The sequence below is a fragment of the Pan paniscus genome, chromosome 12, assembly GCF_029289425.2.
Source record: "Pan paniscus chromosome 12, NHGRI_mPanPan1-v2.0_pri, whole genome shotgun sequence".
In the NCBI taxonomy this organism is placed as follows: Eukaryota; Metazoa; Chordata; class Mammalia; order Primates; family Hominidae; genus Pan; species Pan paniscus.
The window spans coordinates 61,452,588-61,524,676 of NC_073261.2; the positions used below are offsets into that span (position 1 = coordinate 61,452,588).

At 46.2% G+C, this 72,089-nt stretch overlaps 1 long non-coding RNA gene and 1 other non-coding gene across 2 annotated transcripts; both read left to right on the forward strand.

The window, feature by feature from the left end:
• Positions 1-2,190: 2,190 nt before the first annotated feature.
• On the forward strand, positions 2,191-29,230 carry LOC134728648 (uncharacterized). The gene is made up of 5 exons (XR_010109268.1): positions 2,191-6,835; positions 7,480-7,600; positions 8,168-8,235; positions 8,657-8,738; positions 26,790-29,230. It is a non-coding gene; the product is annotated as an uncharacterized LOC134728648 (long non-coding RNA).
• Positions 29,231-39,443: 10,213 nt separating this feature from the next.
• Positions 39,444-39,543, forward strand: LOC112439011 (small nucleolar RNA U13). The gene has a single exon (XR_003027318.1). It is a non-coding gene; the product is annotated as a small nucleolar RNA U13 (small nucleolar RNA).
• Positions 39,544-72,089: the final 32,546 nt, after the last annotated feature.

Genomic DNA, 72,089 nt, shown 5'->3' on the forward strand with positions numbered 1-72,089 from the left:
GCATTTGACTGCAACACTAAAGAACCCTTTCATTGCTCATGAAAAGAGTTTGGAGAATATTGGCCAGGAGCCCAGAGCTAGGGGATCCAGGGCTGTGGGCAAGTTATTAAGGGCCCTGGAAAGGCCCCATTGGGCAATTTAGGGAATCCCTGGGCTGGTATTGGAAGGCATTAATGGAAGAGATTGAATGGCCACCTGCCCCTCTACTGGGGCCTGAGGAGGGGTCAGTGCCCCAGCCTGCACAGGGGCTGTAGACTGCTGCTGTTGGGGCCAATACCAGGCCAGGGAAAAGGAAAGAAAGGGAAAAATGAAGCATGAGAGAGCTATTTTCAACTTTAAGGATGCCAAATGGGGTTTTAAACATTATGGACAAATGAAGCAGGGTAGGGAGCTTCATTTGCTCAAGGAGTCGGGAATCCTAGCCTCTCTTACCCCAGTATCATGTTTCAGAATTCACCACTGGCTTTTTGAATCAGATCTGGAAACTTAAGCTTCTCCTTGGCATGAAATCAGAAGACGTGCACAGCAGATTTTCCCATTCTGTGAGATGAGCTGGACTGAGGCTCCAGGAAGTGAGATCTGGGGCATTCCACCTCTGCTGTGTCTCCTTCGAGACTACAATATCATTCATTCTGAGGTTCCATTCCTACATGTAGTCATTCTTGGTCTGCCCATTTGGAAAAGGGGACTAGGAATACCTGTCCTACCCATTGTCATGAGGGTGTTATGGGGATCCATACACTCTGAAAGGTGCATGACTGAATTATTGGAATATTGATGAAGAGTGGAAGTCCTTGTGTTTGAGATTGTGTGTAAGGAGTTCTTCATTCCATGAGGGTGGGGGTTTGTCTGGTTTTTCACTGATATCCCCAACTATTAGGACAATGATTGACACATACTGGGCACTCAAAAAAAGTTTATTGAATGAATACATGTGCAAAAAAAACACAAAGAATTGCAGAATTTAACAACTGGAGAGATCTTTAGAAATCATGTCAAATCTCAATTTATAAGTCCCAGCAAGGTTTATGCTCCTCTCCAAGCTATTACAGCCTCAAGGGTCAACAAGTGAACAGACCACCCAGATGAAGCTGACCAAAGTCTTGCATTCAGTTTCTCTTACTGCTTTGCAGTGACATGAAACTAATTAAGAAAAACATAACAAAACAAAACAAAACTTAAGCTCTAATGATTGATTCTTTTGTTTCTTTTGGCAAGGGCAAAAAAACATTCCAGTCCATCTCTGAGCTTAACATGTCTGGTCCTATTACACTTTTAAAAAGTAAAAAGAGAAGAAAACAAACAAACAAAATCCAACACTTGGAAACTTGCTTGGCATCCAGTGTACTCATTCCTGGTTCATGGAGCAGTCAGAAAACACATATCATCTGTGAATCCCTTCTCAGGCACAACTAAAGCCAGAGTGTGAGCTACAACAGTCTAGCTTCCCAAAGGCTCTTCCGCATCTCGGACCCAGCAGCAGCTCATCTCTCTGCCAGAGCAATCTGATTGACAATCATCAATCAGGAAGGACTTCAGAGGTCTTGTGGCCCCTTTACTACAGAGACTTGCCACAGTCACCTAGCCGGCGAGTGACGGCCTGGACCCTCCCCATTTGCCAGGTCCAAGGACATTTATTAGAAAGGACACTGCTTACCACTGGCCCTGGACACCTCTGAGACCACTGGGCCTGTCACGTGGGGGGTGTGAGTGGGGAAACCCAGCAGGATGTGGGTTAACGGCAGGGGAAGTTGCACGTCTTCCTCTGCTGCCTCTCACTACTGTAGCATCAGAGAGCCGTGTCTGTTCATGTTGCCGGTCCTAAATGCTCTCTGGCCTGTCCTGAACTTTCCCTGGCTCTTTCTTCAGCATTTCATGAGCTTTTATGATGAAGCCTCTGTGTATGTTTGTGTGAGCAGCAGAAAAGGTGCAGAAAGACGTTTGTTAAACTGTTAGCAGTGGTTACCTGGGGCAGTGGGATTAGAGTCAGGCAGATGGAGATGATTAACTTTTCCTTACTCTATCTCTGAGTTGCTTGAACTTGTTATAACCAGCATGTATTACACATGCAACTTTAAATAATCCAATAAAATTAGAAAGCAAGTCGCAAAAGGAGACACACAGTATGATATTATGCCCATAAAATCCGAAATCCAAAACTCCCATAAACAATATGTTGTGTTGTTTATGGGGTATCCTATGTATTGTTTATGGGGTCTAAACCTAGGGGCCTAGTAAAAAGCCTAAAGCCTGCTGGAAGACGGCACACTGGATGGGAAGAGCTCGTAGAGAAAGGAGGTGGAGTGATGTTGAGGAAGGCAACTTCAACTGGACCCATGGCATTTTGTTTCCTAAGAAAACAAAAACCTCAAAGCAAATATGGTGAAAAGTTAATGTTCATTGGAGTGGACAACGGGTCTTTTATGACTCTTATGTTATTCTCCATACTTGTCCATTCGTTTGAAATATTTCAGAAACTAAATTAACTATAACAAAGGAGAGATAATTGAATCCATCCTTATTTGTAACTTATCTTGCACGACACCCGATATGTACCCCAGGTATAAGAAAGGAAAAAAGGAAAGAGGGAGAGGGAAAGGAAAAATCAAAGTGAGTTTTGGAGAGCTGGTTTGCTTTTCTGATCTTCTTTATTCTCCCCATGGGTTTTGTTCAGAAAATAAACATGGGAAAGAGGCAAAGTTAATGTCCCCTGGAGAAATGGATGGATGATTGGATGGATAGACAGATGGACAGGTGGGTAACCTCATGAGCCAACAGCTGCCAGGTTTTCAGAGCAGGTGGGAATCTACCTTCATCATGGAGGTTGCGACTGGGACCGCTCACTGCCCACAGCTCACCTCTGGATGTGATACGATGCATTCATGAAGTTGGGCTCTTATGCCTTAGCCTGTAAGGCTGCAAGTGCCTCCTGTGCGAATGAGTAGCTAGAACACAAAGAGCACCTACGGCCCGTTCCACCCCTGTGCCCCATGGGGAATATTCCGGGTGTCTTTCCCCAGCCCCAAGTTGAGACCTGCAGCTATGACGGTAGGGACCCAAGGGGGACAGTAGCTCCCCGCTGCTCTTGAGGGCCAGGAACTAATAATAAACCATGTGGCCATTTCATAGGAACCACTTCAGATTTTTTTCTCAAAAACCGAAAAAGTTCCTGAGAAATCGTGGACAGCAGAGGGGTTCTTCATTGTACCTTTTTTCTTGGGGCATGTAACCTGGACCCGGGGAGGTGAGGGTCTGGCCAGGGTCACAGCTAAGGACATGTGTCCTGGCTCAGAGAGCAGAGCAGTGCTCGCCCACTAGCCAGCTCAGGTGGGCTCTAGAATTTAGTCTGGTGGAGAAGTGCCCAGCCCACACAGGTGACAGCTCTTACTACACTCCAGGTGCTGCCGGCTTATCAGATGTTATTTAATTCTCGCAGCAGCCTATGGGGTAGTTGAGTAGTGTGGCTGGAATGTCAGGGGTGTGTAGGGATGCCTTAGGAATGAACCTGCAGAGGTCAGTTGGGACTGGGCTGGGGAGGAACAGAATGCCGTGCCAAGGATCCCTCCTCTGGGTGAGGGGGAGTGATCAGGGGCTTTTGGTAGGGAAGTAATGTGACCTGGCTTATTTTTTTGAGAATGGATTGGAGGGGCAAGAGCAGAGCAGAGCAGAGGCTGAGAGAGGAGGTGATGGGGCATGAGGGATGGCGGCTGGGACTAATGCTGGGGCCTTGGGCGAGGACAGGAAGACAGCTTTCCGGTCTAGAGAGGGAAGCAGCATGGGGATCACTAGAGAGGAGAGCCAGAGAGGAGGCAGAGGCCCCAAAGGAGGAAGAAACCATGAACAGGAGTCTTGCTTAGGCTCTGTCCCCAACCAGCTTTGGAACCTTGGGCAAGTCACGTCATCCCTCCGGGACTCAGTTTTCACTGCTGTAAAATGATGGGGCTGAATGCATCCTCTCCCATGGTAAGAACGATGGGCCTTTTGCACATTTCTTTTGCTCCAGGGGTGGGGAAAGCCTGAACCATGGCATAATGCCTGGCACTGCCAGGAGCACCAGAGGAACTGCCAAAGTGGCAGGGAGTGGCCGGCACATGGGGCCAGTTGGCATTGAAGCAAGCAGCATGGCAACGCTAAGGCAAAGAGCAGGCCAAGGCTGCCGGGGCTTGCCAGTGTGGGCAGGATGCTGGAGTCACTGTGGCAGGGCTCCAGCAGACACGAGCAAGGCCAGTCTGTGAACCGCATCCCCTCTTTACATAATCATCCTTACGGCAACATGTTTTCTCATTTCAGTTAAGCAGTGCCAGGCCTCTGATCAAATGGCTTTTGTAATCCTTGTTGTCAGGTTTAAGCTTGAGCAAACAGTAAGGCAGCCTCAGAGTCACCTCAGCCTTCTGACTCAGTGTCCCTGTGTGCAGCGGATGGGGTGGGATCTTCTAAATGTCCCTTCTGACACTAAAATGCTAGGAGCCTTCTGTTAGAATTCCACCCTCTAAATCATACCATGCTGGGGGCACCTCACGCCTCTGAGTGTGATCAAAGCTCACTGCAGCCTCAAACTCCTGGGCCCAAGTGATCCTCCTCTCTCAGCCTCCTGAGTGGCTGGGACCACAGGCGTGTACCACCACGCCCAGCTAATTAATTTTTCTTTTTTTTTTTTTTTGTAAAGACAGAGTCTCACTATCTTGCCCAGGCTGGTCTTGAATTCCTGGCCTCTAGCAAGCCTCCCACCTCAGACTCCCAAAGTGCTGGGATTATAGGTGTGAGCCACCACACCCAGCCTTTATACATTTTGAAATACACTTTTCAGCTGTAGAGCCATGATACGTGATTTAAATTCTCTGTGCCTGTTTCCTTGGGCCTGGCAGAGAAAGTGTGAATAGCCTATTGTGGCCGTATACCTGGGGATGATAATGCTACGTACTTTGCTGTTAGGAATACTAAGTGAGAAAGTATGAGTGAAACCTTCAGCACAGAGCCAGGCACACTGTAAGTGCTCCATGAACGGACAGCTATTATTGTAATTATGCATTCAGCCATCAGAACTTACTGCATGTCGAGAGCTGTGCAAGGCTCAGAGGATAGGGTACTAACCAGTTAGGCTGACAAGCAAGTGTCCTGTCCTCACCGGGTTGCTGTCTGAAGGAGAGGCAGACCAGTCAACCAGTTTCCCTTAACTAGTACATGTGCCCTCTGCTAGGGAAGCAAGAGTGGCTGCAGGAGCCCACAGGAGGGGCCCCCACCCCAGAGCCATGGGCGGCAGGCCCCTGCAGCTGCCCTCTGCTGTCTGGATGCCTTCCCCTGGCCTGGAAAGAGCTTCCCCCAGATGGCTCCATGACTCACTCATTCATGTTATTCAGGACTCTGCTCAGGCATCACCTCCACAAGGAGCCTTCTCCAATCTTTCTGTCTAAAACAATCCCCACCCACCCCGCCGCCTTTATCATTCCATTCCATGCCCTCATGCTGCTTTATTCTCTTTATAGTACTGATCTTTTCTACCAGCGGATTGTGGATCTGTTTTGAAAAATATGTTTATTGACCATTAACCCACCACAAAGTAAGCTTGGTGAAAGCAGGGGCTTTACCTATTTTGTATTCCTTACTGCGTCCCCAGTGCACTCCCAGAACAATGCCTGGGCCACGGTGAGCCATCAATGCCTGTCTCGGGTGAACGAAGTGACCACTAAGCTAGATCCTGTAGGATGCATAGAGATTGACCAGGGAAAGTGTCAGGGAGAGAAGAGAGAATCTTCCAGGCAGAGGGAGCAGCATGTACAAAACCAGGGGAGGAGAGCAGAACATGATGGGAGGTAGTTCTGTATGACAGGCGTGTTCATTAACAGAGCAGGAGGAGCAGGCAGTGAAAGGAAGAGCTTTCTGCTGGAGCTTCTGAATCATGATATGGGTCTGACCCCATGGAAGGAGCCAGGGCAGGAAGGATGATTGGAGAGGAAAGTCTCAGACTGCAGCGTGGTTCTAAGAAGGTTTTGGCCAGGCAGATGGGGAGTCCCTGAGCCAAAGCTGGCCCTCAGAGGAATTCCCCATCAGGCAGAAGCTAGTGCCGTGTTATGCTCAGCCTTTGGCTGGAATTAGCTCAGGGGACATGGGGCTTTGGAGGGATGCAGTGAGGGATCCTGAAGGGCGGGAACTGTGGCTGTCACTTGACTGCTCCCTGCAGCCGGAGACCTCGATGGTGCAATTCCATGGCTGCCCAACAAGCAGAGAGGGCAAGGAAGGAAGTGGTGAGAATTGAGTCTGGAGAGCTAAACATGGACCAGATCACCAAGGGTACTTCAGGCCCTGTTAAAGAGTTGCATTTTATCATGAGGGCAATGAGATGCCAGGATATGGTTTTGTTCAGGGGAAACAGAATGATTGGATTTGCATCTCAGAAGGATCACTTTGGCTATTATGTAGAACATGGGAAAGAAAACCTTTTAAAAAGTCTAGACTAGTAATCCAGGCTCCCTTTATTATTACTGTTATTATTATTATTTTTGGTTTTCATTCTCACTGTGAAAACAGTTTGAGAAATAGACACAGGTGGCCTCCTCCTGGAAGTCAAACCTCACCTTTATTCCTGAATAAGCAGTTAGCAAATGTGCCTTTGTCGTGAGGGCCAAATGGGTTTCCAGTCACTCCCTGCCCAATGGTTCCCTCCAGTCTAGGCCTTGGGCAGCCACCCAGGCATCCATCTGGGTCTTCTCTGGAGAATCACTGCCTTCCTCTGGCCAGGATGAGGAGGGGAAGAAGAGGCTGAGTCCCCGGCACTTATCATGGTCTTTCCATTGCTGAGCTCCACCTAATGGAGGAACATGGACACCTCTCGCCCCAGGTGAGTTGGCCGTGTTAGCTCTAGAAGCACAGGGATGGGAAATCTATGTTCTCCACCTTTGCAGGTGAGAGATAATGGTGGCCCAGTCAGGTTGGTGGCATTGGAGGGAGGAGGACAGAAAGAAGAATTGACAAGACTTAGTAACTGACTGGATGGTGTGGGTGATGGTTCTGTGTGCTCAAAGAAAAGTCAAGAATGAGGCTCAGGTGTCTGCCTCGCACGACAATGGTGGGCCATGCAATTCTATTTCCAGTCCACTTCCAGCCCTTAAGGTACCTTTGTGAGAGTTAGAAACAGGGCCTGCTGAGCAGGAGTAGCTATTGCCAAGGTGACATCCTATGAGTGGCATAGGCTGGATTCTGTCTCCCACACTCCTCCTGGCTAGAGGCCTCTGTGCAGGCTACAACCTGTATGGCCACACATCGTGGACCTGACACCACTGACTGAAATAGGGAGTGAGGAGCCAGTTGGTGAGCTGAATTTTAAGCATATTAGGTTTGAGGTGTCTGAAGACAATATGAAATTGTGAGTCTGTTTCTTATTATTATTGAGGTGAAATTCACATAACATAAAATTAAATATGTTATGTTATGTTATGTTATGTTATGTTATGTTATTTGACAGAGTCTTACTCTGTCACCCAGGCTGGAGTGCAGCCCCTGCTTGATCCCTGCTCACTGCAACCTCTGCCTCCCAGGTTTAAGCGATTCTTCTGCCTCAGCCTCCTGAGTAGCTGGGATTACAGGCGCCTGCCACCACACTCGGGTAATTTTTGTGTGTATAGTAAAGATGGGGTTTTGCCATGTTGGCCAGGCTGGTCTCAGACTCCTGACCTCAAGTGATCAGCCTGCCTTGGCCTCCCAAAGTGCTGGGATTACAGGCGCCAGCTACCGCACCCAGTCAAAATTAGCCATTTTAAAGCGTACAGTGGCATTGAGTACATTCACAGTGTTGTGCAGCCATCGCTTCTCTCTGGTTCCAAAACATTTCATCATCTGCAAAAAAGATTCCATACACAATAAGCAGTCACTTCCCATCCCCCTCCCCTCAGCCCCAGGCAACCACTAATCTGCTGTCTTTATGGATTTACCTGTACTGAATATTTCATATAAATGGAATCCTGGCCAGGTGTGGTGGGTCACACCTGTAGTCCCAGCACGTAGGGAGGTTGAGGCGGGAGGATCACTTAACCTCAGTTCAAGCGAGACCTTGTCTCTACTAAAATTCAAAAAAATAAATATTGAAAATAAAAAATAAATGGAATCCTACAGTGTGTGACCTTTTGTGCTTGGTGTCTCTAACTTAGCATTTGTTTGTTTATTTCTTTTTAAGACTGGGGAAAAGATGGGAAGAAGCCAGTAGAGAAGGGAGATGTTGAAAACACAGGAGGCAAAGAGGAGGTGAGCAATAGGATGCATCCCTGAGAATGTGCTAGAGGGGGTGGTTTGGGGGAAGCCTAGGACGGACTGCCTCTACACCTGCGAGGGCTGCCTCTCACGGAGGAAGCAGGAGCGATGAGGCAGATGCCGACAAGATCCTCCTGATAGGTTTGGTGGCAGCTGAGGGGATTTCCACCTAATGGTTTCTGGTTTTTTCTGTGAAATAAGAGCTTGACCATCTACTGAGAGGAGAGTAGTGGTATTGTAGGTTTGAAGAAAATGATGGTAATTGGAAATAGCTGCGTGTGGAGAAAGGGAACAATCTTGCCGGGGAAATAGAGGAGGTTTTCTAGGCAATGTTGAGAGCCGAGTGAGGCTGGGGTCAGTGAATTCACAGTAACATAAATCTGTGGTGTGATCTGGTTTTATCTGCGGATCTCAGCAGCCTGGACGTGAGTGAGGTGTACGTGTCACATTTGGAGCCATGGCAACCATCCTGTGACCTGGAGGACAGAAGTCTAAAGGTAAAGTGAAAACACGAGGATGGCAGAGCAGAGGATGGTGGGCGTCCCTCAGGCTGTTCTGTGCACAGTAGTGAGGATGACTCTGTTCGGAAGTCAGAACTCATTGCTCCTCTCCTCAAAACCCACTGATGACTCCCTCCCTCTCCACGAATAAAATTCCAAATCCATAAAGCCCCATGTGATCTGACTCCCCACTGCCTCTTTGATCTCATCCTTTTACTCTCCGCCTCCCTCCCTCCAAGCCAACCTCTGGCTTCCTTGTTGATCCTTGAATGTTTCCAGCACGCTCCAGCCTCATGGCCTCTGCCCTGGCTGTTCTGCTTCACCTGGGATGCTCTCAGCCTGGAGTGATCTCAGCCCACACCTGGCCTGTCACCCACTTGCTTCAGCTCCCTGTGTAAATGTCACCACCTTGGAGAGGCATTCTCTGACCACTGTCTTTCTAATGCACCCCCTTCTTAATCATTCTATTCCCTTTTCCTGCCTTATTGTTTTTCAGAGTGCATATTAGCACTTTACACTTTAAGGACTTGTTTATTCTCACACACACACTCTTACACTTCCTCATACTCACATGCACTCACACTCACACAAACTCTCACGCTCATATGCACTCATGCTCCCTGATACATGCACACACACTCTCTCACTCACATGCTCACCCGCACTCACTCTCACACATGCACAAATGTGAACTTCCAGAGAGCAGCACCCTGGTCCATTCCGCGACACCTAGAGCAGCACCTGGCATCTAATAGGTATTCAACAAATCTTTATTGAATTAATTAATGAATTAAAAAAAAAAGCCAGGGGCTGGGTGTGGTGGCTCACGCCGGTAATCCCAGCACTTTCGGAGGCCAAGGCAAGCACATCACCTGAGGTCAGGAGTCCAAGACCAGCCTGACCAACATGGTGAAACCCTGTCTCTACTAAAAATACAAAATTAGCTGGGCATAGTGGTGCACGCCTATAATCCTAGCTACTCGAGAGGCTGAGGCAGGAGAATTGCTTGAATCCAGGAGGTGGAGTTTGCATGAGCCGAGACTGCGCCATTGCACTACAGCCTGGGCAACAAGAGCGAAACTCCATCTCAAAAAAATACAAAAATAAAAATAAAAAGCCAGCGTGCTTGATGTTATTGAGTCACTGAACTGACCCTGGAGCCACCCAGGCCCAGACTTTTTGTCATGGGAGAGTTGTCAACTGCCAGGTCCTGGGATAAAGCAGCTAAGGCTGAAGCAGGGGGGCAGGGCATGGGCACCCAGGATGGCACCCCTGGCACTCCGGTCAGAGCCCGCCCACTTCACCCATGGCCTGGCCCAGCTGGCCTGCCCCAGCCCTGCAGAGAAACTGAAACCAGAAATCTAGCTCTGAACCCTGGCCCCTTGCCTGTATGACAGCCCATGTGCTTGGTTCCTGCAAGAGAAAAATCCCACACTTCTCCAACCAGGACAAACCTGGTGTTTTCAGAACTTCCTGTCCCCAGGTTCACCGGTAGAGAACGGATTCAGTTGTAAATAGCAGGAATCTGAAAATAGCAGCTTCAGCAAATTAGGGGTTTAACTTTCCCAACCGCACAAGCCTAGACTAGAGGCGTGTGGGTCAGGGCAGGTGCAGCAGCTCTGTGCTCTCAGTGGCCCTGAGTCCTGTCGGTCTCTTTTCTGTCCTGAGCATGTGACCCTGATTCCCACTTTCCCAAGCAAAGCCAGGGTTCTGATAATGAGGAAGAGAGGTGACCACGGCCAGAGTATAGGCCAGTGGTTTTTCTTTTTTTCTTTATTTGCGATGGAGCCTAGCTCTGTCACCTGGGCTGGGGTGCAGTGGCATGATCTCAGCTCACTGCAACCTCCGCCTCCTGTGTTCAAGCGATTCTCCTGCCTCAGCCCATGAGTAGCTGGGATTACAGCCATCATGCTCAGCTATTTGGTATTTTTAGTAGAGATGGGGTTTCACCATATTGGCCAGGCTGGTCTCAAACTCCTGACCTCAAGTGATCTGCCCACCTCAGGCCAGTGGTTTTCAAACTTTGCGTGCACTGGAGTTACCTGGAGGGCTTGTTCAAACTGAGATTTTGCTCCTCCTCTCAGTTTCCTCCCTCACCAGTTTCCCAGTGATGCCAGTGACCAGGGACCATTCTTTGAGAACTACTGGCAACTGGTGTTGTCTGCTACCCCAGGTGATGTCACCTGGAATGTAAGAGAAATATGCAGAGTGGGAAAGCTGGCCACTGACTTACTGGCTTATCCTTAGAGTGGTCACCATTGACTTACAGGGACAACCTCAGTGTAGCTAAGTCTCATCTTATTTGGCTGTGTCCTCCTTCAGGCCCCTCACTTCCAGCACTCCTCCCACCTTCCTCTGTTGCCCATACAAGAAACTGGCTTCAGGACTTTCTGGCCAAGTGTGTGTGTTTGCACAGAATGCTGAATCCAACTCCCAGGTGCCCAGAGAAGTCAGGACTGGGCTGCTCCTTGCAGACTTTTTGTGAGAGGCTCCAAGCTGCCCTTCCTGGCTAGCAGGCTCTTCTGGAGAAAGGATGTTTACCTTTCACAGGTGAGGGCAGAACTCATTGCCACCTTTTGTTGTAAGTTTCTAAAGACACATGCTGCATGAATGTCTTAATGTCCTGCCCTAAGAAAAGTTTTCCATGTGGACAGGTACCCACCTGTGCTTTTGTGGAAGAGGATATATATTTTTTAATTGAGATATAATTCACATACCATAAAACCATCTTTTAAAAATGTACGAATCAGAGGGGTTTTTAAAAGTATATCCATGGAGTTCTGTAACTATCACCACGAATTCCAGAACATTTTCATTACCCCATAAAGAAACCCCACACCCTTTAGCCATTACTCCCTAATTCCTGATCCCACAGCACTAGCCCCCAGCAAACAACCTTCTGTCTCTGTGGACCTGCCTATTCTGGACGTTTCATATAAATGGAGTCATGCAACATGGGAACATTTGTTTCCGGCTTCTTTCACTTAGCATAATGTTTTCAAGATTCATCCGTATTCTAGCATGTATTATTCTTTTTATGGCCAAATAATATTCCATTGCATGGATATATCACATTTTGTTTAACCATTCATCAGTTGATGGACATTTGAGTTGTTTTTTTTTCTGTTTGGCTATTACGGATAATTCTTCCATGAACTTTCATATGTGAGTTTTTGTGTGGAAACGTTTTCATTTCTCTTGGGTACATACTTAGGAGTGGAAGTGCTGGGCTATACTATATGGTATGTTAATCTGTTTTGCATTGCTATAAAGAAATACCTGAGGCTGGGTAATTTATAAGGAAAAGAGGTTTATTTGGCCCACAGTTCTGCAGTCTATACAAGCATGGCACTGGCATCTGCTCAGCTTCTGGTGAGGCCTCAGGAAGCTTTTACTCATGGCAGAAGGTGGAGGGGGAGCAGGTATGTCACATGGTGAGACAGTGAGCAGGAGAGACGAGGAGGTGCCAGGCTGTTTTTTTAGCAATCAGATCTTGCCTTAACTAATAGAGTGAGAACTTGCCCATTACCATGGGGAGGGTACCAAGCAATTCATGAAGGATCCGCCCCCATGACCCAAACGCCTCCCACCAGGCCCCACCTCCAACACCAGGATCAAATTTCAGCATGAGATTTGCAAGGAACAAACATCCAAACTATATCATATGATAACTCTAAGCTTAACTGCTGAAGGAACTGCCAGACTGTTTGTCAAAACTTCTGCATGATTTTACATTCTCCCAGCAGTGTATGAGGGTTCAACTTTCTCCATATCCTCACCAACACCTGTTATTGTCTGTCTTTTTCATTGTGGCCATCCTAGTAGATATGAAGTGGTATCTCATTGCAGTTTTGATTGATGATGTTATTTTACAAGAATATGTCTGAATGGTACTCATGAGAGCTGTCTCCAAATATCTGAGGGCTTATTAGTTCTAAGTGGGGACTTATAAGTTGCTATGGTTGTGGGCCCAAAGTTGGAAGACTCTGTTCATCAAAAGGAGGCACAAATCACACAGCAAGTCAGCACCTCATGTGTGTTCAGCACTGTTGAAGTTAAACCATTAGGCTCGTACTTTGCGTCAGGCTTCTTGCTAAGTCCCAGGGATCTAATAAATCCCAAGCTCCTGGCAATCCTAGGACGCCTGCCTTGTTATCCCCATTTTAGGAATAAGGAAACCGAGGCTCCGCTAGGTTAAATCACTTGGCCAAGGTCACACTGAATAGGTCTGGGATTTGGACCCAGTTCTGCTAGACTCTAAACCCAGTGCACTTAGCCATTACACTCTACTATTGTGAAGGATATGGAAGCATAACATGTGAGGCTTGGTTTCAAACAGTTCAGTTGTAGGCACAAACCTAAAATGCATGAAATAGTGATGAATTAGAGGAAAACAGTGGATTATTAATTACTGAGGTATGGGGTGGTACCATTCTTGGAGGGAGCAAGAGTTTGTGTCAGTTAGCATTGACTAGATTATGTATCAGTAACAGATAATCCCAATATTATAGTGGCTTAAAGGAACAAAGATTTATTTCTCATGCTGCATGTCCGTTAGGAGTCCACAAGGGGGCTGTGCTTGTCAGAGTCACTCAGAGTGATGTCAAGATATCACTCAGAGTCACTCAAGCTGATGGAGCTTCCCTGCCTCCATTGTTGCTGGTTGCTTTGCCAGAATGAGCAAGATGAATGAATCTTGCACTAGCTTCTGTCTGGCAGTGACACACCTCAGTACCATTCACCTTCGCTCACCAATGCAAATGATGTGGCCACACCCAACTTCAAGCGGGGAGGAAGTATAATCTTTCCATGTTCCAGGTGGAGTACTAAAAACACTTGGTGGACTGCACCAACAACCGCCACCAAGTTTGTAGAAAGAATCACGTAGGACTTGTGGGTATTGAGCACCAGTTCAAGCCAAGGGCAAAATGAAGTCTCCATTTTTACACAGAAGAATCTAGGCCTGCAAATAAACAGGTCAGTGAACTATCCACTAGGAAACTCACTGGAATACAAGAACATTTATTCATTACTCTAGCAACACCAAGAGATGGTGCCCCATGCATGGACAAGCAGGGACCACCTTGGTTCCACCTTCCTGCGGAACAGTCATCTATCAGCTTGCATGGTATTCTTTCCTTAATTTTTCATATGAAAAAGCCCTTGTTTTCAGCAGCAACCCAGTTAGGTCTCTTTGGTTATTTTTGCAATGTGTACCTCCCATCACACATTAGGGATGGACAAAGATCCAGGAAGCCAGGCTTGGAAGAGAGGCTGCCTGAGTCTTGACCTACCTGCTGCTGCCTGGAGAGGCAGGGCTCCCCTACAATATCCAGCCTGCTCTCCTGGTTGACCAGCACTCCCTGGGAAAGGTTAGTGGCATACACACAGCCCTGGGCAGCAAAGTAGAGACTGAATTGAAACAGATACTAACTAAAATAAGACCTGCCCATTATTGTATCGATCTGCGCTTTTCAGCTTTTTAAAAACAATTTCTTCTTCAGATTGACATACAAGTCTCAAAGGTCATCCCTGACCCAAGGTTCTGATACATGAAGAAGCATCTCTCTTGTCTGTGTGTCCCCACTTGCCAAGAGTTTTTTTTTTTTTTTTTTTTTTGAGATGGAGTCTTGCTCTGTCACCAGGCTGGAGTGCAGTGGTGCGATCTCGGCTCACTGCAACCTCTGCCTCTCAGGTTCAAGCGATTCCCCTGCCTCAGCCTCTCGAGTAGCTGGGACTATAGGCGTGTGCCACCACACCCAGCTAATTTTTGTATTTTTAGTAGAGTCAGCGTTTCACCATGTTGGCCAGGATGATCTCGCTCTCTTGACCTCGTGATCCACCCACCTCGGCCTCCCAAAGGGCTGGGAGTATAGGTGTGAGCCACTGCAACTGGCCAAGAGTATTTTATTGAATTTTACTTTCTATACTTTTGTCAGAAAATAAAAATTTCCAAATATAAAATTGTTATTATTTATAATTATTAATTATCTTAAAATTGAATCTTCCTTTTAAAAACACTCATGTTCCTGTGAACCAGCAAGTACATCACTCCCTTGGGCTAGAGCCCCCAGTTGAGACTCGATGAACTCCAGCAGAGACTCTGACGAAGGAGTGACACAGTGTGTTGGGTCAGAGAGAAATGTGAAGCCCAGCAAACATATGTTCAAATCCAGATGCCACCATTCAGTAAACATGCCCCCGAGCAACTTTCCAGGGCTTATTTTCTTTGTCTATAAAATGGGAACAGCAGGTACAGTACCATCTAGTCCATGGGGGTCACCAGAAGAAACTAGAAGATGTAACACACAAGGAACATTTAGAAGCAAGCATGTAACAAACACTCAGCAAATGGCGACCACATTATAACTTGTCCACCCAAATAGATATGACCAGTGGTAACACGGAACTGAGAATTTTCACAATGTACTATTTTTACATCTTAATTTCTTTGGGCTTCTCTGCTTCCTCTTTTTAAAAAAGCTTACTACCCACTTGTTTTTCTGGAAGGGGATGAACATAGATAAAAAGAGAGTTTAAGAACTCTTCATGGAAAGATAGCCAAACCACTAAAATACTATTTCAACAGAGGAGGTCACAGAATGGTGGAATGGTAGATCTGTAGGACTAAAGGAGACCTCAGATTTGTCACTCTTATCTGACTCATGAAACTGAGACCCAGAGAGGTGAAAGGGTGTGCTCGGTCCAGTAGCTGTGTTGCAGACTATGTGAATGGCACCTCTTGGTGTCATGCAATGCATAACAACCACCCGTGCAGCCTCATGGCCCTGCACAACCTCCTGACCACAGCGATGGAATAAAGTGGTCCAGTCAGGGGCATTTTCAGCCTCTGGGGATGTTGATATAGTAACTCCTCCTCTTTTCCCACACCCTGAAAAAATGCAGCCCAAGAAGCTGCCGATGCTCTTACAGCTGTGAGGGGAGGGGCTGCCCGAGGAGAGAGGTAACCTAGAGTTGAGAGATGGAGGAAGAGATACAGAAATCTGGATGGCTATGCTCTGATCCTGTAATCTGACTATGCCTGAATGTGGATCTACCTTCCAAAGGTAGGGTGCTTTTCGTTTGTTTGAGCCATCTGGTGTCAGATGTTCTGTCACTTACTACCTTGTTATAATTAATAGAGGAGCTCAAAGAGCTATAAATATCTAAGGAGGAAGAGTTCAGGTTGCAAAGCCTTCCTAGACAAGGTTGCTTCAAAGGAAGGTCTGAAAGGAAGAATGGAAGGCAGGCAGGCTGCAAAGGGAGAGAAAATTCAGGGAAGGAGAAGACCAGGAACAGAGGCCTGAGATATGAGAGCCTGGTACTATGGACTGGACGCTTGTGCCTCCCCCCTTCCCCCTAATCGACTTGTTGAAGCCCAGTCCCCAGTGTGATGGCATTAGGTGGTGTGGCCTCTGGAAAGTAATTAGGCCATGAGGGTGAATCCCTCATGAACGGGATTAGTGTCTTCATGAAAAGACAGGAGAGAGCTTGCTTTCTATCCTCTCTGCCATGTGAGGACACAACGAGAAAATGGTCATCTGCAAACTAGGAAGAGGTCCCTTACCAGAGCCGACCATGCTGGCGCCCTGATCTGACTTCCCGGCCTCTAGAACAGTGAGAAATAAATCTCTGTTGTCTAAGCCACCCAGTATATAGTCATTTATAACAGCACAGAGTGACTGAGACACCTGGGGTGGGGGTGTTTGGGGAATCATATTTAATTAAGCCCATTTGGTTAGAGTGTTGGATATCCAAAGCAGGTAACGGGGGTTAGGATTAAAGATGTAGGTTCCTACCAGTCTGTGAGTTTGTTCTTTTGTATTTTGGATAATAATTCAGCAAGAGAGGAGGGATGAGAATGAAAGGAGAGAACTGGTTGCGAGACTATTGGTAATTTTTGAAGTATGAGAGTCCATGGCTTCTAAGGTAACCAACTGTTCTGATTTGCCCGGGACTGAGGAATTTCCCAGGATGTGGGACTTTCAGTGCTAAAACTGAACAGTTCCATGCAAATGGGGATGATTGATCACCCTGAAACATCACCCAAACCATAAAGGAAGATATCGATAGATTTCATTCCATAAAAAATAACGTGAATGAAAAAATAGAAAATAGTCTGAATGCATCTAAACTGTTTTTCTCTAGAAAAAAATTAAAATAAATGACTATCTCTTTGGGACTCAAGCCATTTAGTGACATTGCCCTCCATTTCCTGATTGCCAGTATCCAACCTCCTTGTGCCTGAACCCCATCAGTACTAGGAGCCCTGTCGCCTATGAATTCCCAAGTTCCTACATCTCACTTTAGCCAAAATCATCCATGTTTGCAGCACTCTCTTGCCTGTCATGGCCCTCCAACCTCCTGGAGCCCTCTGACTCCTCCATTGTTGCTCTTTCTTTCTTCTGTCTTCCTTCTCTAGCTAGTCAAGATCACCTAATCAGTCACTTCAAATAACTTGGTTGATATCATACCCTGTGGTCCTCTGCACTTGGCAAAATTCTGGACTCCAGATCAATTCCACGATCTATCCACCTTCTGCACAAAGGATGTAGAAAAACCGCAGATGAATTCTCAACTGCAGACCAATGCTTCTTTATATTCTTCTCTCCCACTTCCCACACAACTTTGAGCCCCTGCTCTACCACTGAACTAGCTGTGTGATTTGGGGCAAGTTGCTTCATCTCTCTCGGTCACCGTTTTCTCACCCAAAAAGTGAGATGCTGTAAGGAATAACTGAGTTAGTACGCATAAAATGCTAAGCACAGGCAATGGCATGTAATAAGCACCTCATAAATGTTGGCTTTTACTGATGCTAGGATTTTGAATGCACACTTAGAGGGGTTAAATCAGTGTGTCAGGAAGTAGCAGGTCATAGCATTGTGATGTTTGACAAATAAATCACACAGGACACTAAACTGTGCAAAATTTTACTTTTGCAAAGATTTAATTCCACATTTCACCAAAGATGATGCTTTGGTCATCAGTCAATGATGAAGGCATCATTGACTAATGATCCCTTATGATCATTAGTCATAAGGGAAATGCAAATTAAAGCCACAATATACCACTATGCATATGTTACAATGTCTAAAGTTTAAAAGACTGATCATCCCAAATTTTGGCAAGAATGTGAAGAAACAAGAACTCTCATACCCTGCTAGTGGGAATGGAAAACATTTGAAAGAACAGTTTACTGTTTCTTTTTCATTTTTTGGCACTTTCTTAATATGCTAGATAAATATCTACCATAAGATCCAACTATTCCACTCCTAGGTATTTACCCAAAAGACGAGAAAAGTGTAGGTCCACACAAAGATTTGTACACAAATGTTCACAGCAGCATTATCTATAATGGCCCCCAAACTGGAAACAAGCCAACTGTCCCTTAACAGGGACATGGATGGATAAACAAATTGCATTGTATTCATACAGTGGACATAGTCCTCAATAACAAAAAGGAATGAAGTATTGATACAACACAACATGGATGAATCACAAAATTATATTGAGTGAATGAAGCCAGGAAAAATAGGACATATGGCTTAATTTCATTTATATAAAATTCTAGAAAATGGAAACTCATTTATGGTGACAGTAGGCAGTTCAGTTATTGCCTGGGAAATGAGGAGGGACAGGTGAAAAAGGGCAGGAGTGAGAAATTACAAATGGGCTTGAGAAAACTTTCTGGGGTGATAGATACGTTATCTTGATTGTGGTGATGGTTTCACTGGTGTATAAATATGTCAAAACATGTTGAATTGCATACTTCAAATATATGTAGTTTGTTGTATGCCAGTTGTACTTCAAGAAAGCTATTACAAAATGACTTTTGCAGATTAAGAGTCTCAGCTCTTAGAGATGTCAGCTGCAAAAAGGGAACCCAGTTGACTTGGATAGGAAATGCATGTCACCATATTGCTTAGACACCACCAAACTAGTGAAATAGCTTAAAGGGATCTGATATGAATAAATGTATAATTACTGTTTGGAAGATATTTGTTGTAGTTTATTATTTTATAGTTGCATCCAGAATAAGAAACCATGAAGACACATATAAATATTTTCCAGTGCTAAAATATTTGCCTCTTGAGCAGGGTTGAGTGGATTATTAAGAATTCCAAACAATAATTACACATTAGTTTAAATATAAGCCTAGGACTAAAAAGAAATATATCTCAAAAAGATAAAATGAAACAAGCAAATGTTCACAATGGCAATTAGCACCAATTTAGTAAAAGAGAAGGACAGTCCATATTCCTTAAAGGGAAGCCAATTCCTGAGGCTTTCTCCCCACATTCATCAAGGCTGCTGAAGAGGGCATTTCCCAAAGAACAGCAGCCTCCAATGAGTGCCTGGCCATGTGAGAGAAATTATAAGTAGATGGCTGCTAGGACGTTGTTTTTCCCAAAGGGGAAATTGTGCCAAACCCAAGTGGGAGAAGGCAGCCAAGAAAAAGAGAGCAGGCTCACCACAATGTAAAGCAGCAAAAAAGGAAAAGTGCCCAGGTCACAGTGACTCTCTCACTGTCAGACTAATAACTGTCATTTCTTGCTGCTGTCAGTAAGACTTTTCTCCAGCAGCAATCCCCTACCTACCAATTTTCTTTCCTAATCTTGGGCCAGAATCCCCTAAGATATATGGAACATTTTACTAGGAAATAGTACCAGATTTCCCTAAAGAATTAAAAACCTAAAACCCAAAAGGAGTAGGGTGATCAGGCAAGTGGAATAACTATAACAAATAACTAAATATAAGAAATAGCCAGGTGTGGTGGCTCAGGAGTGTGAGGCTGCCATGAGCTATAATTGTGCCACTGTATCCAGAGCCTGGGCAACAGAGCAAGACCCTGTTTCTGGGGGGTAATGGGGGGAAGGAATGTATACAGAGGCCAGACGTGGTGGCTCATGCCTGTAATCTCAGCACTTTGGGAGGCTGAGATTGGTGGATCAACCTCTGAGTTGGTGGAGTTTTCAAATGCCCCTTGGAACTGACATAAATGTTTCCTACAGAAGAAGAAAGGCAAGGAAGAGTTGAGGCTCTAGCTAGCCCTGTGGCTGTGGGCGAGCTACCCGGCCTTTTCAAGCCTCAGTTTCCTTGCCTGTCAAATGGGATTGTTAATGGCTACCTCACAGAGTTGCTGAGATGCTAAGAGCCCTGAAAGTGTTTTGCAAAAGCCAAAGCATTTTACCAACGTGGAAAATTAGCACCATCTGTGGGTCTATGGAAAATCAGACAGAACTTTGATATATTGTTTATACCAGGTTTCTTGATACTTTTTAAACAATATCCTGGGCTGGTTGGGGTAGCTCACGCCTATAATTCCACAATTTTGGGAGGTCAAGGCAGGAGGATTGCTTGAGCCCAGAATTCGAGACCAGCCTGGGCAACATAATGAGACCTCATGTCTATGAAAATTAAAAAATAAAAAAACACAAAAAAACCACCAACCAAGAATATTATGCAAAGCTTTAATTTCGGCCCATTGCATTATGAAAACAAGTAGACATTTGTCTTGCTTCCCAGTTGTACAAATTTCTGCCTCCCTTGAGATCTTGATTTATCTGTCCCCTTTACCCCACCCACCATCATGTGTCTAAGGAGATGACAATGACAACCCAACTGAGGAGGCTGGACCCAAGGACTAAACTGTGGTTGGCCTTAAGGTCTGACTGGAAGCCAGCAGTTCCTGGCTCCTCACCCCTTTTGCCTCTCCTCCCCAGAGCTGAAGCCACATGTATTAGTCCTTTCTCACACTGCCATAAATAACTACCTGAGGCTGGGTAATTTATGAAGAAAAGAGGTTTAATCAACTCAAGTTCCACAGATTTGACAGGAAGCATGGCTGGGAGGCCTCAAGAAACTACTTACAATCATGGCGGAAGGTGAAAGGGAAGCAGGTACATCTTACCATGGCAGAGCAGGAGAGAGAGAGAGCACGAAGCGGGTAGTGCCACGCACTTTTAAACCATCAGATCTTGTGAGAACTCACATACTATCACAAGAACAGCAAGGGGGAAACTGCCCCTATGATCCAATCACCTCCCACCAGGTCTTTCCCCCAACGCTGGGGATTACAATTCAACATGAAATTTGGGTGGGGACACAGAGTTAAACCACATCATTCTGCCCCTGGCCCCTCCCAAATCTCATATCCTTCTCACATTTCAAAACCAATCAGGCCTTCCTAAGAGTCTTCCAAAGTCTTCACTCATTCCAGCGTCAACTCAAAAGTCCAAGTCCAAAGTCTCATCAGAGACAAGGCCAGTCCTATCCGCCTATGAGACCGTAAAATCAAAAACAAGTTAGTTACTTCCAAGATAAAATGGGGGTACAGGCATTGGGTAAATGCACCCATTCCAAATGGGAGAAGTTGGCCAAAACAAAGGGGCTACAGGCCCCATGCAATTTTAAAACCCATCAGGACAGTCATTAAATCATTTTTTTTTTTTTTTCCGAGGCAAGGTCTAGCTCCATCACCTATGATGGGGTGCAGTGGCACGATCTTGGCTCACAGCCTCTGCCTCCAGGGCTCAAGCCATCCTCCTACCTCAGCCTCCCAAGTAGCTTGGACCACAGGTACACACCACCATACCCAGCTAATTTTTTTTTTTTTTTTTTAAAGAGACAGGGTTTTGCCATGCTGCCCAGGCTGGTCTCAAACTTGTGAGCTCAAGTGATCCACCACCTTGGACTCCCAAAGTGCTGGGATCACAGGTGTGAGCCACTGTGCCCAGCTGATTAAATCTTAAAGCTCCAAAATAATCTTCTTTGACTCCATGTCTCATATCCACGCCATGCTGATGTAAGAGGTGGGCTCCCATGTGCCATGTCCCAAGGCTGCACAGAGCAGCTGGGCCCTGGGCCTGGCCCATAAAACCATTTTTCCCTCCTAGGCCTCTGGGCTTGTGATACAAGGGGCTGCTGTGAAGGTCTCTGACATGCACATGAGATATTTTCCCCATTGTCTTGGCAATTAACATTTGGCTCCTCTTTACTTATGCAAATTTCTGTAGCTGGTTTGAATTTCTCCCCAGAAAATGGGTTTTTCTTTTCTACTGCATGGTCAGGCTTCAAATTTTCCAAACTTTTATGCTCTACTTCACTTTTAAATGTAAGTTCCAATTTCAAACCATCTCTTTCTCTATGCATATCAGCATACACTTTTAGAAACAGCCAGGTCACATCTTGAATGCTTTGCCGCTTAGAAATTTCTTCTACCAGATATCATATGTCATCACTTCCAAATGGAACGTCCCACAGATCTCTAGGGCAGGGGCAAAACGCCACCAGTCTCTTTGCTAAAGCATAGTAAGAGTGACCTTTACTCCAGTTCCCAGTAAATTTCTCATCTCCATCTGAGACCACCTCAGCCTGGACTTCGTTGTCCATATCACTATCAGCATTTTGGTCAAAACCACTCAACAAGTCTCTAGGAAGTTTCTAACTTTCCACATCTTCCTGTCTTCTTCTGAACCCTCCAAACTCTTCCAACCTTTGCATGTTACCCAATTCCAAAGTCACTTTGTCATTTTTAGGTATTTCTATAGCAGTGCCTGACTCCCAGTACCAATTTTCTGTATTAGTTCATTCTCACACTGCTATGAAGAACTACCTGAGACTGGTGATTGAATCATGGGGGTGGACTCCCACCAGGCCCCGCCCGCAACATGTGGGGATTGCAATTTGAGATGAGATTTGGGTGGGGACACAGAGCCAAACCATACCACCACAGCATTCCATCTCTGGTCCCAGCCAACTGCAGACTCTCAGGCTTTCATGCTGCATCCCTAGTATCTGCCTGTTCCAGTATCTTGAATGCTCGTTCAGGTTGTAAGCAAATACCTATGCAGTCCTTGTTCCTGAGGCTCAGTCATCATAACTTGCCCAGAAGCTCGGGGCACTTAGGATGGGGTTCCTGCCTTGCCTTTTCCAAACACAGTTCATTTCCCCTGTCCTTGCTACAAGAATGGGTCTCCCCCAAAATTCAGGCCACATGTCCAGGCTGTTGTCCTCTCTGCAGACATGCCTGATGAGCTGACCTGTGAGGACCTCTGAATAAATCAGGGATTCTCAGCCTCAGCACTGTTGACATTTTAGTGGGATAATTCTTCCCTGGGGGCATGTGGCTGTCCTGGGCATCGCAGAATGTTTACCAGCACCCTTGCCCTCTACCCACTGGATGCCAGTAGCACCCCTCACCCAAGATGTGAGAACCCAGCCTGGATGTGAGACATGGAGTCAAAGAAGATTATTTTGGAGCTTTAAGATTTAATCAGCTGGGCACAGTGGCTCACACCTGTGATCCCAGCACTTTGGGAGTCCAAGGTGGTGGATCACTTGAGCTCATAAGTTTGAGACCAGCCTGGGCAGCATGGCAAAACCCTGTCTCTATTAAAAAAAAAAAAATTAGCTGGGCATGGTGGTGTGTACCTGTGGTCCAAGCTACTTGGGAGGCTGAGGTAGGAGGATGGCTTGAGCCCTGGAGGCAGAGGCTGTGAGCCAAGATTGTGCCACTGCACCCCATCATAGGTGACGGAGCCAGAGCTTGCCCAGACATTGCCAACACTGTCCCCAATGGACAGTCACAAGATGAGGCTTCCTCTGAGAGCCCCTGTTGCTGCCTCCTGGAGACCTGTTACTGTCGGTTGGAGCCCCCAGTTGCCCCATGAATCGCTTCCACCTCTCATCAGTAAGCACAGTTTCAGAGACTGATCAGCTGGCCTTCCACTCTGGGACATTTGTTGAATTTTTGGCCACCCAGCCTTGACCCCACTTCCTGAGTTTGGGACCACCCCGTTCAACATGGTGAGAGGCAAAGTCGGCTTTGTGTTAGGCAAAGACCCCTGCTGAGGTAAGGCACACTCTCTCGAAGCTTCCCTTGTGGTTAAGGCTTGGCTGGTTGGAGGCACTCACCTCAGACTTCAGGTTGGTGGGGATCTACTTTACCAGTGGCCACAGGGGCAGTCACCACAACCAGACCCAGTGATACCAGAACAAGCTACCTCCAGGGGTGTGACGTGGGCTCCGGTCCCATGACCTCCCTCCTTCTTCCCCATTTTGCAGACACAGTTCTGTCTTCCCACCATTGTGTGGCCACCCAGTATCCTCTCACTAAGTTTCTTTTCTGCCTGACTTAGCCAGCACCGGCTTCTGCGGTTGTATGTAGGTTGCTAAGGATTATCACCTCTTCTTCCCCATCCCCATCTGTGGGTCTGACCCCCATGGTGACCCATCTCCTCTGAATCTCTCCTCTCACAGTTGGCCTTCATGTCTAGACAGGTCCTTGGAGGATGGAAATACCTTTTTGTTCCAACTATCTGTGTTATAACCCTTCTAGAGGCCAGGCACGGTGGCTCACACCTGTAATCCCAGCACTTTGGGAGCCCAAGGCAGGGAATCACCTGAGGTCGGGAGTTTGAGACCAGCCTGACCAATATGGTGAAACTCCATCTCTACTAAAAATACAAAAATTGGCCTGGCGTGGTGGCACGTCCCTATCATCCCAGCTATTCGGGAGGCTGAGGCAGGAAAACTGTTTGAACCTGGGAGGCAGAGGTTGCAGTGAGCTGAGATTGAGCCACTGCACTCCAGCCTGGGCAACAGAGGGAGACCCTGTCTCAAAAAAACAAAAATACAAAAAACAAAAAACCCTTCTAGACATAGGCAGCTCTTACCTCACAAGCATCTGGTTTACAAGGGAGCATCCACTCACCATCATCACTAGTGTGTGGGCTGCTGCAGAAACTTCTGGAAGAGGTTTCTCTGTTAGTTTAGTGTGGCATTTTGGCCTGTGGTCTTACTTCCACAAAACTTAGAAAATGATGTGTGAAAACAGCACTGAGAGGTGAGTGAGTTGTCTGAAGGCCACACACCTGGCTAGTGCTGAGTCCGTGGCAGGAACTGAGCTACAGGGTCTCAGCCAGGCCACCTGCCTTCCCTAGTCCTTGCTGAGCCACTAGGACTAGCAAACAGTTCAGCAACAAAGTTAAAGGGTGCACTAGGCCGGAAAAATTGACCTGGTTTAAATTTTGGCAAGAATGGAGGCAGGGACTCAGCTAAGGTTGCCTTTCCTTTGTTTACCACTACCCTAGCCAACAAGCAGCACTGGGACGTCAAAGGTCCTGGGAGCATTGTGTGTGGTTCCCTTGCACGTAGCGGAACGAGATCAATATCTGTTGAGAGGAAGGCGATGAGGCAGGAGCCTCCCGCCCGTGCTCCTCAACCATTACCTGGGTAGCTGCTAAATGACCTGATAAACACACTGAGCTCTGAGACCTTGGGGCTTCGAGATAAAGACAGGACTGGTTCTAGTGGCCCAGGGGTCTGGGTTTCTTTCTAGAAGCATATGTGTCTCCAGTAGCTGTCTGGGGAAGCTGCTGGGTTTTGTAAGGGGCATTGCAGGGAGATCACAGGGGAGCGACTACTTGAAAGTCTTCGAGAACAAAATCAATACGGGCCCTGCAAGCCAAGATTTCACAGCAAATTTTAGCTATTTGCTGCTGCTGACCTGGAAAGAGTTGAGAGGGGGCGCCAGTTGCCTTTGCGGGAGGGGAAGGCTGTTGGCAAAACCTGAGGTCAATGACCTCAATAGGAAGTAATAATAATAGGAGACCAGTAAAATTAGCTTCCTAGGGGCTGCTGATTGGCTACAAATTACCAGGCACCGCACATACGGCTACAGCATGAACCTCCAAAACAAGCCAGTGGAAGCCAATGGGGAAGGACATGTGACTTGCCCAAGGTCACCCAGCTGGCAAGGGTGAGAGCTGGGATTCCAACCCATTTTGCTGCACTTCGGAACCCAGTCCCTGTCCACACCACACCACCACCTCCCAAGGATAACGAGAACATGACCTAGACTCTATGTGAAGGCACAGTACGTACATCTTAGGTTTCCAGAGAACAGACTTGAAACATTCTGCTGTGTTAATAAAAACTTACTTTCTCACCTTGCAAAATTGGCAACGGCTCTGCTCACCCCAACCACAGTCAGCCCCTGCTGATGGCTTTCCCAAAGACATTCCCACACCCCCAAGTCCAGGGGGAGGTTTGTGTCTCCCTCTCTACAGCAGATCCACTAGCATCCCTAGGGAGAATCTAATGAAACAGGAGATGGGTATTTAGCTATGCATTTTTCTTTCTTTTTTTATATTTATTTTTTGAGACATGATCTTTCTCTGTCACCCAGGTTGGAGTGCAGTGGCATGAATATGGCTCAGTGCAGCCTTGAACTCCTGGACTCAGTGATCCTGGACTCAGCATTTAGCTATGCATTTTTCTTTCTTTTTTTATATTTATTTTTTTGAGACAAGGTCTTTCTCTGTCACCCAGGTTGGAGTGCAGTGGCATGAACATGGCTTGAACTCCTGGACTCAGTGATCCTCCCACCTCGGTCTCCTGAGTAGCTGGGACCACAGGTGCTCACCACCACACCTGGCTAATTTTTTTATTTTTAGTAGTAATTTTTTAATTTTTAATTTTAGTAAAAAACATTTTAAAATTAATTTTTAGTAGTAATTTTAATTTTAAAAATTAAAACTAATTTTTTAATTTTTAGTAATTTTAATTCTTTAGCAAGAGATGCAGTCTTGATCTGTTGCCCAGGATGGTCTTGAACTCCTGGGCTCAAGTAATCCTCCTGCCTTGGCCTCCCAAGGTGCTGGGATTACAGGTGTGAGCTGCCACGCCCAGCCTAGTTGTGTACTTTTCTCAAGAGTGGCTACCTGATTTGGCTTAGTCTAATTTCTCCCAAGCCCTGTGGCAAGGGGACAGCATAATCATGTTAAAGTGTACATTGGAGTTAAACTTTATTTCTCCAAGGCCCTCACATTATTTCATAAAAAAGCAGTTGCAGAACCATATGTACGGTATAATCCTGTTTCTGTAAAAATAAAATCTCTATAAATTCATGTGTGTTCATAAGAAATAACCTGAGAGGTTGCTCAGTAAATTGCTAACAGTAGTTGGCTCTGGGGAGCAGGATCAAGGCTGTGCTGTGTCTGTGGAAAGGGCCCTTACACTTTTTCCTTTATTTTTATTTCGTAGTTCTTCAGAGACAGAGTCTCACTGTGTCACCCAGGCTGGAGTGCAGTGGCATGATCATAGCTCATTGCAGCCTTGACCTCCTGGGCTCAAGTGATTCTCCAACTTCAGCCTCTCAAGTAGCTGGGACCACAGATGCATGCCACCACACCTGGCCCATTTTCTAGAATGTTATCTGAATGGAATAATATAGTACATATTCCTTTTATCTTGCTTCTTTCACTCAGTGTAGTTTTTCTGCAATTCATCCATATCGTTGAATGTATCAATAGTTCATTCCTTTTTAATTTCTGAGAGTATTTCATTGAATGGAAACATCTCAATTTGTTTATCCATTCACTTGTTGGTGGACATTTGGGTTGTTTTCAGTTTTTAGCCATTACTAATTAAGCTGTTATGAACATTATTGTACAAGTCTTTCTATGGCCATATATTACCTTGGGTGAATACAGTAAATACCTAGGAGTGGAATGGCTGGGTTATCAGTGCGTGTATGTTTCTCAATTTAAGAAACTGCATAACTGTTTTCAAAGTAGTTGCACCATTCTGCATTACTATCTTCATTAATAAAGCATTTTTTTTTAAATGGCTTTACTGGTATTCATTGACCTTTACAATATAAACTATATAAGCTTTCCCCAGTTTCAGAGTTTGGGGTGGAATTTGGGAGACAGCTGAATCTTCTTCATAATAAAGGGAAAGAACTGAAGGTGGTGATGTAGGGTGTGGCCCCTGTATGGAGCCAGGAATCTGCACCCAAGTGGCAGAAACACAGACAATAAAAAGACCCAGGCCGGGCGCGGTGGCTCACGCCTGTAATCCCAGCACTTTGGGAGGCCGAGGCAGGCGGATCATAAGGTCTGGAGATCAAGACCATCCTGGCTAACACGGTGAAACCCTGTCTCTACTAAAAATACAAAAAATTATTGGTCGTAGTGGCACGTGCCTGTAGTCTCAGCTGCTTGGGAGGCTGAGGCAGGAGAATCGCTTGAACCTGGGAGGCGGAGGTTGCAGTGAGCCGAGATCACGCCACTGAGCTCCAGCCTGGGCAACAGAGCAAGACTCTGTCTCAAAAAAAAAAAAAAAAAAAAGAAAGACCCAGTGGACTGGGCACAGTGGTTCACATCTGTAATCCCAGCACTTTGGGAGGTTGAGGGGGGGCGGATGGCTTGAGCTCAAGAGTTTGAGACCAGCCTGGGCAACATGGCAAAACCCCGTTTGTACAAAAAATTAGCCAGGCATGGTGGTGCATGCCTGTGTTCTCAGCTACTTGGGAGGCTGAGGTGGGAGGATCACCCGAGACCAGGGAGGTCGAGGTTGCAGTGAGCCAAGATAGCATCACTACACTCCAGCCTGGGCGACAGAGCGAGACCCTGTCTCAAAACAAAAACACAAAAAGATCCAGTGACTGTGTGGCCATGAATGGACTTGGGAAGAATGAAAATGAGTCCTGTGGGGTCCTATGGCTGTGTGGGATGTGGGCTGTGCTACATAAAGACCCCTCCTCAATTGCTACCATGAAGTCTCCAGTGAAGTCTCCTTTACTCACCCACACTTTTGCATGTGTGAATTCTGTTGGCCAGTGTTTCCCAAACTTCAGATAAGCACTTATCCTATAGCCTATTATTGTTCTCCAAATCAACTCACCTTACTTTTACCAAGTTTATTTTATCTTCATCTCAACCTTATAAAGATAGCTATTCCTTAAAACTATTTAGACTTAAAACATTAGCTTCTGGCCTCCCTTACTCATCTCATGGCCCACCAGTGGGCCTCACTGCACTGCTTGGGAAACTAGGTTTCAGGGGAACTCAAAGAAGGCCCAGAACCTGGCAGCTGCATACACAGGCCCACTACACATATGTGAGATGTGCTTTGACATCTGCATGTTTTCCCCATTGTGAGGATGTGGGCTCCCATTCAAGCTTGGTGCTGAGCCTGGCACATCCTGAGTGGGCCACATACTCTTTTTAAAAGAATGGCAAAGCTCACGACTCATGGCCAGGCAGTATATGATCAGTGCCATACATGCAGAGGCCCTGGTGCCTGAGGAACTCAGAGGAGGACCCAGGCTTGTTCTTAGGACACTCTCTCTGGTCATGAGTGTTCCCATCAGCCTGTATCAACCAGTGGGGGTCCCATCTGAGTTGTCCACCCTCCCTCTGAAATGTCCAACACCCCCATCAGAATCATCCAGACCTCTGCTGTTTCCTATTTCTAGGGGGAAGTGACTCTGCTTTGGACTGGTGGCATCAGGCAAAAAGAGTGCTCTCCGCAGGTTTGGTGCCACAAGTGGGACTAAGCAGGGTCTTGAGGGTCTTAATCACCCTTCTCAGGACACAGCAAGAGTTATGAATTAAGAGCCTGGAGGGAAGTGGGGACTTTAACTTGGGAATAACCCTGGCTCCTGGCCCTGTAGCCACTTTTCCTGTCCACATGGGGTTTCAGGCTGACAAGTCCCCTGACAGGGCCCAAGGGGGACTTAAGAGGTTCCTAAGAGTGCTGAGGGTGTCACCATGGGTGGGGTGTTAAAGGAACTTCCTCTGGAGTGATGTCCTTCTCTTGAACTAGGAGTATCTAATTTGGTCCAGGTGAGCTTTTCAGTTTAGGGTAGTGAAGGGCGGTCCCTGGATCAGAAGCATCAGCATCACCTGGGAGCTTGTTTGGAATGCAAATTATTCAGGCCAGACCTCCCACTGAATTGAAAATTCTGAGACTATGGCCAAGCAATCAAGCCTCCTCAGGTGACTGTGAGGTAGGCTCAAGTTTGAGAAACTTTAGAAATTGACTCCTTAAAAAATCCCAGCCAGAAACGGCGGGTCATACCTGTAATCCCAGCACTTTGGGAGACTGAGATGGGAGGATCCCTTGAGCCCAGGAGTTTGAGACCAGCCTGGGCAACATAGGGAGACTCCCATCTCTACCAAAAATAAAAAATTAGCCGAGCATGGTGGCACATGCCTGTGGCCCCTGTTACTCAGGAGGCTGAGATGGGAGGATTGCTTGAGCCAGGGAGGTCGAGGCTGCAGTGAGCTGTGATTGCACCACTGCACTCCAGCCTGAGAACAGAGCAAGACCCTGTTTCAAAACATTAAAAATCCTCTCTGTCTCTCCTTCTCACACCCACACCTCCCACAGGCTCCCCACCCCTACTCCCCGCCCACACACACAGCCATATACTTGGCCAGCAAAGGGCTGTAGTTTGAACATGTGGTTCAAGGAACACAAGTCGTTGCACAGCTGATACAGAAAATCCGAAACTTCCCTGCCCCCAGCCCTCCATCAGGAGTCTCCGGCTTCCACGACCACTTTCACACAGCCCTTATTGAACTCTTGGTTCGACCCTTACTTTTGCATTCCAACTGGATACAAAGCTGAGGACTGTTTTCCTATTATCTGCCAGATGAATGCTTGGATCGGTGTCCAGGCTGCCCGGTCGTGCTTAGTAATCGGAAACAGAGACAGCGGAAATCTCAAATTCTGGTTTCCTGCCGGGGAGCCAGCTCCAAGTCTGCGGGAGAGGAAAGGACGTTGTGACACAGCGCCACCCTGTGGCAGAAAGGAGAAGAGCCGCTCTTGGCCTGTTGTCTGCATTGGATCTCAAGGCCTGGGGTTGTCAGAAACCTGAAACCTCGCAGAACCCCAAAATAACAAAACTGTCATTTAAAGAGCACTTACTGTGTGTTAGGGAGGCACTGTGATAATTGTTTTATATTGTTATGGCCTCAGAGTTTCCCATGAGATGGATACTATTTTCTGAATAAGGAAACTGGAGCCCAGAAGGGTTAAGAAATTTGCCTAAGGTCACACAGCCAAGAAATAGCCAGGCTACACATCCACTGAGTGTGGTCACAGAGGCCACAATTTTTTTTTTTTTTTTTTTTTTGAGACAAGGTCTCACTCTGTTGCCCAGGCTGGAGTGCAGTGGCACGATCTTGGCTCACTGCATCCTTGACCTTCCAGGCTCAAGTGATCCTCCTGCCTCAGCCTCCCAAGTAGCTGGGACCACAGGCATGCACTACCATGCCCGGCTAATTTTGTTTATGTTTTTGTAAAGACAAGGTCTCCCTATGTTGCCCAGGCTGGTCTCTAACTCCTGGGCTCGAGTGATCCTCCAGCCTCGGCCTCCCAAAGTGCTGGGATTGCAGGCATGAGCCACTGCATCTGGCCGAGGACACACATCTAACCACCACTCTGTCCTTCCAGTCACCTGCTCAGCAGAGAACATTCCCTATAGCGGGGCTTCTCAAACTCACACCTGCAGGAGGCACTGGGGAATCTTGTTAAAATCCAGATTCTGATTCAGCTGATCTGGGGTAGGGCCCAAGAGTCTACATTTCTTTTCTTTTCTTTCTTTCTTTCTTTCTTTTTTTTTTTGAGACGGAGTTTCACTCTTATTGCCCTGGCTGGAGTGCAATGGCACAGTCTCAGCTCACTGCAACCTCCGCCTCCTGAATTCAAGCGATTCTCTTGCCTCAGCCTTCCGAGTAGCTGAGACTACAGGCACCTGCCACCACGCCTGGCTAATTTTTGTATTTTTAGTAAAGACGGGGTTTCACCATGTTGACCAAGCTGGTCTTGAAGTCCTGACCTCAGGTGATCAGCCTGCCTTGGCCTCCCAAAGTGCTGGGATTACAGGCGTGAGCCACTGTGCCCAGTCTGAGCCCAGTCTACATTTCTAAGGGCTCCTAGGTAATGTGGTGCTGCTGGTTCGTGGACCACACTTGGAGAGGTGAGGCCCTAGAGCAGCTGTCCAGTAGAACTTTCTGTGATGGTGGAAGTGCTCTAACTCTGCGCTGTATCATACATCGCCACTGGCTGCAGGTGCTATGGAGCACCTGAAACATGGCTACTGCAACAGAGAAATACATTTTAATTTTAGTTCATTTAAATTAATTTGAATTTAGCCACATGCACATAGTGGCCTCCATACTGGATAGTGCAACATCCATCATGAGTGGGGGCTCAGGCTTGTCATTCAAGAGCCAAAATACCATGGTAGGTTAAAGCAAGACTATAGGGTAACAAATTTTTGGAGTCATTAGAGATAGTATATTCAACACTGCTGTTTTACATATAAGGAAACTGGCCAGAGAGGCAAAGTGACTTGTTGCAGAGCCACAGAGCTGTTCCTGGCAGAGGGAAGGCTTCAGGTTCAAGGACAGCATTCTCCCTACCATGCCACATTTTGTTCTAGGCCCACTGACCTTCAAAAGAAAAATGTACATTTCCAATTTTGGGAAATCCAAGCTGGGTGTGGTGACATGTGCCTGTAGTTCCAGGTGCCCAAAAAGCTGAGCTGGGAGGATCATTTGAGCCTGGGAGGTTGAGGCTGCAATGAGCCGTGATTGCACCACTGCACTCCAGCTTGGGCGACAGAAGGAGACCTTGTCTCTAAAAAAAATAAAAATAAAAAAAAAATAAAAGAAAGAAAATCCTCTATAAACAAAATGTAGCTGTTGGTAATAGTCAAATGCTATTTATTACTTTATACAACGTTTGAGGCAGTTAACCAAGTTTAAATGTTATCCAATTTCCTGAGGGAATTAACTGATTTTTGGCTACATTTGCAAGACCTGCATCACACGAAAAGAATCATCCCTTTTTATGGGATGTTTTGCAACACGAAGTTCTCTGGCAAAACCAAATTAAGACCAACCCCTGTTCAGGCCTCCCTGGTGTGTAGCTGGTGTCTTACCACATGGACTTCATTGGGTACAGGTGTGCAAAGCAGTGATGGTAATCAGACAACTGAACAGGTTGTTCTGTATCACACTGGAATGAAGGATTTACTTGATCTTTTAAAACATTTTTTTTCTGGTTGTAAGGCAATATATGTACATTATATAGAACTTGAAAATTGCGGGGAAAATACTGTGTTAGTTATTTGTTGTTGTGTAACAGGTTATCTCCAAAACCCAGCAGCTTAAAATATCAAACATCTGTTATCTCACTATCACTGAGAGCAGCTCAGCCAGGTGGTTCTTTTCTTCCTCTTTTATGGTCTCGTCTGAAATATGCTGGGTAGTTCTGACTCAGGGAGTCTCAAGAGGTTGCAGTCCAGATGTTGTCAGGGCTATTCTCATGTGAAGCCTTGGCAGGTTGCAAGATCTGCTGCTTTTTCAGCGTTGTGATCATAGCTCACTGCTGCCTTGAACTCCTGGGCTCAAGTAATTCTCTAGCCTCAGCCTCCCAACTAGTTGGGACTACAGATGGATTGCATCAGTGGCCTGCTAGGGTCTGGTTCTAAGCTCACTCATGTGGCTGTTGGCAGGAGGCCATGGCTGGGCCCCTCTATAGTGCTTCTCAGGACAAAATTTCCCTTAAGAATAAATGATGTGAGAGAAAGAGCAAGAGAGACAGTGTCCAAGATGGAAACTACGGCCCTTTATAGCCTCAGTGGGGAGTGATGAACCTTCACTTCTGCTGTATTCTGTAGGTCACCCAAACTCGCCCTGTTACAGAGTGGGAGAGGGCCACACAAAGGTCATGAGTACCAGAGGTGGGGTCGAAAATAAAACTCACCTGCAACCTCACTCTCCATAAATAATCACCGTAACATTATGAGGTGATTCCATATACATCTATTTACATGTACAGATTTTTTTCTGACTCTTACTTCATATGTTATTGTCCATATTTCCCCTCTATCTCCCTTTTCAGATGGAAATCCAGCTTTATTTAACCTCCTTTCCCTGAGGAAGAGGTACATTCAATGTTTTTTATTATTATTATTATTACTTTGAGACAAAGACTTGCTCTGTCGCCCAGGCTGGAGTGCAGTGGTGCGATCTCGGCGCACTGCAACCTCTGCCTCCCGGGTTTAAGCAATTTTCGTGCTTCAGCCTCCTGAGTAGCTGGGACTATGAGCACGCATCACCACACCCGGCTAATTTTTGAAATTTTTTTTTTTTTTTTAGTAGAGACGGGGTTTCACCAGGTTGTCCTGGCTGGTTTCTGGTTTCCATGTTGCTGGTATCCCCTTATTCAATTATTTCAGCAAGGCTGATGTACTTCTTCCTCTTGAAAAACTTAAACTCATTCAAGAGTATGTGTTCTGAGGGGCAGGTGGGAGAGAGGGAAGAAGGGAGAAAGGAGAGGGGAGAATGGGGGGTGGGTGGTGTGGCAAGACTTCAGGGGTGACGCTGCAGAGGGTGCCTCTGAGGAATCGAGTCTCCGGGCCCACCAAGATTAATTCGTGTACCCCAGCCAGATGGGGGGCTTCCACGGACTGTGTGGAGTGGAAGAAGGCTGTATCCATGGACTCAAAAATCACCGAAGAATGCCAGTGTTTTGCAGCTATGGACGAGAGACCCCAGCACAACCATGGCAGTGGGAAACCCTAAAAATAACTGGGGACAAATTTTTATCAGGATGAATGAGAGCTCAGAGGCAGGACTAAGTTGATTAAAAGGAAATAAAGGAATCAAATATGTCTTGCCCATATAGTTTGTGGACTTATTCATACCTGCTACACACACACACACACAACATTCTTTTCAAACTGTCATTTGTAGTCTAATTTTTGTATCTACCTTTTTTTCACTTCGTTTATGTAATGGACATGATGTAATGTCATTATCTGTACTTCCCAACCGTGTCCACAAAGTATTTTGTCATTTAGATTGCCACACATCACAATACGTCTGGCTTCACCTTCTGGGAGCAAGAAGCCAGGTTGCATTCCTTTTACTACCTAGAGATCCCATGCCCTGTGAACATCTCTGGAGAAACCTTCTCTTCCCTCCCAGGGAGCCCTTGGCCTTCATACTCCTAAGTCCTCATCCCCAGATACCTGCTCAGCCCAGCAGGCCAGCCAGTGCTGGGAACTCTCACCTGGGGGCCGGAGAATAGGGACACTGCTCCTCCCTCAGGAGTCTGGGGCTTCCTGGCTGCCACCAGGTGTCACCAGCAGCTTGGCAGGTGGGTGCATTTCCTGTCCCCAGCCACAGCAGAGACTCAGGCTCTTTCCTTCACCCTAGAATGGAGCTATTGGTTACCATGTGCAAGTTTTGTAAGAATGAAAGGATAAAGGAAAAAAAAAGATGAAAATTATTGCAGCAATCATTGAGGCTGGCCACTGCATATTCTTATTCTGCCCCCCTGGAAGCATGGTGAAATCGTACTTCCCCGCCTTCTGAATCAGTGTTGGAGGCCAAAGAAAAGCGAGTGGAAGTGACACAGGTCACTTCCCAGTGGCAGGCTCACCAAGCAATTTGCAATTTGCCACATTTTCCTTCTTCCTGCCACTACTGCTGTCCCGGTTCTAGACGGCGCCACTCCATCCGCTAGGCTCCCTGAGTAAGGAGGACATGGAGGACAGTCCCTAGCCACCCCAAGAAGGACATGTAGGATGGGTACAAAATAAATCTTTGTGGTTTTAAGCACTGAGATTTTGGCGTCGTTTGTTACCACAGCATAACTTAACCTGCCAAGATTGGTTAAACTTCTTTTTTTCAAAGAGACAGGGTCTCACTTTGTTGCCCAGGGTGGTCTCAAACTCCTAGACTCAAAGGATCCACCTGCCTTCTCCTCCCAAAGTTCTGGGATTACAGGCGTGAGCTACCATGCCTGGCTTATTAAACTTTTTAATAAAAGGATGAACCTACTCATGATCATAGAAACTTAACAGATGGAAGGAAGGTGTGCAGGCCATTGGGATCATTTTAGGGTTCTTCCTCTTTCCTCGTTCACTAACAGGACGGCTTCAATGCCTGAACACTGCACAGAACACTTGCCTTTCCACTCTTTTAGGATCCAGCTACTTATTTTCAGGCCATCTCTGCAGGCCTCCATCCTGCTGTATCCTGAAGGAGATCTGGATTCCCATTCTGTCAGGTAACCATTACACAACTTGGGGTTTTCATAAGCAAGATGGCAGACAGAGCTCCAGGAAAGCTGCTCAGAAAATGCCATGGGCAACATAAAGAAGATGAAATTCTCGGCAAGGTGCACATTGAAACTTTTCTCCTGTGGTGCATTGCGAATAAAGGCAGGGTGGACCCATCCATCAGGCACAGCTGGGGCAGAGCCCAGAGTTCATGATAATTTTAGTGGCTCATGAAAATGCTTCAATTTTTTTTAACTAGAGGACAATGTTTTAATATATAATGTTAATACAGACATACCGTAGGGGAGAAAGATTTCTCACTCATCACAAGGTTCAAGGCTGAGGCACCTATAATAAAAGACAGATTAACAAGAGAAAAGCACACAAATTTATTTAATACAAATTTTATGTGGGCTGGGCAAGGTGGCTTACGCCTGCAATCCCAGCACTTTGGGAGGCCAAGGCGGGAGGATCACTTGAGCCCAGGAGTTCAAGGCCAGCCAGGTAACATAGCCAGACCTCGTCTCTACTAAAAATTTTAAAAATTGGCCAGGTGCAGTGGTGCACACCTGTAGTCCCAGCTACTTTGGAGGCTGAGGTTGGAGGATCACTTGAGCCAAGGAGGTTGAGGCTGCAGTGAGTTATGATTGTGTCACTGCACTCCAGCCTGGGTGACAGAGTGAGACTCTCTCTCTCTCAAAAAGAAAAAAAAAAAAAGAAGAAAATAGAAAAAGAAAATTATATAACATGGGAACACTCAGAAATGAAGGCCCAAAGAAACAGGAAAAACTGTGTATTTTATAGACAGCCATGCAGAAGTATGATTGGAGGATAAAAAACTATGATCTAATGATATTAAACTGGAAAGTACTTAGCAAGGCCTGTTTAGATTCTTTTTTGTGTTCCTGTGTCTTCAGAGAAAAGGACATTCCTTTCCTTGGGTGTAGGAAGGACATCTCTGGAATGAAGATTTTCTTCTGAGGAAGGTCAGATAATTCTCTTAAGGCCCTCTTCAGGGGAGCAGAGTGAGGAGAAGGTGAGAGTGGCCTTCCTGCTTCTGCTGTTTTCTCAAATGCCAACGTGCTATATTTGTGGATACTATGTCTTGAACTCTGTCAGTATCAACTTAGTAATATAGTTCTTAGTACTTTTTATAGAAGAAAGGGATGATGAAGGCAAAAATGGAGACCCACAAAAGTCATACTCTGGCCCTGGAGAAAGAGTTTAAGAGTTTCACAACCAATACACATGTGGGTTACAATGTGGTTCTTGGAAATGAGTATAGACATGGCATTGCTGTGACCTATCATGTCTTTTCCTTTATGAGTCTGTCAAAATTTCCCATGACAAACTAGCTCTATGTTGCTTCTTTAAGGTTAACTTAGGACACCAGAAGGCCATAACTGCTGGGGGAGGAGTCCTGGGTCAAAACAGTGTGCATGGATATAGCAGATTGTGAGACAGCACAGGGACAGGACTCAGCCCTCACTGGAATGAGGCCCCCACTCCCACACCTGTCAATTAGCAGACTTTGCACCACCATCACTCTAACGCATCCCCGCTGACCTTGTGATCTTGAAGAATCTAAGATAAGCAGCATCCACCCTAAATCTTACTCAAGGGAGTTAATCCTACAGCCTGCATGCACATAAGATCCGAAGAATGATATTTGCCCCTTGCCTCATTATAATACTAAAATCCCTGCCCAGAGGAGGGCTTATCTGCTATTTTCTGCTCACACAACAGTATGTGTTGGCATGATTCCTTACCATGCCTGCACACCCTGTATTCCACCCCACACATGTAGTGAGGCTCACCTACCTCATGAATTATGCATGTCACCCTCCTTAAGACACCGAAATGCACTCCCCTCAGTGGGGCCAGCCAAGAACTCTTGCTCGTGGGCTAGTTTCCTTGTGTTGGAGCACAAGCGCCCATAAAGTCTTGTCTGGGAAACTTGTTTGGCCTCCTGTCAATTGCTGTTGCATGGGTGCCTAAGAACCTGTGGTCGGTAACAATTCCTCTAGCTTGCTTCCCATGCTTGTATTTTCCCTTCCTTCTTCCCAGCAGCCTCTGACTTCTGAGAGGAGTCCAGTAGGTTCCAGGGAAGCCAATTCCATACCTGGTTCCATGGGTGGGGTGTGGCCCTAGGCTCAGCCCATTAACCCTGCCCACAGTGAGGTTCTGTGGGTGGTCACCATTCCAGTCCAGCTAGAGTGAGTCTTAGAACCACGGACAGGAATTCTGGGTGTGAACATCCTTTCCTAGATGGCAGGCTGTGCAAAGGGGAATCTGCGTTCCTACCCAATTTGCTGCTATGATCAAAGTCAAAGGAAATCTCAGAGAAACTGAACCGGAGCCTTGATCAAACCACACTTGAATGCTACCATTAGATCTTTTGAATTACATAAGCCTGTAATTTCCCTTTTCCTGTTAAAGCCCATTTGGATTGGGTTTTATGTTAGTTTCAACAACCTTACTGGAACTAAATGTATTCTTATTATCTCCACTTTATAAATTAAGAACAGAGGGGTGAAGTCACTTGCCCAAAGCTGCAGAGCGAATTCATATATCGTATAGAAGCCAGGATTTGATCCCTCGCAGTGTGACTCAGAAATTATCCAGATTTATCTCTCTCTCTCTTTTTTTTTTTTTCTTTTTTTTGAGATGGAGTTTTGCTCCTGTTGCCCAGGCTGGAGTGTAATGGTGCAACCTCAGCCCACTGCAACCTCCGCCTCCTGGATTCATGCGATTCTCCTGCCTCAGCCTCCTGAGTAGTTGGTATTACAGGCATTCACCACCCCGCCTAGCTAATTTTTTGTATTTTTAGTAGAAACGGGGTTTCACCATGTTAGCCAGGCTGGTTTCGATCTCCTGACCTCAGGTGATCTGCCCGCCTCGGCCTCCCAAAGTGCTGGGATTATAGGCATGAGCTGCCACACCTGGACCCCAGATTTATCTTAACGTGTGCTTTGCATTGATATAAAAGGCTATGTTTTCAAAGATTTCATAAGTTTCATCCGCAATGCTCCAAGCATGGGTTACCTAATAAACACCATATGTATGAACAGATCTAAGTAGAGAAAAATCAATGCACATAAGAATTTTGTTGGCCAGGTGCAGTGGCTCACACCTGTAATCCCAGCACTTTGGAAGGCCCAGGCGGGCAGATCACTTGAGGTCAGGAGTTCAAGACCAGCCTGGGCAACATGGTGAAACCCCATCTCTACTCAAAATACAAAAAAATTAGCTGGGTATAGTGGCGGGCACCTGTAATCCCAGTTACTTAGGAGGCTGAGACAGGAGAATCGCTTGAACCCGGGTGGCGGAGGTTGCAGTGAGCCGAGATCATGCCATTGCACTCCACCTGGGTGACAGAGCAAGACTCTGACTCAAAAAAAAAAAAAAAAAAAGAATTTCATCCTTCTGTGTATATGTCTTCTTTAAGGAGCTACCCCATTCTGGGAAAGCACAGTTGGTACAATGTGAAAAGGTGCCCCCATCACCACATTTACAAAGCATGAGATCAGGAATTTAAAAGGCACCTTCACTGCCTCCCATCTGCCTCCCCCACCCTTGTCTGATCCCCTCTTCCTACCACGTGTGTCCTCTCCTTCCTTCAGTTTCACACAAGATCCAATTCTCTCAGCCCCCAGCATGGGTTGCCTCCTGGTTGTGTCTCCTTGACTCAGCCCATCCCTGGACAACAACAGCTCCTTCCATGGCTTTACTTAGCTCCCTGGACCTCGCCTTCCAGGTCTTCTTAAGCAGGTCAACCCACCCCTAGTCCCACCTTCAAGGAATGAACTTGTATAATATTCTCTCTGATCCTTTTGCAGTTATGCATAATGACTGGGTTTTCACGCTTATGAATGAGATGTGCCTCTCTCAAACATTGTTATATGTCAGCACATTATGCATCTGACATGAGAAAAAAAATTCTCCCTTGCTTCAAAACACTTTTGCAAATTCTCATCTATGTGGAAAACAAACAGAGAGGAAGTAGAGATGATGAGTGTGGACAACTCATTTGAAAACTTGGGGTGAGAAGGAGAAAATTGAGATTGGGCTGTTCTTAGGGGGGATAAGGTGTGCAGGAGTAGACTTGCTTGCTGTACTCTATACCCATTCTCCCTCCTGGTACATTAATAGAGTCTCTGTGTTTAACTGGTATATTAGGGCATTCTTGTATTGCTATAAAGAAATACTTGAGACTGGGTAATTTATAAAGAAAAGAGGTTTAATTGGTTCATTAATTTATAAAGAAAAGATCTCGTGTGAACTACAGTGTGAGCTCGCTTATTACCAAAGAGATGATCCAAGCCACTCACGAGGGATCCACCCCCATGTTCCAAACACCTCCCACCAGGCCCCACCTCCAGCATTGGGGATTACATTTCAACATGAGATTTGGGCAGGGACAAATATCCAAACGGTATCAACTGGGTACCAGAATAATGGCTGATCCCCAGCCTTCCTTGCAGCTAAGCATGGCCATGTTGCTAAATTCTGGCCTGTTGGGAGGTGATTGGAAGTCATACCCTCATGTGGAAGGGCTCTCTATCTCCCCATCCCTCTTTCCCGATGCTGCTTACAGCAGTGAGAGTTATCATGAACTGTGGAGACAAGGCCACCCCTAGGAATGGTGGAGTGAGGACCCTTAAGAAGCTGAGCTCCCTGCCACTAAGGTACTGCCCTGCCAGCTTATGTGAGAAATAAGTAAACTTTCATCTTGTTTAAGCTTTTTAAGTGGATTTGATTATTTGGGGACTTTATAGCAGTCAAACCTGCTTCCTAATTAATAGTGGTGGATAAAAGGAGCTTCACTTTCTTATCTTTAATGAATTTTGAACGTAGTCTGATGCCAATTGGAAGAATCCGGGAAAAAGTGAGGTTGAAAATACAGAGTGATCTGGAGTGATGGTTAATGCAAGTGTCCTGAGAAGGCAGGAGGAAAGAGGTGAAAGGCTGTGGGGGCACTGGCCTTGAGGGACTGCGCCACCTGGACAAGGGGAGGGCAAAATGGGAAGCTGGATTCAGGAGACTTGAGATTTGGCAGCAGGAAGTTGAGGCAGTTCCTGCCTCATGCTTCTGATTTTTCAGCAAAGCAGGAGGCAAGGTCCTCTATGGAGAAATCAATCCAGAGCAGGAAGGTAAACCTGGCAGAGCTTATGTAAGGGCTCAGAGGTGGTAGCGTGGGCTGGGCAGCCCTTCCATGACTGTCTGCGTTTATGTCGTCTAAGAGCACAAGAGCTAAAAACCAGACACTGTGACAACTTAACTCTATGTCAAGTACTACACAAGGTCATCACTGAATAGGACTTGAGAGTAAACATTTGTTCTATGATTTTGATCTTTAAAAATAAGAATATAGGTGGGTGTGGTGGGCACACACCTGCAGTCATAGCTACTGGAGAGGCTGAGGCGGGAACGGTGCTGGAGCCCAGAAGCCTTGGGCTGTAGTGCACTGTGACCATTAGGTGTCTGCACTAAGTGGAGCGGGGGTGCCACCAGGTTGCCTAAGGAGGAGTGAACCAGCCCAGGTCCGAAACTGAGCAGGTCAAAACTCCTGTGTTGATCAGTAATGGGATTGCACCTGTGAATAGCTACTGTACTACAGCCTGGGCAACATTGCAAGACCCTGTATCTAAAAAAAAAAAATAAGAAATAAATAAAAATTAAAAAAAAGAATATAAAACAAGTTGAAAGCCTTATTCAATATATCCAATTTATCAAAATTTCTAGCTAAAATGTATTCATTGTCTGCAGTTTTCAAATTATAACAGGTCCTTTTGTTTTTTAAAAAAAACTGGCACAATTAATGCCCAAATAAAACACCTATGAGTGGTATCGGGGCTCAAAAACCAATACCCCAAAATATGGCCATTTGTACATGTTGAACTGAAAAAGGAGCCTCAAGGTCTCTCTGACCTCCCCTTCCCCACCCATCTCTCCCAAAGCATAGGAGGACGCTGTTCTCTGAAGCTCCCTTTTCTGCCTAAAGTCTGCACCTACCAAAGATGAAAAGAATTGCCTTTAGCCCCTTCTCTGAGTTTTCATTAACTGAATCCATATTATAGGAAAAAAGACTAGTGTCCGCCCACACACCTGATGGACTTTTGTCACAAACCATTGTCCATTCTCTGGGCCCAACAAGCTTAGCCCCAGGCCATTGTATGTTCTTCAAGCCCATTGAATTCCCCTAAACATCATTTACTACTCCTCTAAAATCATCCACACTTCCCCATCTCCCTTTCCCCTGAGAAGAAGGGTATCTTCCTCTGAAGCAAGTTAGAGAAAAAAAAAGAATTAGAACATAGAAGCCTCTACACCCCACTGGGGGGTTGGGTCTTCACCCTAAAGCCTCCCTTATCACGTTAACTCTAATAAAATAAATGTGTATGTTCTTCCTCCACTGAATCTGTCTTTTGTGAGTCGAATTTTCAGCAAATCTTCAGAGGGCAACAGTGGAGTTTTTTCCTTCACCCGAACAGTGGCCATTTTCATTGTGAATCTGGCATGGTTAGACGCGTTGCTGAGCTTTTTACATGGCTTAGCTCTCCAAACTATAAAATAGGTGTTTTTATCCTTATTTTATAGACAAGGAAGCTGATGCCCAGAAACATTAAACAACTTGCCCCAAATCACACAGCTATTAAAGGGTCAAAATTTGAGCCAAAGTAGATCTGATTTCAAAATCTGTGCTCTTAACCACGCCCACTGCCTTCTCTTAGTGCAGGCCAGTCTCAAAGTTTTGCTGCCCTTCTAGAAAGTTATGGGATCTTTATGGAAACAGAATTTCTGGTGGCCTGCCTGATATCTCAGGGTGGCCAGCTGAGAAATCAGGTTAGACACACCCTCGGCCCCTCCCCATTCCAATTTGTGCTGCAACAAGCGCTGGCCTACAGCTCTGCACTTTCTTCACACTGCCAGGCATGTGGCACTACTGTGGGCTGGCAAAGACCTGCCTGCACCAGCAAGGGCCTCCGCCCAAAGTGTAGGGCAGCTGTGTGCAGGTCTGCACAAAAACAGTCTCCAACAACAGCACCTTGTGGCAGCCACTGAAACAATCGTCAGGGGAGCTTCCCCATTCTCTCCATCAGACCTGCAGACACAGTACTGACTTCCTGGAACCAAGTGCTTAGGATTCTTAGGAGGTTTAAAGGGATGTTTAGATGATCAGATTTCCTGCTTATAAAGGTAGATGGGAGTTAATGATAAAAATGAGAAACATGGCCTTATTTGCACCTCAAGGCAGTCATACATTATATTTGTATAGATTGCTACCTCTGGGACTGTCCCCAGAACAGGACCCAGAACATGGAGACATGTGTCAGGTAGCCAACTGTCCTGGGCTGCCTGCTGTGTTGTCTCCTAGGACTTCTCCAGCTCCATTTACAGTCTGGCTCCTGGGCCTTTGGATCCCAGCAGTGTCTGAGCAGGAGCTCAAAGGACAGCCCCACCATGGGGGATCAGCCCTAGAAGCTGTCACTACATCTCCAATGGACGCAACTATTTTCCAGGTAATAAAGCTGCAGTGAATGCCACTTGTCAACTAGTTCCTTTCAAATTCTGACTTGGTTTGGTAAGTCTGTGGCTTGTTGTCATACCACTGGCAGAAAAGGCCCCTTCCCTGTAGTCAGACTGTAGAGGCCACAGGGGTTCTTCTGAAAGAGGAAGCAAGCTCTTTTCCAAGCGTTATTTTTATTTGTTGTACATTTTAGCAGATTAAGCACTTAGGGTTGGGATTTTAAAAATATTTCTTCTTTGGGCCAAGGAGTGTTTTCACACAGCTAAGTTCTTTGTATAAAGCTGCTCCAAATCCCTGACTAATTAATTCCTAAAGAAGCAGCACGTGGCTCACAATGACTGGCACCCCCCTCTTTATAAACAGGAACACCAGGGGAGAGAGCCAACAACAGCACAGTGGCCCCGGACCGTGACCCTTGGACTGAAGGAACCTACAGATGTGGTTTTTTTGGTGACATTTTACATGCAACTCCAGATTTCAAACTCTTTTGGAGAAGCAGGCAATCTGGCAACAGTCGTTTTGGATTCTCAGAAGGCAATAAAGAACAGCTGCCACCTTCCGAGGGGCATGGTGGGTGCCCTGTTCTGCCAGAATTGCCAACACGCCTATCGTCTTGGACTTGCCCAAGGTGTCGCAGTTAGAGACTGCCTCCCTTATTCACGCTCCTGCCTGGTGCCCATGGGCTTGAATTTGCTCCCCTTGGAGTGGGGTGAGGCTCTGCAGACACTTCTCATACATGTCCCCTGCAGACAGCAAGCTCCTGGAACACAAGTCACATGCATTTCATTTCCTGCTGTCTTGCTACCACCCAACATGGGCTCTCAATACATGTTGAAGGCAAGGATCAATGAATAAATGGGCAACTATCAGCTGTAGACTTGTATGTGCCAGGTATGGTGCTAGGCATGCTAGGCACCAAAAGGGCCACAGAGGTGTTACACACCAGGATATCAGGGAGTTCATGACATAGTGAGGGAAAGAAAAAGCTTATGCAGTGTGTGTGTGAAACTTTAAGCAAACATGGTGCATAACAATAAAAGGAATGACTCTGCCTGCCCCTGATGAAACTTCAGCAGGGCTATGCCCTGTCTTGCTACCTTTAGGAAACAGCAGTCTTATAGTCCTTTGCCCCTCTGAGTTACAACCACTGTCTCCTTTCAGGAGAATGTCCAGTGTTGTATCATAATCAAGACTTTGAACTTGATGTGGCATTACATGTTCTTCCATCTCCCCAGCCACCTGAGAAGGGAGATGGGGTAGCTTTTCTCTCTCACTCTCTCTCCCCCAACCCCTCCTTTTCCCACCAGCAGGTGAATGAGCTTCCTGCCCGTAGGAGAAAGGGTCAAATCACAAGGTGGTGCCCTTGTCTCCAAATCTCAAGGTCCTCTGGATGGCAGGTGAGTAAAGGTGACTCTTGTGATTATGGGTGTTTTGGGTGTTCCTCAGAGATCCCCCAAACTGGGGGCTTGTCCACTGTTCCCAGGACTCTGCCATGTGGAGCTATGGGAATGTGAACTTCACCTCACACTTCCTTTCAGCTGAGGTCACCACACAGCCCCTACCAGCCCGGCTATATTGGGTGGGATTTCAGATGCCCCCACAATGGCTGCCTTGGAGACTTTCCACTGGTCCTCAAGAAGCAACAACGCTCCCCTTGCTCTGCCTTTGGTTGAGGGCAATTCCTCCTCTCTCTCTGCCTGGCCCCAGGCTGCTTCGGCTGTCTCAGGCACTGGTCCCCGGATTCCTCCAGCTACAGAGAACCCTCATCAAGCTCTCAAGTGGCCACTGAAACCCAGGCTCTCTAGGCTCCAGAGTACGGAAGCGACAGCTCCATTTAATTTCTCCTTTCCTCTTGTAGGCTTACAGCATAGCCCTCTCCCAAGAAATCATCCAAAAATTACCTCAACCATTCTATAGTCCCCAAGCTGACCAGGGGAGGGAGGACCAAGAATCTTGAAACCTAAATACTACATTTGATGTTCTCCTTCAGACTTATTTTAGGATCTGATATCTCTTTAACAAAAATTATAAAAATTGAGGCAAAGAGAGCCCCATTTTTTATATATTGTTCTAATAAATAACAGGTACCCTTAGAAGATTGCAGACAAACACTCCTATGGAAATTTAAAGGAGCATAAGACTTCTTCCAGTATAGGGAGAGAACCAAGGAAGACTTCCTGGAGGAAATGGCCATTGAACTGGGCCTTGGACATGTGGAGGTCAGGGAGGAGAGTATTCCAGATGAAGAGTCCAGCATAGGGAAGGCCCACAGGAAGGAATTGCGCTGTATTAATGCTGTCTTAGAGGCATTTCCATTGCCAGAAACAGATACTCAAATTACTTCAAAGAGAGAGAGAGAGAGTATTGAAAGGGTTTCTGTGAATACCTCCACAACTGTGGTTCTCAAAGTGTAATCCCTGGGCCAGCAGCATTGGCATCACCTGGGAACTTGTTAGAAATGCAGATTCCCAGGCTGGGTACAGTGGCTCACGCCTGTAACCCTAGCACTTTGGGAGTCCGAGGTGGGTGGATCACCTGAGGTTGGGAGTTCGAGACCAGCCTGACCAACGTGGAGAAACCCTGTCTCTACTAAAAATACAAAAAGCCAGGTGTGGTGGTGCATGCCTGTAATCCCAGCTGCTTGGGAGGCTGAGGCAGGAGAATCGCTTGAACCCGGGAGGCAGAGGTTGCGGTGAGCCGAGATTGCGCCATTGCACTCCAGCCTGGGTAACAAGAGCGAAACTCCACCAAAGAAAGAAGAAAGAAAGAGAGAGAGGGAGAAAGAAAGAAAGAAGAAAGAGAGAAAGAAAGAAAAAGAAAGAAAGAAAGAAAAGAAAATAAAAGCGAAAGGAAAAGAAAAGAAAAGGCAAATTCACCAGAGCCTTTGAATCAGAAAAGAACCCCCAGGGGCTGGTGGTAGCAGTCCTTGCACAGGCCCTCCAGGTGATTCTCATCCAGGGAAGCCTGCGAGCCCTTGAGGTGGAATATTCTCAGGAATCCCTGAGATATGTGAAGAACTGATGGCATAGGCTATTTCTAGGGAGGAAATGGGGCTGCTGGGTGCACAGATGAGGGGAGGTGGGAGACCTCTGTAATTGTGTACCATGTGCATATATTACCTATTCAGAGAATAATAAAATAATGCGTTTAATCCCCCGTCTTCCTCCATCTACTTCTCTCCTACCCCATAGCTGCTCTAGCACCTCCACCTCCCTCCTCAAATGGTGTTCTTTGCTTCCTAGGCAAGCTGGTTTTCTGTTCTCCCTTCCCCGGTCTTCTCTTGCCTGGTCTTATTACAAGGTGTGCTAAGCCTCATAAGGACAGTTGAAGAGAAAAGAAGTGAGACTGTGCTAGTGGCTATAGAATTCTGCCAGGAGAGCTGGAGGTGGGGAGGAAGTCTATGAATTCAACCATGCCAATAATTTCAGTCGAAAATTAAGAAAAAGCCCATCTCCGCCCCCTTTTCGGTTATCAAATATGCATTGTTTTCCTCTTTTGTTGGGCTTTTGTGTCTGTTTCATTCTCACCTTGACTCAGCCCCTGTGAGCTTCAACTCTAAGCCTAACTCCAGCCACAGAGAAACCATGGAGAGGTTTGTCCAGTGTCTAGAAGATGGACTGACTGCTGAAACAGGAGCAAGAAGAACCTCCTAGCAGGTCAGACATACCCAAAGACAGCCACATGGAAATGGACACTGTTGCAAGGACGTGTGTCCAGCAGAGCAGGGGCAAATGCCCCTGGTGCTATAACTCCTTAAAGGCTCAAATATCTCTGCTGACCCAGTGAGTGCCCCTCAGCTTGTGGTGTGAGACTGAACTTATAGACACCACCTCAACTCGAGGAATTCAATGCAGTGATGAGCTGATTTATGGTGTTTGCCAATTCCTGTGGTGTAAATAACTCATCTCATGGCCAGTTTCAGGCTACCAATGTGAAGTCACTGAACCCAAAGTTTGGAAGAGATTTACATAACAGTGGACATAGTTACTGGGCTTCATAGAGAAAGCTACTAAACACAAGTGCCCCTGGGGTCCAGAAATCAACTTCTGGTTGGAACTGACCTATATGGTGCCAAGTGTGCATCTTCTAGGAGGACACTAGCATTAGCATGTCATCCTCCAGTCTTGCAACAAGCCTTTTCTGTAAGAGCCTTTGACTAACATTTGTTGAATTTTGTATTCACTGGGGGCTGGACGTGGTGACTTATGCCTGTAATCCCAGCACTTTGGGAGGCCGAGGTGGGCAGATCACTTGAGGTCAGGGGTTCAAGACTAGCCTGGCAAACATGGCTAAACCTTGTCTCCACTAAAAATACAAAAATTAGCCAGGCGTGGTGGCACACGCCCATAGTCCCAGCTACTTGGGAGGCTGAGGCAGGAGAATCACTTGAACCCAGGAGGCAGAGGTTGCAGTGAGCCGAGATTGTGCCACTGCACTCCAGCCTGGGTGACAGAGTGAGACTCCATCTGAAAAAAACAAAACAAAACAAAACAAAACAAATTTTGTATTCATTGAGCCAACTAATTTATTGATTTTTCATTAAATTTTTTTTTTCTTGAGATAGAGTCTCACTCTGTCACCTAGGCTGGAGTACAGTGGTATGAGCTTGGCTCACTGCAATCCCCGCCGCCTGGGCTCCAGCGATCCTCCCACCTCACCATCCTTAGTAGCTGGGAACACAGGCACGCACCATCACACCCAGCTAATTTTTGTATTTTTTGTAAAGACAGGGTCTCACTGTGTTGCCCAGGATGGTCTTGAACTCTTGGGCTCAAGCGATCTACCTGCCTTGGCCTCCCAAAGTGCTGGGATTACAGGCACGAGCCTCTGCGCCTGGCCTTGATTTTTCTGAGTGCTATGAAAGAAATAAGCAATTATTATGGGTTTTCCTCCTTTAGGATTAATGAGTCAGTGAAGGGCCAGAAGAAGGGTCCCTTGTAGAAAGTTGGGCAATATTTACACGTCATAATGAGGAGAGAGGCCATTTCTCTTACTGTGTCTTGTCTCTGAAGAGAAGGAGGAAGTAAAAGTTGAAAAACAACAGGAATGAAGTCAGTGGCAAGACCAGCCAGTGCCACTGATGACCAGGCCTGAGGTTAAAAGATTAACCCCCGACTCTAAGCGCATGTGCTCTCAATCTATCACGACCCTTTCACATGGAACCCCTTAGAGTTGTAAGGCCTTAAAAGGGCAGGGAACTCTGGCTTCCTGGAGCTCGGTTCTTGAGTCTGCCAAAACTCCCCGCCGCCGTTGAGACGCGAGTCTGCCGAGGCTCACAGCCCAATAAAGCCAAATCCTTCGTAACCGGGTGTCTGAGGGGTTTTGTTCTCGGCTGTCCTGCTACATTTCTTGGTTCCCTGACCAGGAAGAGAGGTGGTTGATGGACGGTCGAGGCAGCCCCTTAGGCTGCTTAGGCTTGCCCTGGGAAGTATTCCTACGGGGGACTCCGGCCAGCTTGAGCGATGCAGATCCTGAGAGCGCTCCAGGGTAGGCATTTGCCTCGGTGGAACGCCTCGTCAGAGCAGTGCACGGCAGGCCCCCGCGGAGAATCAATGCAGCAGCCGAACACCAGGAAGGAACTGGCGCTTGGAGTCTAGACATCTGGAATACGGTAGGCCCGGTCCTGGGAACTTGCCTACTCCATTTGAGTGGAAACGTGGCCTGATCACCCACAGCGCGCCTTTGTCGGCACTTTGGTTTTGGTTTTGATTCTTGACTTGGTTTGAATTGCTTAACAGGCTGGTCCTGGGAATTTGCCCACTCCATTTGAATGGAAGCGCGGCCTGATCAACCACGGTGTGCCCTTATCAGCACTTTGGTCTCAGTATTGATTTTGATTTGGCTTGACTCGTTTGCAAAAAGGAAAGTGAAAGTGAGTGAGTGCTTGAGTTTAAGATGGGCGAGACAAGTGAGTGACCCCTTTACCCTTTCCTTGTGGTGTGAGTGTTGTTTTGTCTCGAGAGGAAGATGGGTGCAACGCAAAGTAAGCCCACTCCACTAGGAACTATGTTGAAAAATTTCAAGGAAGGATTTAGTGGAGACTATGGAGTTACTATGACACCAGGAAAACTTTGTGTGAGATAAGAGTGGCCGGCATTAGAAGTGGGTTGGCCATCAGAAGGAAGTCTAGACAGCTCCCTTGTTTCAAAGGTGTGGCACAAGGTAACTGGTAAAGGATACCTAGACCAGTTTCTGTACATAGACACTTGGTTACAGCTGGTTTTAGACCCCTGCACCGTGGTTAAGAGGACAGACGTAGAAGTACTAGTGGCAAAGGGACAGACAGCCAAGGAAGAATTCCGCTCCACCCACTGAAGGGAGTAGGCTCCTAAAGTTCTGTCCGACCCAACATCAGAGAAACAGTGCCAGTGCCCCCCCACCCTTTCATCAAGAAGGAAGGCCTCCCACTCCTGAGCCCACTGCGCTCGAGCTTCCACAAGGCCTATATACCCCTAGGCCACCCAGAGTAGAAAAGAAAGGATGCGAGACCTCGGGAGAAACCCCTCCCTTGGCAGCCCCTTTGAGGCCTAGAACTGGGATACAAATGCCTCTGAGAGAGCAACGGTATATACTAGGGTAGATGAGGACGGGCATATGGTGGAAAGGCATGCCTTTGTGTACCAGCCCTTCACCTCTACCAATCTCCTCAATTGGAAAAACAATACCCCATCCTATACAGAAAAGCCTCAAGCTATAATTGATTTGCTCCAAACTATTATCCAGACCCACAACCCCACCTGGGCTGATTGCCACCAGTTGCTTATGTACCTCTTTAACACAGATGAAAGGAGGAGAGTGCTCCAAGCAGCAACTAAGTGGCTGGAAGAACATGTTCCAGCTGATTGCCAAAACCCCCAGAGTATGTGAGGATCCAATTACCAGGAACAGACCCCCAGTGGGACCCAAATGAAAGGGTATGCAAAGGCTAAACCGGTACAGGGAAGCCCTTCTGGAAGGGTTAAAGAAGGGAGCTCAGAAGGCCACAAATGTTAACAAAGTCTCTGAGGTCGTTTAAGGGAAAGATGAGAGCCCGGCACAATTCTACAAGAGACTATTCTACGTGAGGCCTATCGTATGTATACTCCCTTTGATCCCAATAGCCCTGAAAATCAGCATATGATTAACATGGCTTTAGTCAAAGTACAGAAGACATTAGAAGAAAATTGCAGAAACAGGCTGGGTTTGCAGGCATGAATACGTCACAGTTATTGGAGATAGCCAACCAGGTGTTTGTAAATAGAGCTGCAGTAAGCCGCAGAGAGAACTGCAGAGAGCGAACACCAAGCCCGGCGAAATGCCGACCTGCTAGCTGCAGCTATTAGAGGGGTCCCTCCAAAGGGCGAGAGAAGGGGGCCCCAAGAAAAATACCCAGTCTGGCCATCTACGCTTGCAGCGTAACCAGTGTGCTTACTGTAAAGGACATTGGAAGGACAAGTGCCCCCAGTTGAAAGGGAAACAAGGTGACTCTGAGCATGAGGCCTCAGGCAAGGATGAAGGAGCCTTGTTCAATCTGGCAGAAGGGTTACTGGATGCAGGGGGACCAGGCTCATGTGCCCTCAAAGAGCCCATGGTCAGGATGAGAGTCCGGGGGCAAGGACATTGAGTTCCTAGTCGATACTGGTGCTGAACATTCAGTAATGGCCACCCCGTCACCCCCTTATCCAAAAAGACTATTGATATAATTGGAGCCACAGGGGTTTCAGCAAAGCAAGCTTTCTGTTAGCCCTGGACCTGTACCATAGTGGGGGCATGAAGTGATTCACCAGTTCCTGTACATGCCTGACTGCCCCTTGCCTTTGCTAGGAAGGGACCTACTTAGCAAACTGAGAGCCACCATCTCTTTTACAAAGCACAGCTCTTTACAGCTAAAGTTACCTGGAACGGGAGTCATCATGGCCCTTACGGTTCCTCAGGAGGAGGAATGGAGACTCTTCTTTTTATTATTATTATTACTATTACACTTTAAGTTCTAGGGAACATGTGTACAACGTGCAGGTTTGTTACATATGTATACATCTGCCATGTTGGTGTGCTGCACCCATTAACTCGTCATTTACATTAGGTATATCTCCTAATGCTATCTCTCCCCCCTCCCCCCACCCCACGACAGGTGCCGGTGTGTGATGTTCCCCATCCTGTGTCCAAGTGTTATCATTGTTCAATACCCACCTATGAGTGAGAACATGCAGTGTTTGGTTTTCTGTCCTTGCGATAGTTTGCTCAGAATGATGGCTTCCAGCTTCATCCATGTCCCTACAAAGGACATGAACTCATCCTTTTTTATGGCTGCATAGTATTCCATGGTGTATATGTGCCACATTTTCTTAATCCAGTCTATTATTGTTGGACATTTGGGTTGGTTCCAAGTCTTTGCTATTGTGAATGGTGCTGCAGTAAACATACATGTGTGTGTGTCTTTATAACAGCATGATTTATAATCCTTTGGGTATATACCCAGTAATGGGATGGCTGGGTCAAATGGTATTTTAGTTCTAGATCCTTGAGGAATCGCCACACTGTCTTCCACAATGGTTGAACTAGTTCACAGTCCCACCAACAGTGTAAAAGTGTTCCTATTTCTGCACATCCTCTCCAGCACCTGTTGTTTCCTGACTTTTTAATGATTGCCATTCTAACTGGTGTGAGATGGTATCTCATTGTGGTTTTGATTTGCATTTCTCTGATGGCCAGTGATGATGAACATGTCTTCTTTTGAGAAGTGTCTGTTCATATCCTTTGCCAACTTTTTGATGGGGTTGTTTGATTTTTTTTTCTTGTAAATTTGATTGAGTTCTTTGATTCTGGATATTAGCCCTTTGTCAGATGGGTAGATTGCAAAAATTTTCTCCCATTCTGTAGGTTGCCTGTTCACTCTGATAGTAGTTTCTTTTGCTGTGCAGAAGCTCTTTAGTTTAATTAGATCCCATTTGTCAATTTTGGTTTTTGTTGCCATTGCTTTTGGTGTTTTAGACATGAAGTCCTTGCCCATGCCTATGTCCTAAATGGTATTGCCTAGGTTTTCTTCTAGGGTTTTTATGGTTTTAGGTCTAACATTTAAGTCTTTAAATTAATCCATCTTGAATTAATTTTTGTATAAGGTGTAAGGAAGGGATCCAGTTTCAGCTTTCTACATATGGCTAGCTAGTTTTCCCAGCACCATTTATTAAATAGGGAATCCTTTCCCCATTTCTTGTTTTTGTCAGGTTTGTCAAAGATCAGATGGTTGTAGATGTGTGGTATTACTTCTGAGGGCTCTGTTCTTTCCATTGGTCTATAGCTCTGTTTTGGTACCAGTACCATGCTGTTTTGGTTACTGTAGCCTTGTTCTTTTTGCTTAGGATTGTCTTGGCAATGTGGGCTCTTTTTTGGTTCCATATGAACTTTAAAGTGTTTTTTTTCCAATCTGTGAAGAAAGTCATTGGTAGCTTGATGGAGATGGCATTGAATCTATAAATTACCTTGGGCAGTATGGCCATTTTCATGGTATTGATTCTTCCTATCCATGACCATGGAATGTTCTTCCATTTGTTTGTGTCCTCTTTTATTTCATTGAGCAGTGGTTTGTCGTTCTCCTTGAAGAGGTCCTTCACATCCTTTGTAAGTTGGATTCCTAGGTATTTTATTCTCTTTGTAGCAATTGTGAATGGGAATTCACTCATGATTTGGCTCTCTGTTTGTCTGTTATTGGTGTTTAGGAATGCTTGTGATTTTCGCACATTGATTTTGTATCCTGAGACTTTGCTGAAGTTGCTTATCAGCTTAAGGAGATTTTGGGCTGAGATGATGGGGTTTTCTAGATATACAATCATGTCATCTGCAAACAGGGATAATTTGATTTCCTCTTTTCCTAATTGAATACCCTGTATTTCTTTCTCCTGACTGATTGCCCTGGCCAGAACTTCCAACACTATGTTGAATAGAAGCCGTGAGAGAGGGCATCCCTATCTTGTGCCCGTTTTCAAAGGGAATGCTTCCATTCAGTATGATATTGGCTGTGAGTTTGTCATAAATAGCTCTTATTTTGAGATACGTCCTATCAATATCTAATTTATTGAGAGTTTTTAGCATGAAGGGCTGTTGAATTTTGTTGAAGGTCTTTCCTGCATCTATTGAGATAATCATGTGGTTTTTGTCTTTGGTTCTGTTTATATGAAGGATTATGTTTATTTATTTGCATATGTTGAACCAGCCTTGCATCCCAGGGATGAAGCCCACTTGATCATGGTGGATAAGCTTTTTGATATGCTGCTGGATTCAGTTTGCCAGTATTTTATTGAGGATTTTTGCATCAATGTTCATCAGGGATATTGGTCTAAAATTCTCTTTTTTTGTGTGTGTGTCTCTGCTAGGCTTTGGTATCAGGATGATGCTGGCCTCATAAAATGAGTTAGGGAGGGTTCCTTCTTTTTCTATTGATTGGAATAGTTTCAGAAGGAATGGCACCAGCTCCTGTTTGTACCTCTGGTAGAATTCAGCTGTGAATCCGTCTGGTCCTGCACTTTTTTTGGTTGGTAGGCTATTAATTATTGCCTCAATTTCAGAGCCTGTTACTGGTCTATGCAGGGATTCAACTTCCTCCTGGTTTAGGCTTGGGAGGGTGTATGTGCCAGGAATTTATCCATTTCTTCTAGATTTTCTAGTTTATTTGTGTAGAGGTGTTTATCGTATTCTGTGATGATAGTTTGTATTTCTGTGGGATCGGTGGTGATATCCCCTTTATCATTTTTTATTGCGTCTATTTGATTCTTCTCTCTTTTCTTCCTAATTAGTCTTGCTAGTGGTCTATCAATTCTGTTGATCTTTTTAAAAAACCAGCTTCTGGATTCATTGATTTTTTTTTTGAAGGGTTTTTTGTGTCTCTATCTCCTTCAGTTCTGCTCTGATCTTAGTTATTTCTTGCCTTCTGCTAGCTTTTGAATGTGTTTGCTCTTGCTTCTCTAGTTCTTTTCATTGTGATGTTAGGGTGTCAATTTTAGATCTTTCCTGCTTTCTCTTGTGGGCATTTAGTGCTATAAATTTCCCTCTACACATTGCTTTAAATGTGTCCCAGAGATTCTGGTATGTTGTGTCTTTGTTCTCATTGGTTTCAAAGAACATCTTCATTCTGCCTTCATTTCATTATGTACCCAGTAGTCATTCAGGCACAGGTTGTTCAGTTTCCATGTAGTTGAGCGGTTTTGAGTGAGTTTCTTAATCCTGAGTTCTAGTTTGATTGCACTATGGTCTGAGAGACAGTGTTTTATATTTTCTGTTCTTTTACATTTGCTGAGGAGTGCTTTACTTCCAACTAGGTGGTCAATTTTGGAATAAGTGTGATGTGCTGAGAGAAATGTATATTCTGTTGATTTGGTGTGGAGAGTTCTGTAGATGTCTATTAGGTCTGCTTGGTGCAAAGCTGAGTTCAATTCCTGGATATCCTTGTTAACTTTCTGTCTCGTTGATCTGTCTAATGTCGACAGTGGGGTGTTAAAGTCTCCCATTATTATGTGGGAGTCTAAGTCTCTTTGTAGGTCTCTAAGGACTTGCTTTATGAATCTGGGTGCTCCTGCATTGGGTGCATTTATATTTAGGATAGTTAGCTCTTCTTGTTGAATTGATCCCTTTACCATTATGTAACAGCCTCCTTTGTCTCTTCTGATCTTTGTTGGTTTAAAGTCTGTTTTATCAGAGACTAGGATTGCAACCCCTGCTTTTTTTTTGTTTTCCATTTGCTTGGTAGATCTTCCTGCATCCCTTTATTTTGAGCCTATGTGTGTCTCTGCACGTGAGATGGGTCACCTGAACACAGCACACTGATGGGTCTTGACTCTTTATCCAATTTACCAGTCTGCATCTTTTAATTGGAGCATTTAGCTCATTTACATTTAAGGTTAATATTTTTATGTGTGAATTTGATCCTGTCATTATGATGTTAGCTGGTTATTTTGCTCATTAGTTGATGCAGTTTCTTCCTAGCATCGATGGTCTTTACAATTTGGCATGTTTTTGCAGTGGCTGGCACCGGTTGTTCCTTTCCATGCTTAGTGCTTCCTTCAGGAGCTCTTGTAAGGCAGGCCTGATGGTGACAAAATCTCTCAGCATTTGTTTGTCTGTAAAGATTTTATTTTTCCTTCACTTATGAAGCTTAGTTTGGCTGGATATGAAATTCTGGGTTGAACATTCTTTTCTCTAAGAATGTTGAATATTGGCCCCCACTCTCTTGTGGCTTGTAGAGTTTCTGCTGAGAGATCTGCTGTTAGTCCGATGGGCTTCCCTTTGGGGGTAACCCAACCTTTCACTCTGGCTGCCCTAACATTTTTTCCTTCATTTCAACTTTGGTGAATCTGATAATTATGTGTCTTGGAGTTGCTCTTCTCGAGGAGTATCTTTATGGCATTCTCTGAATTTCCTGAATTTGAATGTTGGCCTGCCTTGCTAGGTTGGGGAAGTTCTCCTGGATAATATCCTGCAGAGTGTTTTCCAACTTGGTTCCATTCTCCCCGTCACTTTCAGGTACACCAATCAGACGTTGATTTGGTCTTTTCACATAGTCCCATATTTCTTGGAGGCTTTGTTTGTTTCTTTTTACTCTTTTTTTCTCTAAACTTCCCTTCTCACTTCATTTCATTCATTTGATCTTCAGTCAGTGATACCCTTTCTTCCAGTTGATCGAATCAGCTACTGAAGCTTGTGCATGCCTCACGTAGTTCTTGTGCCATGGTTTTCAGCTCCCTCAGGTCATTTAAGGTCTTCTCTACACTGTTTATTCTAGTTAGCCATTCGTCTAATCTTTTTTCAAGGTTTTTAGCTTCTTTTTGATGGGTTCCGACATCCTCCTCGAGCTCAGAGAAGTTTATTACCAATACTCTGAAGCCTTCTGTCAACTCGTCAAAGTCCTTCTCCATCCAGCTTTGTTCTGTTGCTGGCGAGGAGCTGTGTTCCTTTAGAGGAGGAGAGGTGCTCTGATTTTTAGAATTTTCAGCTTTTCTGCTCTGGTTTCTCCCCATCTTTGTGGTTTTATCTACCTTTGGTCTTTGATGGTGATGTACAGATGGGGTTTTGGTGTGGATGTCCTTTCTGTTTGTTAGTTTTCCTTCTAACAGTCAGGACCCTCAGCTGCAGGTCTGTTGAAGTTTGCTGGAGGTCCACTCCAGACCCTGTTTGCCTGGGTATCACCAGCGGAGGCTGTAGAACAGCAAATATTGCAGAACAGCAAATGTTGCTGTCTGATTGTTCCTCTGGAAGCTTCATCTCAGAGGGGCACCCGGCCATATGAGGTGTCAGTTGGCCCCTACTGGGAGGTGTCTCCCAGTTAGGCTACTCAGGGGTCAGGGACCCACTTGAGGCGGCAGTCTGTCCGTTCTCAGATCTCAAAGTCCGTGCTGGGAGTCTTTGAAGACTACTCTCTTCAAAGCTGTCAGACAAGGACGTTTAAGGCTGCAGAAATTTCTGCTGCCTTTTGTTCAGCTATGCCCTGCCCCCAGAGGTGGGGTCTACAGAGGCAGACAGGCCTCCTTGAGCTGCAGTGGGCTCCACCCAGTTCAAGCTTCCTGGCTGCTTTGTTTACCTACTCAAGCCTCAGCAATGGTGGGCGCCCCTCTCCCAGCCTCGCTGCTGCCTTGCAGTTCGATCTCAGACTGCTGTGCTAGCAATGAGTGAGGGTCCATGGGCGTGGGACCCTCTGAGCCATGCGCAGGATATAATCTCCTGGTGTGCCGTTTGCTAAGACCATTGGAAAAGCACAGTATTAGGGTAGGAGTGACCGATTTTCCAGGTGCCATCTGTCACGGCTTCCCTTGGCTAGGAAAGGGAATTCCCTGACCTCTTGTGCTTCCTGGGTGAGGCGATGCCTCGCCCTGCTTTGGCTTACGCTCCGTGGGCTGCACCCACTGTCCTGCACCCACTGTCTGACAAACTCCAGTGAGATGAACCTGGTACCTCAGTTAGAAATGCAGAAATCACCTGTCTTCTGTGTCCCTCACGCTGGGAGCTGTAGACTGGAGCTGTTCCTATTGGGTCATCTTGGAACCTCATGGAAACTCTTATTAACCGAGCCAGGCCAAGGGATAGGAACAGCTCTGGCTAAGCGGTGGCCAAGGATGTGGGCAGAAGACAACCCTCCAGGGTTGGCAATCAACCAGGCCCCCGTACTCATAGAAATTAAGCCTGGGGCCCAGCCGGTCAGGCAAAAACTGTACCCGGTCCCCAGAGAAGCTCTTGAAGGTATCCAGGTCCATCTCAAGTGCCTGAGGGCCTTTGGAATTATAGTTCCTTGTCAGTCTCCATGGAACACTCCCCTCCTGCCTGTTCCCAAGCCAGGGACCAAGGACTACAGGCCAGTGCAGGACTTGTGCTTGGTCAGTCAAGCTACAGTGACTTTGCACGCAATGGTACCTAACCCATACACATTGTTGGGGTTACTGCCAGCTGAGGACAGCTGGTTCACCTGCCTGGACCTGAAGGACACTTTCTTTAGCATGAGACTAGACCCTGAGAGCCAGAAACTGTTTGCCTTTCAGTGGGAGGATCTGTGGTCAGGTGTCACCACTGAGTACACTTGGACCCAGCTTCCCCAAGGGTTCAAGAACTCCCCCACCATCTTCAGGGAGGCATTGGCTTGAGACTTCCAAAAGTTCCCTGCTAGAGACCTAGGTTGCGTGTTGCTCCAGTACATTGATGACCTCCTGCTGGGACACCCCACAGCAGTCGGGCGCACCAAGGGAATGGATACCCTGCTCCAGCACCTGGAGGACTGTGGGTATAAGGTGTCCAAGAAGAAAGCTCAGATCTGCCAACAGCAGGTATGTTACTTGGGATTTACTATCCGACAGTGAGAGTGCAGCCTGGGATCAAAAAGAAAGCAGGTCATTTGCAACCTACCAGAGCCTGAGACCAGAAGGCAGTTGAGAGAATTATTAGGAGCTGTGGGGTTCTGCAGGTTATGGATCCCAAACTTTGCAGTACTGGCCAAGCCTCTGTACGAAGTCACAAAGGGGGATAACAAAGAGTCTTTTGAATGGGAGTCCCAACAGCAACGAGCTTTTCATGAGTTAAAAGAGAAACTCATGTCAGCCCCAGCCCTGGGGCTGCCTGACCTGACAAGCCATTTACACTATATGTGTCAGAGAGAGAAAAAATGGCAGTTGGAATTTTAACCCAGACGGTGGGGCCCTGGCCAAGACTGGTAGCCTACCTCTCCAAACAACTAGATGGAGTTTTAAAGGTTGGCCCCCATGTTTGAGGGCCTTGGCAGCAACTGCCCTGCTAGCACAAGAAGTAGATAAACTAACTCTTGGGCAAAACCTGAACATAAAGGCCTCCCATGCTGTGGTGACTTTAATGAATACCAAAGGACGTCATTGGCTCACGAATGCTAGACTAACTAGGTACCAAAGCTTACTCTGTGAAAAGCCCTGCATAACTAATGAAGTTTGCAACACCTTGAACCCCGCCAACTTACTCCCGGTACCAGAGAGCCCAGTTGAACATAACTGTGTAGAGGTATTGGACACAGTTTATTCTAGCAGGCTGGACCTCCAAGACCATACTTGGGCATCAGTAGACTGGGAGCTGTATGTGGACAGGCGCAGCTTTGTCAACCCACAAGGAGAGAGGTGTGCGTGATATGCAGTGGTAACCCTGGACGCTGTCATTGAAGCCAAATCATTGCCCCAGGGTACTTCAGCCCAGAAGGCCGAACTCATTGCTTTAATTTGGGCCTTAGAGCTAAGTGAAGGTAAGACTGTAAATATTTATACTGACTCTCGGTATGCCTTCTTAACCCTCCAAGTGCATGGGGCATTATATAAAGGAAAAGTCCTGTTGAACTCTGGGGGAAAAGACATGAAATATCAGCAAGAGATCCTGCAATTATTGAGGCAGTATGGAAGCTCCAAAAGGTGGCAGTCATGCACTGCAAAGAACGCCAGTGAACTTCGACCTTGATTGCCTTGGGCAACTCCTGAGCTGACTCAGAGGCTCGAAAATCAGCATCCACCCCCTACCGGGCATCAGTCACAGTCCCCCTGCTCCCTCAGGTACCTGACCTTGTACTTACTTAATCTAAAGAAGAGAAGGACTTTCTCCAGGCAGAGGGAGGGCAGGTGATAGAAGAAGGATGGATCCAGTTGTTGGATGGAAGAATAGCCATGCCACAACTGCTAGGAGCCGCAGTCATACTGGCTGTGCAGGAGACCACCCACCTAGGTCAAGATCACTTGAAAAGTTGTTGGGCCAGTACTTCTACATCTTGCATCTGTCAGCCCTTGCCAGAAACAGTGGTGCAGCAGTGTGTCGCCTGCTGGCAGCTCAGTGCTGGGCAAGGTCCAACCATCCCACCCGGCATACGAGCTTCTGGAGCAGCCCCCTTTGAAGATCTCCAAGTAGACTTTACTGAGATGCCCAAATGTGGAGGTAACAAGAAATTGCTAGTTGTAGTGTGTACATACTCTGGGTGGGTACAGGCCTATCCAACATGGACCGAGAAAGCTCGTGAAGTAACCCGTGTGCTTCTCTGAGATCTCATCCCTAAGTTTGGGCTGCCCTTACAAATCGGCTCGGACAACGGGCTGGCATTTGTGGCTGACTCGGTACAGAAGACAGCAAAGGTGATTGGGTGTGGATCAAGGATTGGAACATAGCCCCGTTGTGGCCACAGTGGAAAGGACCCCAGACCGTTGTCTTGACCACTCCCACAGCCATAAAAATAGAGGAAATCCCAGCCTGGATCCACCACAGTCACATAAAACCCACAGCACCTGAGACCTGGGAGGGGAGACCAAGCCCAGACAACCCATGCAAGGTGACTTTGAAGAAGATGACAAGCCCTGCCCCAATCACACCCGGAAGCTGACTGGTCCACGCATGGCCAAAGCATGAGGAAACTCATCGTGGGACTCATTTTCCTTAAATTTCGGACTTGTGCAGTAAGGACTTCAACTGACCTTCCTCAGACTGAGGACTGTTCAAGTTACTGAGTAGGGCAAAAAGTTAAAACAGTCTTTCTGTTTTATAGTTATTATGAATGTACTGGAACTCTAAAAGGGACTTGTGTGTATAATGCCACCCAGTACAAGGTATGCATCCCAGGAAGTGACCAACCTGATGTGTGCTATAACCCGTTAGAACTACTTGATCCCCGTTGGAAAACAGGAGAGTATGTAACTCTAGGAATCGATGGAACTGGACTGGCAGGAAGACCTGGGTTGTGAACATGAGAGTGAGAACTCTCACTAGTGAATGAGGTTCTCAAAGGGGGAAATGAGGAGCAAGGCCATTTCTCTTACTGTCTGCTGTCTCTGAAGAGAAGGAGGAAGTAAAAAGTTGAAAAACAACAGGAATGAAGTCAGTGGCAAGGCCAGCCAGTGCCACTGATGACCAGGCCTGAGGTTAAAATCTTAACCCCCCACTCTAACCACATCTGCTCTTAATCTATCACGACCATTTCATGTGGAACCCCTTAGAGTTGTAAGCCCTTAAAAGAGCCAGGAACTCTGGCTTTGGCGAGCTCGGTTCTTGAGACATGAGTCTGCCGAGGCTCCCGGCCAAATACAGCCAAATCCTTCCTTAACCCAGTGTCTGAGGGGTTTTGTCAGTGGTTCGTCCTGCTACAATAATATTACAAATAGGCACGTTATTGTGAATAATATTCTTAACCAGCAACATTTATAACAGGACTACTCTCTGCCAGGCCCTGTGTTCAGTGTTCCACGCACACTATCCGCCCCCTGCTAAGGCCTCTCAATAGCCTTCCAATGTGGGAAGTAGGTACCTTTATTTCATCACTGATTGTCACACACATCATTTTATATACTGTTAAAAAAGGAAAATAAAGTCAATTAATTGACGCGAAGTATTTCTTAGCTCTTAGAATTTTTATTTTACAGTTCTGAAAGAGCTCTTTTAGATTTCCTTCAACAGAGATGGTTACTGCATACCACTCTTGTGCATAGATAATACGGAAAATACAAGTGAAATGAACAGGTGAAGATACTCCCCAAACTTCCTCTGATCTAGGGCCCACTCTTGGGATCACCATGGCCCAGTCCCTGAGATCCGAGTTTTACCCACAGTGCTGTCCTTTGTGGCAAGAGTGTTGGTACGGTGGCATTGCCTCGAAGAGGCTCCACTCTTGTCTCTGGGGTTCTCTCTCTGGCAGCTGACATCCCATCTGCGAGTTCTAATGTGTATGTCCAGGTGAGAATGACTACATTCACAACTCCTGCCAGCCCCACAAACACCTTAAAACACATCTCTATCTCAGAGATGTTAAGATGTGAAAAGGGTATATCTTAGAGTCCTTGAAATAAATTAGCAGTCACTTAAATTATTCCCATTTTAGAGATGAGGCTTAGGAAACTTTAATAACTCGCCCTTTAATAAGTTCACCCTCGCTAACAATTGGCAGAACCAGGATTGAACCCAATCCACCTGAGTCCCTCTGACAGTGTCCTCGCTCAGGAGGAGGTCTCCAGGCCAGGGCCCAGTGGTGAGAACAGGAGAAGCAGAACCACAAACTGTCTTATGCTGGCCTAACACAGAGAAACTCCATGGTTTATCACAAACAGCAAAGGCAAAAGAATGACTATTTTCCTAGTTACAGGACAGATTTCACCACAATGCGATACTACTTACTACTTCACCACAATGCGATTCATACCCTTAGGATGGCTATAATTAAAAAAAAAAAAAGAAAGAAAAAGGACATTGGCAACTGCGGGTAGGGATATAGAGAGATTGGAGCCCTCATACATTGCTTTTGGGAATGGGAAATGGTGCAGCTGTGTGGAAAACAGCTTGGCAGCTCCTCAAATGGTTAAATATCGAGTTATGAGCCCAGCAATTCTACCCCTAGATACCTGAGAGAATAAAAAACCTACGTTCACACAAACTCTTGCAATGAATGTTTATAGTCATATAATAGATAGCTAAAATGTGGAATCAACAGATGAATGAATAAACCAAATGTGGTGTTTCCAGGCAACAATCTATCTTTTCTCTATTGTAGAGGCTAAAGCAACTAACTCCATCTTGGATGCTAATCTGCCATTTTGACTTCTGATAAACCCATTTGGGGAATGCCTCTAAGATTTCTACTTTACTACTTACTGTAAATCCTGCCCTTAGGCAAATTCCTTTTGAGGCATGGATATCTTTTCCCTATGGTATATAATCCCTGGGCCTGGGGGGTAATGGTGTGGGGATTCACTGTCTCGTACCACCAGGAACATGGCTTCCATTCCTATATCCCTATTAAATGTTTACTTCTGAGAAGCTGGATTGCCAGCCTCTTTCTCTGGCCTCTCAACTCCCTTGGCCTTTGGAGGCAGGTTTGCATAGACCTAATCACTGCAGAATAGCCACAAAAATGAATGAAGTACTGATGCATGCTATACCAGGGATGAATCTTGAAAACATTCTAAGTGAAGCCAGACACAAAAGACCAGGTATTGTATGGTTCTATGTATATGAGATGTCCAGAATTGGCAATTCTGTAGAGATAGGAAGATGATTAGTGGTTGCCAAAGGCTGGGTAGGTGGGAATGAGGACTGAATACTTGCTATGATCTGAATGTGTGTGTCCCTCCAAAATTCATATGTTGAAACTGAATATGTTGAAAGTGAATACCCAGTGTATTAAGAAGTGGTACCTTTGCGGAAGTGATTAAGTTATAAGCACTCCATCCCAATAAGGGAGACTAGTGTTCTTATAAAAGAGGTCAAGGCCAGGCCTGGTGGCTCACACCTGTAATCCCAGCATTTTGGGAGGCCGAGGCAGGCAGATTGCTTGAGCCTAGGAGTTTGAGGCCAGTCTGGGCAACATGGTGAAACCCTGTTTCTACAAAAATTACAAAAAGTTAGGTGACAGCCGGGCACGGTGGCTCATGCCTGTAATCCCAGCACTTTGGGAGGCTAAGGCAGGTGGATCACTGGAGGTCAGGAGTTCGAGACCAGCCTGGCCAACAGGGTGAAACGCTGTCTCCACTAATAATACAAAAATTAGCCAGGGGTGGTGGCACATACCTGTAATCCTAGCTACTCGGGAGGCTGAGACAGGAGGATCGCTTGAATCCAGGAGACAGAGGTTGTAGTGAGCGGAGATCATGCCATTGCACTCCAGCCTGAGCAACAAAGGGAGGCTCTGTCTCAAAACAAAACAAACAAACAAAAGTTAGCTGAGAGTGGCGGCACATGCCTAGAGTCCCAGCTACTCAGGAGGCTGAGGTGGGAGGATCAGCTGAACCCAGGAGGTTGAGGCTGTAGTGAGTTGTGATTGTGTTGCTGTACTCCAACCTGGGCAACAGAGTGAGACCCTGTCTCAACAACAATAAAAAAGAGATCAAAGGGAATGCCTTAGTCCCTTTTCCCCTTTCACTTTTATGCCATGTGAGGACACACAAGAGCACCTATCTTGGAAGCAAAGATGGAGCCCTCACCAGACACCAAATCTGCTGGCTTTGATCTTAGAGCTCTCAGCCTCCAGAGCTATGAAAAATAAATATCTGGGCCAGTGGCAGTGACTCGCACCTATAATCCCAGCACTTTGGGAGGCTGAGACAGGTGGATGACCTGAGGTTGGAAGTTCGAGACCAGCCTGACCAACATGAAGAAACCCCGTCTCTACTAAAAATATAAAATTAGCTGGGCATGGTGGCTTATGCCTATATCCTAGCTACTCGGGAGGCTGAGGCAGGAGAATTGCTTGAACCTGGGAGGCAGAGGTTGCAGTGAGCCGAAATCGCGCCATTGCACTCCAGCCTGGGCAACAAGAGCGAAACTCCGTATAAAAAAAAAAATTTAAAAATAAAAATAAGTATCTGTTATTTCTAAATTACCCAATGTTGGGTATTTTGTTATAGCAGCAGGAATGGACTAAGACACTGCCAATAGGTACAAAGTTTCTTCTGGGGGTGATAAAAATATTCTGGAATTAGATAGTGATAATGGTTGTACAACATTGTGAATATACTAAAAACCACTGAGTTATACACTCTAATTAATTAATTAATTAAAGACAGTGTCTCACTCTGTTGCTGAGGCTGGAGTGTAGTGGCATCATCACAGCTCACTGCAGCTTCAACCCCCCAAGCTCAAGTGATCCTCCTGCCTCAGCCTCCCAAGACCACAGGCATGCCCCACCATTCCTAATTTTTTTTATTCTTATTTTTGAGGAGATGGGGGTCTTGCCATGTTGCCCAAGCTTGTCTGGAACTCCTGGGCTCAAGCAATCCTTCTGCCTCAGCCTCCCAAAGTGCTGGGATTACAGGCATGAACTACTGTGCCTGGCCCAGTTATACACTTTAAAGTGCTGATTTTATGTTGTGATAATTATATCTCAATTTTTTTAAATCAAAGAACTGATTTACTTCTCCATCCACACTCTTTTGGGATAATAAAAACATAACTGGAGGCCTGGCGCAGTGGCTCACGCCTATAATCCCAACACTTTGGGAGGCCAAGGCGGGCGAATCACGAAGTCAAGGGATGGAGACCATCCTGGCTAACATGGTGAAACCCCATCTCTACTAAAAATACAAAAATTAGCTGGGCGTGGTGGCACGTGCCTGTAGTCCCAGCTACTCAGGAGGCTGAGGCAGGATAATTACTTGAACCCAGGAGGCGGAGGTTGCAGTGAGCCGAGATCGCGCCACTGCACTCCAGCCTGGTGACGGAGTGAGATTTCATCTAAAAACAAAACAAAACAAAACAAAAACATAACCGGTCACCTGTCAAATGGAAAGCATTGATGTGGACTGGCCCTGGTGGTGAGGGCAATACAAAGGCTAAGCTGTAAAAATTCACATTCTATGTGGTCTACCAGGACCTCATGAAAGCAGGGTTTGTTTCCATTTCTTTACCTCCTGTCACTTGCCACATTTTGATAATGCTCTAAATTACAGGACCTAGAACTGGTCTTTAATTACAGAGTACTTTAACAGGGCTTGCTGGCAAATACCATAGAATTACAGGAGCCACTAATGAAATACAGCATCATTTTATCTGTTCTCTGGTGGCAGCTTTTAAAATGCAATTAGAATCGTGTAAGATATTTATTTAGGATTTTATCTCATTTATTTATTCCATCTCCAAATGAATTTTGTACTTCCAGCTGCCTTTTTACTCCTTCACACGAGCATTTTCTTATTTTCAATCCACTCTTTTCTCCCCTGTTAGACTTCAGGGAGCCAGGATGTCAGCAGCCTGGAGAGCTGAGGAAGGGAAGCAAACATCTTCAAGATGTCTCCTGGCCTGCCCACCGCTCTGCCCAGGCTTGGAGGGAGGGAGAAAGGGACACAAAAGTTCATGTCACACTCCAGGCTAAAATTCTCCCGGGTGCCCTACCATTACCTACAGGCAAACAGCCTAATTCCTGTTTTCCCAAGACAGGAGAAGCCCTGCACAACCTGGCCTGGCCTCTCCCATCCCTGTTCCAGGCATGCTTTCTTGTGTGGATCACTCACTCCCACCCTCAGAGGGGCCAGGCATTTCCACACCTCTCCACTTTTGTCTGAAATAAAAATATTCTGGAATTAGATAGCGATAATGGTTGTACAACATTGTGAATATACTAAAAACCACTGCGTTATACACTGTAATTAATTAATTAATTTAAGACAGTGTCTCACTCTGTTGCCGAGACTGGAGTGCAGTAGCATCATCACGGCTCACTGCAGCCTCAACCTCCCAAGCTCAAGTGATCCTCCTGCCTCAGCCTCCCAAGGCCACAGGCATGCCCCACCATGCCTGACTAATTTTTTTTGTTCTTAATTTTGAAGAGATGGGGGTCTCGCCATGTTGCCCAAGCTTGTCTGGAGCTCCTGGGCTCAAGCCATCCTCCTACCTCAGCCTCCCAAAGTGCTGGGATTATAGGCATGAACTACTGTGCCTGGCCCAGTTATACACTTTAAAGTGCTAATTTTATGTTATGATAATTATATTTATAGCATTTAAAGCCCACTCAAGTGTCATATCCTCTATAAAAGCCATTCCTTAGCCTCTTCTGTCACCCAACCCATCTTCCCACCCCAAAACAAATCCCATTTCTTCTAGGATCCCTTTGTCCATACTCCTCAACACCCGCCTGGTCCACTGCGTGGTAGCCAGCAGTACATGTATCTCCCCTTCAAGGGTGAAGCCCTGGAGGGCGAGAGATATGAGTTCATCTTTGTGTGCCCCAGCGCCACAGCCTGCATGCTGCGTATAAGAAATGCTCAACAAATCTTTGAAATCATTTCAACTCTTTCCTATGCAATAGAGCTGTCAATGCATCTGTGTCTCTTAAACCTCTCCTTCTGCTTGGATTTATCTGGCTTGTGACCAGGCGGCTTCTGAACAAATAGGGACTTTGATCAGTTTCACAAGGTGCCCACAAGTGCCAAGCCCTGTGCTGGGAGCAGTGGCCATAACAGAACTAAATGGCATGGTCCCTGCCTTCAAGGAATTGATAATCCAGTAGTGGGAGATGAGGCAAGAGTCCATACCCCTTTATCCACAGTTTCACGTTCCGTGGTTGCAGTTACCCGTGGTCAACTGAGGTTTAAAAGCATTACATACAATAAGATATTTTGAGAGAGAGAGAGAAAGGGAGAGAAAGTAACCACACTCACATGACATTTTTACAGTATAAGTGTGAAATGCCTTTTGATGAGGGTGATGAGGAAGATGGGTGGTAGACACAGCCCCTCCCCTCGCTTCTGTAGCCTTAGTGCTGCACTGACCCTTGGAGTCACCTACTCGGAAGGATGTTCTAGAGTAGTGTGCTAGGAAGCTCTTCTTTGTGTCCAGTGGAAGGATGTTGTTGAGGACGCTGGTTAGCACTCTGTGTTGACGAGCCATGCTGAAGACTTACATCTCTGTATGTACAGAAGAGAGCTCATCTGGCTCCAGGCAACGTCACCATACCAGGTTTGCTGCCCGATGTGTGGAAAGTGATGACACCAAGACACCAAGGTGCAGCACAGAAAGAGGGTTACTCATAAAGCAACCAAATGAGGAGATGAGAGTGAACTTCAACTCTGCCTCCCTGAGGAGTTGGGGCTAGAGATTTTAAGGGGTCTGCATGAGTGTGGGGCTGAGATGTGGGGATCATTCCTTGGCCAAAGAGTGCAGGGTGAAGCCATGGGATGGGGGGAATGAAATTACATTCTCATGCCAATTTGGTTCCTCTGTGGGGGCCTTCAGATTGGTTGGCGCCAGCCATTCCTCTGGAATTCAGGATCTGAAAAACATCTTAAGCAATCCTTAAACGAAAGCCTTATGATGCTAACCTCAGAGATCCTATCCATAAGAACAATGGGAATGCAAATGGTCATGTGTGACTTTTATTTAGCAAGCAGCTACAAGGAAGTGTGCCAAGTGCAGCCTGATTAATGCTTAATTATATTTCTGTCAGAACCTGGCATGTAATTTTTGTTAACCCTGTGATGGTTTCAGCAAGAGACCAGGCCACACTTTCCAGCGGTGGTGTTTTCCAAGGAGGTGAAGCCCATGCAGGTGGCTCTCTCTTCTCTCTCTTCTTTCCAAGTGACCCTGGCATAGGCAGACACTTCCCTCTGAGCCAGCCCATCCCTGTCTCCCTTTCTGTATGGACATCCTTTCTTCCTCCCTCCTGGCAGCAGGCTGAAGCAGCAGCATCGGCACACAGGAAACACACAGCCTCTCACCCTGGCCCTGCTGGGGATCCATTAGGCCAGGCTGCCCAGATCACGGTGGCAAGATTGGAGACTCAGGTTGGGGTGGCGGCTGTGAAATCGAGCACGCCTCCCAGGCTGCTTCGTCAGAAGCCATTTAGGCCTAACTGACTTAGAAAAGGGAGGCTGTTCTGGGAATCAAAATCTAGCTTCCCAGAGTTTTCTCTGCACTGGAGTTGGGGGCCCAAGCCCCAGATAATAGTGTTACAGACATTACATGCCATTTGCTCATGGAAGCCTTCTCAGCACATATATTCCTTGGGAACCTCACGGGACCAAACTGCTTGGATTCAACTCCCATTTCCTAATCAGTTGTGTGGCCTTGGGCAAATTACTTAACCTCTCGGTGCCTCAGTTTTCTCATCAGTAAAATGGGTGTAAGGTCATTGTCTTAATAAATTTACACACGTACAGCACTTTGGGCCACAGTTGGTTCATGGCTAGCACTAAACTAATGTTAGCTGTCGCCACTCCCACCTAAGGCCAGTCCCTCCAGGAACCTGACACTTTTGGTGTTCCATCTCTTCTTCTCAACCATATTCCTGTCATGGTGGGTAGCACCCCTGTTCATCCAGTTGAGCCAGCCACAAGCCTAGAGGTCACCCCACTCCCCATCCCCACAAACCGTCATCAAGTCTCATCAACCTTATTAACTTCCTTAAAAACTTCCAGATCTGTTCCCCTCTGTCCTACTCTACAACTTCTCCCCAGAGCTAGCCCAGTAGCCCCCCAAGTACAACCATCCCAGCCACTACCCATTTCCACCCTGCGGCCAGAGTCATGCTTTGAAATGCAGACCTGATCTTGTCACCCCTCCCTGTACTCGCCCTGCTGAAATCTCTTAATGACTTTCCACTCCTCTTGGGGTGAAAAATCAAAACCCTAACACCATGCAGACTGAGTCTGTTAGAATATTTTTGACCCTGAGGATCAGAAACCCTAGCAAACCAGACTTAAATTACAGGCAGTTTATTAGCTTCCTCACAGGTAGACTGGATAGGGTGGGCTTCAGGCACTGTATGATTAAGGCTCTAGGAACACATCCTGCTATTTTCTCAGCCCCGCCTTCGTCTCCGGGTGCCAGCTTTGTTCACAGTTCAGCTAGCATTCTTTTGATCAATATCAAGTGAAACACTTCCAGAGAAAAAAGGGAACATCCTGCCCAGCCATGAAATAAAACTCCTTCCTGTCAGCCTGAGTGAGCCAGCTGAGGCCATGTGCCCATTCCCAACCAAAAAATTCCTAGTGACACGCGTACACTGAGTCCTTCCATGCTCTGCCTCTGGTGGGAAATGGGTTCTTCGGGACAAAAACACATTGAAATCATGCTGAAAGATACAACTAGTATTAAAACCAGAAAGCTTTGCTTGAATGATGCACAACTCTGAAGAATATGGAAGAGATAACCATGAACCTTAAAGCTCCCCACTGTTCTCAATGACGGATCTAGGATCACAGGTCCCCAGGGCCTTGACCCCATGGAGATGAGCAGCAAGAGCCAAGGGCTGGAGCACCAAGGGAGGACAAAAGGTGAGGGGCTTGCTGGCCTCAGAGGAAACTCAACGGATGTGATGGAAAAAACAAGAACGTGCTGCCGTAGCGTCTTCTGCACCCGGGCTGGGTTCTCAGCCTGCTAATTGTTTTCTTTCTGAAAATGGACTAGCCACCACAAGACTTGAAAGCAGGGACTCGAACCGCTATTTGTATATTGATAGTCACAGCAGCACTATTCACAGCAGCCTTTTGGTGAAGTCTTTTGATTCACCTTTTGGTGAAAACAACCCAAATGTCCATCTACGGAGGAGTGGATAAACAAACTGTGTTGTACTCATATGATGAAATATTATTCAGCCTTGAAAAGGAAGAAAGGAATGAAATTCTAACACAGGTGTTAAATAAAATTGATAGGCCATTTTTTTTGGGCTAAGCTCCTGCACTAGGTCCCAGTAAGACCAGAGTCAAAGTCAAAATGGAGTCACCCATGCTAAAGTTTCACATCACTAAACCTAAATTAACTTATTATCTATAGTTCTGAGAAATCAGGAGAGAGAGATAACAGCCAATTTCCCAAACAGGCCAGCTTCAATCTTCAATAGACAGGATAATGAAGTTCCCTCTGCCTTAATCCTTGCACACAAAAGGTAGCCTGGCATAACCTGAGGTTCACTAGTCAGTGATTTTTCTATTTTTTCAATCTCCTTGTCTGTGCCTTACAAGGAAAGTAGCTTTGAAGTGACTAATACACTTGGCTCTTTGCTTCCACTCCCGCTAGTTCTTTTCTGTCTGTAAGGCCAACCTCTCTGCTCAGCTCATCAGAACATGTATTTTTTTCTCTTTTTTTTTTTTGAGACAGAGTCTCGCTCTGTCACCCAGGCTGGAGTGCAATGGCTCTATCTCAACTCACTGCAACCTCCACCTCCCAGGTTCAAGCGATTCTCATGTCTCACCTCCCAAGTAGCTGGGATTACAGGCCCATGCCACCAGGCCCAGCTAATTTTTGTATTTTTTGTAGAGACAGGGTTTCATCATGTTGGCCAAGCTGGTCTCAAACTCCTGACCTGAAGTGATCCACCCACCTCAGCCTCCCAAAGTGCTGGGATTACAGGTGTGAGCCACTGCGCCCGGCCCAAAACATGTATTCTGTTTTATGGAATGAAGTATTGCCCAATTTTAGAATCACAAATAAAGTCAGTTAAGATCCTTAAACTGGATTCGTTGTAATTTTGTGTTTTGACATATGTTACAACATGGACAAACCTTGAACATATTATAATAAGTGAAATAGGCCAGACACAAAAGGACAAATATTGGATGATTCCACTTACATGAGCTACCTAAAGCAGCCAAATTCATAGAGACAGAAAGTAGAACGGTGGTTGCCAGGGGTTGGGATGGCAATGGGAGGCAGAGCAAGGAGTTATGCACCCAGTTTCAGAGTGTGGGATGGTTAAAAAGTCCTAGCCACGGCGCAGTGGCTCACGCCTGTAATCCCAGTACTTTGGAAGGCCGAGGTGGGTAGATTGCTTGAGGTCAGGAGATTGAGACCAGCCTGGCTAACATGGTGAAACTCTGTCTCTACTAAATATACAAAAATTAGCCAGGTGTGGTGGCGTGTGCCTGTAGTCCCAGCTACTCGAGAGGGTGAGGCAGGAGAATTGCTTGAACCTGGGAGGCAGGAAGCTGCAGTGAGCCGAGATCATGCCACTGCACTCCAGCCTGGGCAATAGAGTGAGACTCTGCCTCAAAAAAAAAAAAAAAATTCTAGTGCTGGAAGATATTGATGGTTGCACAATGGGAATGAACTTACTGCCACTGAATTGCATCGCTGGGAAATGGTTAAATGGTAGATTTTATGTTATGTATATTTATCACACAGAAAAAAATAGATCAGCCAGATGTGGTGTAGTCCCAGCTACTTGCGAGGCTGAGGCAGGAGGATCGGTTGACCCCAGGAGTTTGAGGTTATGGTGAGCTATGGTCGTGCAGCCTGGGAACAGATCGAGACCCCAATTCTAAAAAAAACAAAAAACAAACAAAAAAAAGCCTTATGAACAGCAGAGGGGCAACAGGCGAGTCTCAAAGAATAACTTATTGATTGATTCACCGATCTGGATTAAAGACATTTTTAGTGAAATACTTTCATTAGATCTTGTGATGATGATAATGCTCGTTCCCAGGCCTCCCAACGCACGGAGTCCCAAGGCAGCGTGTGTGAGAGTGAGCTCCTCTCAGTCCCTGCACAGACTAATCCTCAGTAACAACCAGTCCCTCTGAATCATGGCAGGCTCTTTGTGAGATGGGCGTTTCCTCCTTCTGTTCTCTGCAAGGAGGAGGCTGGGGAGTGGCAGGAGGGAGAGAGAGGAGGTGGAGATGGGAATTTCCTCTGGCCAGGCAGGAAAATACTGTGAGGAAACCAAACTGTTCCCATTCATGGAAAATGTCCTTTCCTCCCCACTTCATGTTGCCATAGGGTTGTTGGAGCAGCTGTCACCAGTTGGGTGTGACTCATTAGTTTATCATCTCTCCCCACCCCTATTCCCAACCCCCTCCCTCCAAACCCACCCACCCTGAAAATGCCTGAGCACAGTCTACTATTTTAAGAACTGAATTCCCTGTCGGCATGGCAACTTCAAGGCTGTACCTCTTGTTAGTGGCTGCCTGGATGGAAGAAAAGCCACCTTTCACCAGGGCTCCAGCCAGCCTACAGCCGAGGTTAGACCCAGCCACAGGGTGTCTGTCAACCTATTCTTTTTTGTGTGTCTGCTTGTTTTACA